The 72,089-nt window shown below is 34.5% G+C and overlaps 1 protein-coding gene across 1 annotated transcript; it reads right to left on the reverse strand.

Annotated features, from left to right (window-relative positions):
- Nucleotides 1-22,504: 22,504 nt before the first annotated feature.
- On the reverse strand, nt 22,505-57,959 carry LOC132554906 (magnesium-dependent phosphatase 1-like). Its single transcript, XM_060219236.1, has 6 exons — nt 57,582-57,959; nt 29,823-29,889; nt 28,600-28,710; nt 28,247-28,354; nt 26,119-26,210; nt 22,505-25,195 (listed from the first exon to the last, which is right to left on the reverse strand). The coding sequence occupies exons 1-6, from the start codon at nt 57,622-57,624 to the stop codon at nt 24,846-24,848; spliced, it is 771 nt and encodes a 256-aa protein (XP_060075219.1). The 5' UTR covers nt 57,625-57,959; the 3' UTR covers nt 22,505-24,845.
- Nucleotides 57,960-72,089: the final 14,130 nt, after the last annotated feature.

Raw genomic sequence — 72,089 nt, forward strand, 5'->3', positions numbered from 1 at the left:
GAAGGAAAAGATCCAAATTTCAAGGAACAAATAAAGATAAAAAACAATGGTGGGTGTCAAGATTCTTCTTGGGTCTCTTGTTATGCTATATGATACATCATGATTCCCGTATCTAACAACATGCTAAGTTGAGCCATTTCATGAATACTTAAAGCATGCTCTTCCAGCAATACCGCTGAAGAATGTCTGCTCAGCGAGGTTTTTGTATTCCAGCAGTTTGTTGAGGATGAATGCAGGTCTCGTGATCAAAATCTTCTATAATTTAATTTTTTTTTGCGGTAATGAGTTTTTGAAGGTTGAAATTCAGAAAAAAATGATATTTTTGCTATGCACTTCTTTTTCCTAGACAGGTGCAGAATGTGTGTAAAAGGAAATAATCTATTTTTACATACTAAGAAATAGGCACTGCATTAAAGCGATTTGATATTTTGAAAACAATTTGAAATGCTTGACATTACATTCAGATACATCAACATCAAACTGGTGTGTTAGATCATCATCATCATCATCATCATCATCGTAATCATCATCATCATCGTCGTCGTCATCGTCATCATCATCATCATCATCATCATCATCATCATCATCATCATCATCATCATCATCATCATCATCATCATCATCATCATCACCACCATCAACATCATCATCATCATCATCATCATCATCGTAATCATCATCATCATCGTCGTCGTCATCGTCATCATCATCGTCATCATCATCATCATCATCATCATCATCATCATCATCATCATCATCATCATCATCATCATCATCATCATCATCATCATCATCATCATCATCATCATCATCATCCTGTTACATAAAGCAGTAAATAAACTTATCTCTATAAATCAGATAAATAATTTAACGTAAGAATAGAGATAAAACCATTGACAGTATATCTACACTTTAGTTTAGATTTTGGAAAATTTTCAAAATGGATGTAAAAAAAATATTGCCCTTTCAGAATTACAGAGGTTTGAGAGAGGACTTTCATCTTACTTTCAGTTGGTTGTTGAAATGTGGTTAACGAATTGTTAACACTAAATGAATTTTAATTTTTAGAGATTTCTGACAGCAGCGCTTATATGCTTAACTAGTCATAATAAAAATAAGAAAGTTCTCCACACCTTTCTTTTCCCCTAACTATTGAGAAATTTCTGTTTAAGAAGAGATACAGTGTAGTTTTTCGTTTTCAAAAATGTTACCTTTTTTTTAATAAAGCGATGCTGACTTTTAAAACAGGGCGGGTCAGTTCAAACTCCCAGGTATCATGATTTTGTCAATCTTTTCAATTGGTGAGACTATTATACTATATTTCCAGAAAATCAAGAAAAAATAAATCGATGTTATGTTTGAACAAAAAATTGACATAAGAAACTAATGTGGTTGTATTTGAATCCTTAAAAAAAGTCACCACTGCTATTTAAAAAAAATCTTTCTTACATACAAATCATTTATACATAATTGAAACACAGAAAGTGACGAAGGTTCCTAAGCCTTAAACCAGGAATCAGGCAAAAAGTGGGAACCAGGTGAGCGCTTATCTTGATTGATTAAAATTGTACTTTTTTATGGCTGTATGAACTTCAAACCATTTGTGTATATGTTTGTTATTATTGGCATTATTACTTTTACATAGGGTATGATTTTATTTTCTCTTGAAAACTTATTTAAGATAGTTTATCAGTCCAAATGTATTTTAATTTTACCTGAAGAGCAGACATTTTTCGTTCATTTAAGGCAACACGATTATATATTTATTATATATTAAGTATATATAATCATAATTTACTAAGTATAATTTACTCATCTGTGTACAAAAATGGTAAGATGCAGTTGCAGAGAAAGTTACGGGCTTGCAAAATGTTACACGATGTGCGATGTGCTCAAGATGTCTGCACGATGTCTGCACGCTATCTGCAAGATGTCTGCACGATGTCCGCACGCTATCTGCAAGATGTCTGCACGATGTCCGCACGATGTCTGCACGATGTCTGCACGCTATCTGCACGATGTCTGCACGATATATATACGATGTCTGCACGATATATACACGTTGTCTGCACGATGTCCGCACGATGTCTGCACGATGTCTGCACGATATATACCCGATATCTGCACAATTTCTGCACGATGTCTGCACGATATCTGCACGATGTCTGTGCGACATCTCTTTTTGTCTCGGCAATGAATAATCTAAAATCTCGTACCGTCAGAAAGGAAATTTTATTTTCATTACTTCTGCATTACTCTCACCTTCCTATCATTTTGTAAACAAAGAATACGGACTCGGGTAAATCGTAACCGTGTTTGCTGCACGGGCTACCTAATTGGTTCGGATCCGGACCTTTCACGTGTATACCTGTATGTAGGTAATTTGTGTTATCCAAGTCACATCACTCACCACTCTCGGATGTTTGATACTACACGATAAGACTAACTTATGCAGAGTCAAGAGTTATTTCGAAAACTGTCAAATTAAAAACTTTTATAATCACCGATTAATAGTATTATCCCTGCAGTCGCTATTTAGTGTTAACTATACGAGTTATCCGTGTCATTTTTATCAGTAATAGTAACCATACTTACCAAAACGCACATAATTAGCAAACTTATCGCACAGTGGAGGACACGGTACTGTATATTGCGTGTGTGCGCACGATGTATGCACGGTGTGCGCACGGAGATTTTGGTGCGTTGTGCGTTACTACAACTGTAAGGATGGTGCCAAATGAAAACTAACAAGAAAATGATATACCCGAGGAAAGAGGAGGATGTACATCAATGATCCAATACGACTCGAATAGAATGATTGAAAAAGTAAAAAGGAAAAGACATTGTAAGGAAAAGAGAAAAAAATATTACTTCAAATATAAACACAAGTGTCAATCTTGTGATGTCAAGTTTCTGAACATACCTCAACTGATCGTACATTTAGAAATTCACAGAAGACAAAATAATCAAAAGATAACAAATACTGAAAACAGGTGTTGGACCAACAGATAGCTGATCAGAGACTAACACGTGCTTTGTTACAATGTAATGAGAGTCATAAATCGGATTGTAACAATACATCAATACACTGACAACAAGAGTTTCCACTGATAGATGGAAAAGACATAAACACATGTGTGGCTTGCTTATATGATGGGACGTGTTTACGGGTTCAATTATACCAACTCTACTTAACAACTCGACCCTAGCATCGCTGACAAGTTCTCGAAGTACGGAATAATTGTATGATGCAGTTTAATTTATTATTTGGCTATATTGTATCTAGTTATAAATTTGTATTTAAAGATGTTATAATCAGATTCGTCTTTTGCACACTCCTTGCATATTTTAAGTGATATAGACACTGATGGCCGACTCGGGTCCAAGGGTTCGCTGTCACCTACTCGCCACGTAATCCATTTCAATAATGGTACAGTTCAGAATAAACACATGAAATAATTAATTATTGAAGATCATGAAATTTATCAATGGTGGTAAATTTCTGTAAATGCTTAAGTGATAAGTACATCCCATAAGAAATAGTCACTTGTAGGAAAACCCCGTATAATAAAGCATATTTATAATATCTTTATCAGACATACTTTTAAAAATTAGTATAATGAAACATTTTTATTATAACTTTATCAAACATATTTAATCATGTTTAGTAAATCTTTATCAAATATATTATATTAGTATAATACAGTTTATTTAATATATATTCATCACATTTATTTTACTGGCACGTTAGATTATTCTGGAAAAACAACAAATAAACATCAACATGTTTATATGATTATCTTGGTCAATGCAAGTACGTTGCATCACATTTTTTTTTCAAATCAGCACATTGTATACGACAACGGAATCAACATTCAAACTGACGAGCATCAAACACATCTAGCTTCATATCGCACACAGAAATAAAATGTTTCTCAATGAGATTACTATGATAACCCCAAATCTTCTCATCAACCTGCATCATTTGAAACCTTGTCCGTCAGTTCACCACTTCTTGCATTGAAATCGTGATAATTGGGCAGACTATTGAAATGGAATCAAATGAAACATGTTTACACCACCGGTTGGGAACGCGGAGATGTTGCTATCCAGGGAGAGAAAATTAAAATCATCACGCCTATCGAACATTTTGGTGAAAAGCTGATCATGTTTGTTTCGTTGTAGTGAAAGATTGAGAGAAGCGGCTGATGTAGAAGAGTCTGTCACGTCCTTGATTTCTAACATAAACATGTGAACAGCAAAAGAATGTAAAGTCAGATACAGTAAAGCCAAATAGTGCATGTTACTAAACGTCAACCAGTAGTGTCTATCACTTGCAATCTCAAACATTGTACAAAAGACACATAAGTGAATAGCACCTTTTAATGGGAATGTAGAGTTGGCTACAGTAGAAATGCCTTGAGAGGGAAAGTTTGTAAGAGTTATCTCCTATTACACGGTGCCCCTACTTGCATGTTAGCTGGCCGTAAAATGTATAGAAATGTATTCCAAATAAATCAATCCTCGTGATACACATTGTTCACATTCTCAACACCACGTTTTAGAATTATTGGAAATACAGAAAATCTTACAATAAGCATTTAGGGACCTGTATATTTGACTGTGATAAAACAGTACCTATTGCTGCATTACTTGTTCATATAGATCGTGTGTATCGGAACATGGAACACGCTACATTATTGAACTTGAAATCACAGGTAACCGAAGCAGTACATTGGGACAAATGTTTAAGAAAATATCACATATTCGTATTGTATCGACACATATGTAATGTTTTCTATCTATATATCTATCATGTAACAATAATACTGTATATTGATAGTTCATCACGGTTGTACGGGTTTATATGAACATTGACGGTGATAACTTTGATTCATTAATTGTAAAAATAAAATAAAATCTTGAGATTTGACTAGTTATTGATATGAATGATACTCTTTAAACCACGTATATCACATGTCAACGAATTAATACTTTGACATGATCACGACGGCCATTTTGTTTTTCCGATCGGTCACAAATAACGTCCAAGAGCAGTCTGCATGAGAAATTTGAGAAAGATCCATTCTATGTTTACCAAGAAATCGCTATACCAAACTGCAACTTTCAAAAGCAAATATGGTCGGCTGGTGGCCCTTCAGTTTAATTAGAAAAGCACAGCAAGGAACCAACAGAATCTACAAGTGAAATTTGGGAGCGATCCATGTAGCATTTCTCAAGAAATAACGATAATAAGATTCTACTCTCAAACTTCAATATTGCCCCCTGAAGTACATGTCACATTTTTATCTGTCTCTATTTTGTTTATGCTTATCACGAGGCAGAATGGAATCTTTTAATGAACTCCGGTATGTCTTAATAATAGCGATGACAAATTTTCAAAACAAATCATTGACGCCTGTTGGTCATTTTGGAGTTTGAGACCAGTCCAACAAATCATCGATACAAACATACTGTTGAAAAGCCCACCCTCTGATGATAGAAGCTTACACTTAATGATGTAATCAATATGAGAGTAACTGAAATGAGAAGCTTGGAAAGAGACCTTACATTCTACAGTCCCTAAGTTTTTAAACAAGTTTGACAGTAGAATTGCGTCACACTATCAAGGTTTCATAAACCATTTATAAAAAAAATACTAACTAATACTACTAACACTGCAGATCGAGGGGAGTAGTGCTTGATTTTGCTGAGACAATCTCTGAGAAAAGGGTTACCGTGTACCCGTGTTCTAGTGGCATGCAAAATGTGACGTAACGCATTACAAGATCTTGAGTAACAGACAGCACCAGATGTGAAGCTGTTGTAATCTACAGAGTATCATCAGTGCGTTATCATAGAGGCTTCTGTCACAGTTATCAACCCGCCACCTTGAACTGTCAGCCTTGGTGCACGTACAAAAAATGTTGGCTTCTTCTGTTCAACTGTCTAGAACCTCGTACAACAGAAAATTTTACGAATATCTAACTGTCTGGGAGCTCGTTCTACGGAAACAGCATTGTAACATAGCATTCCACCTGCAAAAGTGGATAACACCGACACATTTTTGTATACACGCGTGTGTATACTGTGTAGATGGTAAGGAACTAATGAATAACGACAATTACGACGGCAACTCTCTAGAAAGAAAAACCTCATTTGATCTGAAGGAAATTAAGGAAAAAACCGACTTAACTGAAAGCACGTTACATCTATAACCAATTGTTGAGATTTACAAAATTATAGAGGTGCTCATTTTGGATCCTAGCCCTGACATAATTATCGATGGAAAGAGTGAGATAATCACATTTATCTTCAATGTAAGTGGAGGATGTGCATTGTTTATAGATATGTACCTACATTTAAGCATTATCCAAAATGTCAATATCATTTGTAAAATGTGTTGAATTTATGACAGTCTTGTTGAAACAACATCACAGTTCACGATTTGTTTTCGTGTTTTTTTTTTATTGCTGTATATACATATAAGTGTTTCAACTTAAAAACAATGACAGTAGGCTTTCGCTGAAATATGCACGTAAAAAAGGTTAATTAAACATTATAAAAAAATCCCTATTTGTTGATAAATAAATTGTTTATGTTATGTAATACATGATATCGCATGCGCACAAAACGCTTGTTACCAAAAATTGCTTCCTGCCTAAACGGTTGTTACTTATTTCGTAGTTCTACATTGACTTAACATTATCGAATAACACTGGCCACACCCATAACAAAATCCGGTACTGACTGTCACTTCTGTCGCTGTCATTTATGCCCACCATCACATGTTCGTGTTTACAAAATGAACTGCCTCGTTTTTACTGATACGTAATGTTATAGCGCTTAATTTGAGAGAGTTTTCCGAACCAAAGAAGTCGTGCAGCTGGATATTGGAAATCGACTGTGAACATCGGGATAGCATAGAAACGGAAACATATCAACTACGTACAATAACAAAAGTAATGTTTTTACTTTCATGTCCCTTTAAAAAAAATTTCGTCGAATACAGATCTACATTGTATACTTAAATGTTACTTCTGTATTTGTAGGCTTGCTGTGATTTAAAAGATTAAAAACGAGTATGTTACTAAGTCAGACACAATGTGTAGAAGGTGATACTGCCGCCCGTTATCTATGGAGGACGTCACACTGAATGGTTTCAGTCCAGTTTCATTCAATATCACATCTTGCTTTATTCAATTAAATAAAAGGCGTTAAACTGAATTGGTCTGAAAACATTTGTACCAGTTCGCATGTGTTTGTACCAGTATATACAACGATAGCATTCCCATCGATCACAGTTATGTTTAATAATATCCTTCCTGTTATACTTGCATGCTAATTTCTAGAGAAGAATTTTGCTGTTCTACTTAAAGACACCGGAAATGAGGGCCTGTGCAAGTCTATCTTATTTTCATAAAGGTATTTGCTACTGCATCTGTTGAATTCAAAACAAAGTGTTTCTTTTGTCATTACTTGGTAAGTTTGACTTAAAAGATACGTTACCATGGCGGATTACGATAGACATGTTCGTATGGCGGTTTTTTTTAAAAGTGATACAAAATGCATCATTTCTTTTATTTTATTCAAGCAGATAATACACTCAGATATGTTAAATACATTTGTACAAAAACAGTTATTTGCCAGATTCGACAGGAAGTAGGTTCAGGAAAATAATAATAAAAAAAATGGCGTGTTGTGAAATTCACGTAATGGGATTTAAAACAATGTAACGTTCAGATGATGATTAAATCAACATTATGATACTATCAACCAAGTGTATGTCGCTTTTTATTCGGATGTGAGTATGAGAAGGAACAATATTCTCTATAAATTCCGTTCATATTATGTGGAGATCAGTGTGTGTTGGTAATGGGCCGTGGTAGTGCTGCTATTCCATTCATGATCATTCATAGAATATAACCATCTGTTCTAAACACGATATTGACTAATTCAGATAATCTACTTCCGCTTAAACATACAAACCTATAATAAGGGGGAAGAGATAACACCGACATCACTGCGTGTGTTTGTGATGTAATCTTTTTGGTTATTTGTCTTTATCTACCGTTTCCGTTTGAAAGTTTATTTTTATTGTTTCGCTTGTGTGGAGTTTGTGATTATATTTTACGTTGTTCCGTATACAAATCATCTTTCCTAGCATGTGTGGTCGAAATGTGATTGATTTGCTCAAGAGAACAAAGTGGCAAGGATCAGTTTTGTTTTGATATGACTGTAAAACCAACCACGTTGTAATTGCTATTCTTAGGAGCTATTTCACAACATCGTGTTGTCGTTTCTGAAATAGGAATGTTAGTTTGGAAACATGGCCACATTGTTCCAGAGATTCAGCAACATCAGGTAGATTTTGTTCTTTTTTGTTCTAAAGAATACATGATAAATACAAATTTCATCTACATTAATAATCTACATCATTTCACTTTGCATCTCGTACTCAATGAAAAGGTATGATGAATGTCACAGAGTGCATATCGTCGGGGAATAGATGACACTCTACCTAGTTGTATAATGTAATTCTGAATGCAATATATATTGCCTGGAAGAAATTGTTTAAAATTTGTTTATTAAATCAGTGAAATCTAAAAAATTCTTTACTCATGTGCTAACGCACTCGCCTTTCACTTAGACTTCAGGGTTCGATTCCCGGAACGGACGTGAAAAGGTATGGGTTCACCTGCCCGACCACGTTGTTTTTCCCAGGTACTCCGGTTTCCTCCCACATTAACACCCCTCGCGCGCTTACATCCGGGCCATTAAGAGTGATTAGTATAAGTTGAAATAACTTGTTTCGTAATTGTTCTAAAACTTTAAAAAAATGTTTATAAAAAAATGGGTTCGTTCATACTCAAATATATTACACGTACCTACAATTATTAGGCATATCATAAGAACGTAGGAGGCACATAAAGGTTCCAGATAGAGGAAACTAGCCAACCTCAAGGCAGGTGCTGATCTTTTCCTTTTATTCTATTGTATAACATGGATGTGTGAATTTCAGGTTCAAAGAGATAGGGATCCTGAAGACGATGACTGTTAGGGAGAAATATTTTCTTTATGTCTAACAGCGATTGATATGATCATACTTCTTTGTTTAAATCCAATCCTACTCGTGTTATTTCTCATAAAATATAATGATAGCGTTCATGATTGATAATTTAAACAAATAATCGTGTAATATACTTGTTTTTAAATATTTCACTTAGATTTCTCACGAGAAAGCATCGCAATATTTTAAGCCATCGAGCGCGTGATATCAATTTATCGTGAACATATGTTACAGAAAGTTCTCACGTATATCATCCACGTCCTTTAAAATGCATATTTTAGAGTGGTAGTTTAACTTCACGCTGTCATTTCTTTCAAAGTTATGATAACGGCTATCTTCGAACAGAGGTCGCTTCTCTATCACGTGATCTATATATATGAATAACCTAACCTTTGTAAGATAGTTTATTTATTCGACAAGTCAAGCTTTTGCATGTTTTTATACTTTTATTCGAATCTTTTGACATTTTTATTGCCCTTCGGAGATAAATGTTCATCCTTTACAGAAAAAACTCATGTTTCCCTAGATATGTTATTTCGGCATTTAGAGTCCTATGTTGATAAACTATTTATTTACATTAATTCACAAATATACCATCTGTTCGATGTCCTCATATATCTCCACGGCAAAACCTAATGAATTACAGTATTTCCGGTAACCGTGAGCGTTGGCCCTTTGGAGGAAGTATTGGGTGATGCCCTGTAGCTGGGAATAGAGTCTTTAAACAAAGTGGTTACATCTCCCTGCTAAAAGCTCAGCATGGACGGCTTTATCTGTTCACAATTTCAGGTTACATGTACCTGATGAAGTGTCCTTCTTGATGACTTCATCAGTATACTGCAATGTTGTAGAAGTATAAGACCAGAACCATTGCACTATCACAAGACGGTTAAAAACATATTGCAGCCTTCCAAAAATGCACGCGCTCAACACATGCACTCATTTCACTTCGCATACATCGGAGGGGCTTGAGTTGCCGTGGGGGCTTCATTAACGATATATAAACTGAACCAAACCACACATGAATTAAAGGTATTCGGGGATAGAACCCCTTTATCTGACCATTACTGTTTCATACTCGTTTATCTTTAACGGCACCCCATTTCGTATTTGTCTTTATATGAAACCCTGAAGAATGCATTGTGCCAATGAATAAGATCCATATATGTAACAGGATTCCCTTATCTCCTATATATAATTCTATATTTTATGGTTTCAAATTTGAGTTTTCAAATTGTTATAATAATTTGATCAATCCGTGGAACATGTCGGAATCTTAATTCAAATATGTTTACCATGTCTAAAATATCGTAGAAAATAATAGCTGTCAGTATTTCAAATTGTTATTAGTAGATGACGCTTGAACGGTATGAATGGGAGCCGAACCATATCTTTCACTGAAATTTATATCTATACGAAAGATATGAAACTACGGTACCAGGGAGCTGAATTTATTTGTGGCTATGTATTGTTCTGTGAAGAGGACACCATGAGTCGGAACTCCGTCAGTTGCTGTATTTACATATATAACTAGTCTTTCGAGTTGAAGGATGACATAAAAGTTGAACTTTTCCGGTCTCAACAGCAGTTTTCATTGCAGCAGCGTTTGGAAGATTTCGTCTTGCCAACCGTCATTATATAACCAGCCACAAATAAATCGCCATGAACAACAACCTCAGCTAGGTTCTGTTCGACTATAAATTGCTCCCTGAGATGATTAAAACACTTTGCACAAATCTTTTTGTTTGATACTTCTGTTTAGTGACCTTTTTTCTGACTATAAACTAACTTGTCGTTGTTTCCTTTGTCTTTGAGGTATGCCTTCTCGAAAACGTCATGAGTTATATGCTTTCCATTAGAACTCTAGTGATTATATATCGTGCACCTCCTGTCTACCTGACTTTATATGACATTTGCGAGGTAACATCATTGACATAACTCAACACAAATCTTTGCTTACCTTGGCTGAAGATTCACCACTCCGATTGGTTTCATTATCTTTTCGGTAAATTTACAGGTACTTCTGCCAAATGGTCCTTAACAACAATAACATAGAAAAGTATACGTAAATGCTGCTGTATAATGTACTCTGAAGAGGACGTGAGGGGTCGACACTCCATCACTGTTTAGTTATTGTGTTTGCTAGGTACTTAAACTCGTACTTTTCGTGTCTCGCCCGTGGTGTTTCTTGCTAGAAGTGTTTGAATGGCGTTTTCCCGCTAGTCTTTATTGTATAACCATTACCACAAAACTAATCACACTTTAATCGAGTCATTCATCTTTATTGAAAGTATACGTGTGAACCAATGCTAATTCGGGCCTCAGCTATAGATCATCACCAATAAGACAGAAGAATGGATAAGCTCTATGATACTGTTTAATTATTTAGTATGTAATGTATATGGTATCTAACTTTTATTAGAAGGTGTGTTTTTACCTTAATCTGTCTTTTTTGTATACTCAGTTGTATTTGGGAATATCATAACACCCCAACATTCCTTACTTTTTAAATTTGATTGAAAATGTTTTCACATTATGTCGTATATCTTCCATGTTTACATGTAAAACATTTGGATAAAGTGTTTAATACGCGACTATGGAATGTACTGATATGACATATTGTTACCCCATAGCAAAGAGTTATCGCCCCTTTCAGAATGTTTGTATACATCTGTCATTTCATATGCTTGCTATCCGTCTATGACAAAAGAGGAATGCTGAGAGTATGCGTGGTAAGTTACTGACAGGTCAAGGTAGTTATATCACATATGATGTACCTCCACTACTGCATACTACGAGCATTCTCAAGATTTTACGGAATCCCGACAACTTTTGAGTTAGAAAGATATCTCGGAAAATTGCACAATATCAGGTTTTTCTTCGAATTTCCCATTAAATATTTCAGCGTTTGCCAGAAAACTTACCGATGTCTTTGATCTTGCAGCTATAAAATGGTGATTTCTTTTCTTTTTTGATAAACAATATATGATTTACGAGAAAGTGGAAATTGACAAACGATCAAAGCAAACTTTAAAATTCCAGTGTTTTTACTTCGAATTTTCGATGCAATAATGTTTAATGTTTGGATTCCTCATTATTCAGTTCCTGTCGGCAAACAGATAACTTTGGGACCTTGTTCTTTATTTAACTTATTTTTATGACTTTACATATTTCGAGAATGATGTCTCGTGATTTGTAACATAAAGCATGACTACATACGGCATGCCTATGGTCATAAGTATTCATTAAAAAAAACCTACCATATCAACAAATTGAATGGACAGGTGTTTCACATGAGTTATCCGATATGAAATTATTTTGATATTTGCACATGGTAAGCTATACAGTGCTTAGTTCGACCAGTTTACCTTGGACATATACTGTTATGAGGGTCTAAGACGAAAACATATGTTATCTTAATTAATTTCAGTATATGCATCAAACTTTGTGATACATCGGGGTAAAGCATATTTTACAAAGCTTACCATATAAAAATGTAATTATCTCTATGTATCATACACTTCGATGCAAGAAAAGAATTACTCTTGATACACAATATATGAAAAATGTACAAATGTCTTAAGTGGTTGGTACAGAGTTGAGCAGTAATTTAAAATGGAATCAGTAGATGGCGCTATTTGGCGTCATTGACAATACCCACAAATACAAAATATGTAAAGATTATTAATGTTTTTGATTTCTTTTTTAAATCAAATATTCATTTTGTGTCCAAACACGATTGCAAATTAGAATATTCTACGATATGAAATACAAAAACACCTACACTACAGTTAAGAATGTACATTATATTTTTATTCATAAATTGTTCATAACATAATTGCACTAAAGATACATGTTTAGTTAAGATAATACATGCTAAAACTCAAACAGCATTCCCTTGCTTCTAAAACTCTTGTGTTACATAAGGAGCCAAGATGGTAGGACTGTAAGAAAGCCAAAAACCATTCGACAAAGGGGATTTATGCACTTTACGTATTGGAGATTGCACATTATCGAACAACATTTCTTACCATCCAAAAATCTAATATGACAGTACAAAAGACACAAAGGCAAACGATGGCAGTAAATACGAATTTATTAAGGACTAACGTATGTCATGTTAACAACAACACTGTACTACATAATGATATAATTAGCATAACAATTAGGGCTTGATTGCAGAAAGATCCTAATTAGTAACCCTCCTTTAGATCGTAGGTCTTTTACATGCAGTTTTTTTAGTTGTTATTGTTTCGTTATAAATTTCGTTAAAGAACAATCAATTGTTTACATCGTCCATGATAAAATTGTGTGTAAAGTACATGAGCGAATGTAGATCAATCACAAGATGGACAACAACTTAATCTAAATCTGTTGAATACTTTTCAAGACTCACGGACCTGATACTGTTATTGTAGAAAACATCGTAAATAGACTGCGTAGAGCAGAACGGTCATAAACGGAGGGTCATAGGTCAGGTTCGGAAGCACTCTTCACGCCACAGCTGAGATGCTAATGTGTTTTCAAACACATTTTAGTTAGAATATCAAGACAGCATGACCTGTTGTTGACATGATTGATACGTCTACCACCGATTTGTTAACCCAAGTTCCGAAATCGGCGTCAAGGAATTTCCTTGCTCTTTATTCAACTTAAAGCAATATCGTTTTGATAGGTTATCTGAACCCCAACATTGACTGCGACCACACCTTCGCATCGAGTTCATCGTAAACATAGAACAAGTGGATAAATAGATAGCAGCTATCTACGAATGCTATTAACGGTGACATAAACCATGCTTTAACTGGAACCAGGAAAGACATTGCTTACCTTCAACAAAATTTTAATGTTTATTGGAAAAATGGACATAAAATGTTTCTCATGAAGGACAAAGGTTATTTAGAACGAAAAAAGACATACATCTTCTTTATATACAGTTTCAGTCACTCGTGTTAGGAATGGGAAATATCGGGGTGTTAAGGGGTGTTCTGACAAGTGTTAAATATTTTTCCCAGCGATCCGATACGTGAAGGGAAACTATCATTAAGCTAGACATTGTGGTATAATTTCGTCGGCTCGTCTTTAAAAGTCTATGATATTATGACCCGGCAACTATGCTGTATGCTTTACTTAATGGGACATTAAGGAAGTCTGTCTATGCAAAACGTCATCACTTGCTTGAAGATTGTACAACAGGCACACAAGTGGATATTTTCCGAAAGAAGTAGGGTTTTTTAGTCTATCGCCTTCAAAATATTTGCTGTCGCCTTATTCAAATTTGCAGTCAGCTACTTTCCACCTTTTTCAACCTAAACTTCTTTCACTATCGTTACATGTATATCTGTATATCGACCTTATTCTTTTCACTATGGTATTATCGACAATATGTACAGTATATGCTCGTGTCAGTATGGTAATATACAAAATATCTACAAAAAAACATGAATCACACACAGAAAAGTATATTGGTGCCATACCATTAAGACCATGTGTCTCGGAATGGTAATCGTATTTTGTTTCATCGTTGACACCAAGTATGTTAATAATGATCAATCAATGTAACTATTGTTACTTTCCCAATTGAGAGTAAGGTAAGTACAAAGTGATCTTCCAAAAAATGTTGCATATTTGATTTTAGGTGCGAAATATCTCGCCCTTATCCCTATACAGACAAGAAAACTGCTTGTTATTGATGCAAGTAGTTGTTTTAGACACCTTACAGACAACCGTTGATAATCTGTCATCACTCTCTCAACGTAACACGTTAATCCAGTTATAATTAGCAATGACCTTGGGTTGATCTGATTCCACGCGCTAACAAGGCCATCAGCGTCCTCCTTAGCACGCGCAGTATGTTGTGACGTCACTGTTAGATTTCCACAGCATTGCAATGCTCTGACTAACAAAGTTGTAATCTGTGAACACCATTGGCCATTGTATGTGATATAATTTGATGGTAGTCTTTTATGATTATTAAAAAAAACAGATAATACTTTCTTATATCAATTCTTAAATGATTTTTGATACTAGTCATATCATGACTCACAGTTATTTTGATATTCTAATAGAATTTGGAAACGTTTATGTAATTTCCATACGCTTGACATTGATAAGATATCTGTAACAAAGTTCCAATATTCGTTTATGTTCTCGTTTGTGTTAACGTCCACATCTTATTCAAATTATGGATGTTATCTGTGTGTGCGGTATGCAAACTTGTATATTATTTATGTTTGTGGTTGTAATGTTTAGTGATAAGTTGTGAAAACGTTAGCTAACAGAGAAACTAAAACTGACGCATCTCCTGTTATATGCCAAGCCAAGGAAAGAAAGGCGTTCTGTGTCCCAGGCTAGTAACATGTCAGCTGTAGATTAAATAATTGACATAAATTACTGGTGCAAATAGAATTAAAGAAGAAATCAGTATGTAAAACAGCTTGGAGTATGGACAAAGAATACTTTAGTAATGCCATAGTTAATTTGATTATGAGAGAGAAAGAAAAGCAACCCACACCCCTCAAAAAAAAAAAAAAAAAAAAACACAAACGAAAACAACAAAAAAAGAAACAAAAAAAACAACAAAACAAAACAAAAACAAAAACAAAAAAACAAAAAAAAAAGCTTTACTGTTCTGGATCCTCTTTACAACATTCTTGGTTTCTATCCACAAATACGATATTCATACCAGTGTAAATTGGGTAGTTGGTTAAAGTTTTTCCGTCTCCTTTTCTCGTCCTATTTCTAGGCGTTGTCTTACCGCCGAACGTCAGTGTTCTGGCAACGTGAGTTGTATGAACTGTAAATAGCACAAATTGTTTGGACTTTGTTTTTGAAGGAAGTTGTCTCATAGATATGTGTTAAATTATTCGTCTTCGAGATCCAATGTTTTCGCATTTGACATACATGTATGTTTTTTTCTCTCAATAGTTAGGGTTGGCGATAGCAAAATCACTTGCTCCTACTACCTTATTAACTATACGAGGAGTAGTCTATTAAGTGAATGTACCCTGGGGTATATCTGATATCTGATAAAAGATATGCAAAATAAAAGAATAAAGGTAAAAGTAACCGCTGCTGATGCGGACGATTTACTCCTTTGTAGAACTCAAAGGCGAGATATCAGATTCGCGATTGGTTAGGTTTTCATGTCGATTCTAATTAAATGGTTGGCTTTGAGACTGCAGTTTAATCTTGGTGTCATATTTCAAGGTGTATAGACGGAATGTTGAGAGAGAAAGTATTGTAACTTAATTTTTACCATCCTTTGACATCGTATGTAGGTATCTGTGTGTTTATGTGTGTGTTAAGATCTTCCTCATAAATGGACGGTGATGTGCCTAATGATATAAGACAAACTAAAATATACCGATGATTGTCGTAAATATGTAAACTAGGAAAGAACCCCCTCTGTTAGAGAAACTGATGCATAAATACCCACTTATATAATATTAGAGTTTCTGTGTGATGTTTACAACTAGTACATAATTTAATACAAATTCCTCTCTGATCTTATTGAAAACAGATTGTTCATTGCAGACTGCATAATACGTTAGATTATTCAATATTTCCTCGTGACGAAACAAGCGGTGTAATCGGAAGGGCTTTTGATTTGATTATTGCCATCTCTGTGCTTGGTTTGTGTACGTGTAATATCATAAACGCTTGTGGCTATCGGTATATTTACATTCCTTTATAGTAGATAAAATTATATCAAGTACAATGTAAAATGTTCGCAGTTCGAAAATGTATCAAATTGTATCTTTTGAAAAATAATTCTGTATGCTGTTACAGACGTTAAACACGGTTTTCACATGTTAATTGTGAAAAATGTAAAGACGCTTTTGACATTTTTGCAGATCAATTAAAAACACAAACCCGACAACAGAAAAATGAAGTTACAAAGAACAGATACAGTGCGTGTCCCTTCATCATTTTGAAATACAAAGCAGATAAGGGAATGTTTCTTGTTGACGAAAGGACGAAAAGTATTAGTAACATATTGAGCATTGCCTCACGGCCGCGAAAACCACTGACCTCATCATTCTCACTGGAATGCGAATTCCATGCTTATTTTCTAAGATTAAAGTTAAAGGGGGAAATACGAAAACAGTTATACATCTTGTATCCCGTATTGGAAACGGTGTTAATGGAGACCGTGACTAGCACGAATTAAAATGTAGCCTACATAGCACGTGGATTATCAATTATAAACTCATTAATACGTAAGTAGTTGAATGGAAACAATCTTAACCATGCACGTGTTATTATTTATCAACAGGAACTGTTCGATTCCAAGCAATTCATCAAAATGTCATTAAAAGTCTGTACAAATGGATTTATATGCAGGAAATGCGCGTGCATTGCACATTATTGTCAATTCAAGTTAACCTGCTTAGAAAATAATATCGGGCGTAACTACAGCAGCAATTCAACATTTATAGGCATATAACGAGCAAACGTTTTGTATAGACAGTTGTGCGGTGGTTTCAACCAATATGTTGGGAAGCTTCCAAAATCTTTAACGTTTTTGCATAAAAGCATGAAATTCTTCGGCAAAACGTAGTGTACATATTATAAGATGATGAGTTTCTCTATAATGAAATAAACGAATATGTCTTATTTAGCTTAAGAATAATGGGAAGCAATTGTACATCAACCTGACAAGAGATTTAATCATTTCTGACCCAAATAACGCGCTAAACGGAGCATCGTAATTGTTTCTTGGTGAACGTTTCACAAAAACTGGAGAATAAGCATAGAGTGTGATGATATACAAAAATAAATAAAAGGCAAGAGGGAATGGCAAGGCGGATGCTTATATATGAAGACTGCAGGTTGAGGTGGGATGAACTAAACAGGAATAGGTAGGAGAAACGTTGGGGATCGGGATGGGCGAATATAATGAGTTGATGATTGGAATAACAAAGATATAACTGTTTGCCTTGAGGATATCAAAAAGAAGAGTTGATTGTGATATGTTAAGCGAAATTCCTTCAATTCTTTTTCAGTTTTAAAATCGTGATTTGATGTAATATGTCTAATATTGATGTTCACACCTTAGTGTTAATATGTAGTTATGCATGTAGGAAATTTGTACATAACACACTAAGAACGTGCATGCTGCAGGTTTCCTGACAGCTTTGTACTGTGATATACACCATACTGTAACTGTAACATCTATAGCTTGTCCGTTATTACGAAAGACAGTTTCCGAATTTCTTCCGGATAAAATCTTTGTCCTTTCTAATTACATACTACATAGTGTTCTGCAGCACGTTCCTCTTATGTCAGCAATGTAACAGAAAAACATATCTGAAGTCATATTCGTTCTTCACGTAAAAGTTTACCTTTTGATATTTCATGACAGCTTAATCGCACTAATTTCCTAAAGGTCATAGTGCCGTGATTAGTTTTATGTCATTACTAGTATACCCATATTGTTCATTGTCAATGGGAAAAAGTGGGGTTCAATTACAAATCAGGTATGTCACGCTGTAATCGTACGGGAGAGTTAGTGATGACAGTATGCAGAGACATAATGATGTAGGTACATGTCAGCAAATATGAAGTAGTAAAACATGTTCAGGACGACGAGGGTGATACAAACAAAGTGTTCCTTAAATGAAATATACATAAAAATGTCAAAAGGCCCTCGAGGGATTAGTGGTGTGCCTTGAAGGGTACACATATATGACATTAACAGCAGCTGCGAGGATACATCGCATGCGCATCTACATAGAACGGTAAGCAATGCCAGGTCGTAACACGAGAGACCATCACTAAAAACCCAACCTCCGTGTTATCACTGACCTACTTCCCTACTGGTGCATGTGGTGTAGATAAGATATTATCATACTCGTGCAGACGTACAGAAAATTATTGAATTTATTGAATTGCGTATATTTAATGAATCGATCACTCGACTCGTGTGGGAAATTTGTTAAAAAATTTACGATTTTTTAAAAATAATTTTCAGTTTTTATTTCAATATTTATAAGCAAAGTTCAACAATACCCTCTGGCTGTACAATACTAAAACTTGAGGAACATAAATATGTCTGTTGAAATGTTGAAGGAAAAATTTACCTTTGAATGTATTATTAACGAACGATGCAGTTGACCTTGAAACGAGAATTGTAAGCAGTAAGGGAGAAGGGAATCAAAATGGTGGACTACACAGACTTTCAAAGAAGACACGAAGTCGCACGCAATAAAAGATCACAGTCATTTAAAACAAATGTGAAAAACAAAGATTGCGTGAAAATATCATTTATAAAAATGCATTCAAATTAGCTGCAAATTGATGGAATATTCCCCGGGAACATGTAATATTTTGTGTGGTATTAAATTAAAGAAAATTAATAAGCAATTTTAAGAGGTGTAGCGTAATTTGATAACGATTGGAAAGAGTTCGTTTGAAGGTCACCAAGTCCACAGATAATTTACAACTAGAATCACAAAGATCGTAGACCAATGATAAACATTTTCTCAATGTCACAAGGAACATTTCTGCAGTTTATGCATTCCGTACATTTCATGGGTCTATTTTGCTCTATCTATTCTTACTGACCGATGTGAACCCTTCACAGGACGTCTTGGAATACTTCTAAAATCTAGAGATATGGGTTCTTGATGCAATATAGTCTAATGCCTTAATTTTGTTTTTAAAATGTTTGATAGGTCCTAATTTATTAGGAAGTGTCAGGAATTGATTGATATCATTGGAAAATGGCAGACAACATTATACACATCTCCTGGTCAACTGCTTATGAGTCAAGCATTCCAGTTTACATGTAATACATTATTTGTAACAAGAAACGTTCGGACAACATTCTTAACCTTTGTTTCGGCAACGTCCATGTCAGTTAGATCGTTAGATTTACAACTACCACTGCTTAGGCTCGCGTTAAATTTACATTTACATAGCTTGGTGATGGAAAATACATGTGAAGTAGAGTACCAGATAAGAATTGAACTCTGGAATGGCGTGAAATGGTTTTAGGAGCTATGCCAGAGATTATGACCTAGAAACCAAATATTTGACCGACTGACCATTCAAAATAGTAAACAGTCTTGAACTGAAGTCGTAAATAAAGTTTGCAGGGAACCTCTATCTTTATTGTTAGAGTAACATTATTTTAAACATTTATTGCAGTTTTTATATATACTTATCTAAAGAATGTTTCTGGTATCTTTTTGATCGGGGAATAAGTAAGTACAGCAACACAGGGAATAGTAAGTTAGCTGGCATTCAGTTTATAATCATGTTATTGCTGAATTAAGATATCCTTGAAAAAACGTAATAGATTCGTATTGTGTTAAAAATAACACCAGACGTAGACTATAAAAAGGTTAAAATGCCAGGAATTCCATTTCATTCATCTTTGATATGTCTTCAACATTTGGTTTGCATTATCACATTGGCCTATATCCCTTGTGAGCATACTCCATGATTGCTAAATCGTCCCTGAATTTATCACAATATATCAAAATACCAGCTAATCTAAAGTACAATGAATTGTTCTGTTACACGTACTAGCCGTAATATTGCTCAAAGCCGATGAATGCATAAATGCACAACATCTATTTCCTTGTGGTACTGGCAATTTGAATCACAGCAACATATTAATTTTCGTGATACAGAGATAATGCTCAGGGTTTCGTGGTAGGGAATATCCTACATCGCCTTATAGGCTGTTGCTTGTAGAATTTTTTCTCGATATTTATTCATCCTAACAAAATACGGTACTAGCCGACTATCATTATTCATTTAAAGAAACACATATTAAGCAAATTTAGTTAAGTAATATAAAGTTTAATTTTGCAACACGAATCCCAATGAAAGTTATTTTCACTAAGAGTAACATTTTCAAGAATCTGTCTGTAACTGATTTCTCGTTAAAATGATTTCAGCATTTATAAATAAACAGGGGAAGTGTTTGTTCTCCCACTACCTCCTGTACGGTCCATGTCTGTGTTTGTCTGTTAAGTCAATTGATTCTGATACATAACATGTACAGCTTACCCTACATCAACCCTGGGTTGTCTATCAGTGGCATGTGTGTTTAAGTTCTGTTAGATTCAGTTGATGTCAGTGATTAATTTCATCGCATTATAGTTTGTTCTCTTTCATTTCACAAAAACACATTCGAATTTATTTACTTCCTCTCACGATTTGATAATTGAATATGAATACCATTTTACGTACTGGTCAGTTGATTTAGATAAAAGATAGACACTTGGAGGCCTCTGATAATAACCATCACAGAGGCATTCCTAAGACAGGCCGATCTATTTCGCGCCCTTTTCGTGTTAGCGGGTGTTATGGAACACGTGGTTCTGTTTTTGTAAACAAGACTGATGGGGATATACATTTCAAGGTCGAAGAGCAATTCCTGTCCAATAACAGATCAAGAGGTTCATTTCATGAGGAATTTGACATATGTGGTACATTCCGGAATTCTAGAGTATTGAACGTATCGTGGTTTTGACCATTATACACCATTGTTGGCTTCCGCTTGCATATCACTGGCATGTTTGTGACTAGCCTAATAATGTTTTCTAAAACAACATGGTTGAAGATTGATGCCTGTCATCACACCGTCAATAGGTACTATCGTCACCTGAATAAATAGTATGACCAGCCTCATCCTCTGAACGAAATTTCCCGAAACGATATAACAATGCTTCAATCATCGTGATGGAAATCGAAAGCTTTGTTATTACATAGCGAACTTCACGACCGGCAACCGGGTGTAAAAGCAATACGCATGCGTTGCTTTATTTTAATATCAAATTGATGACTTTTTGACTAAAAAATAATTCGATCGTATTAACCTAATATCGTTTCTTCTGTAAACGCAAAAAGCTTGCTTCCCTCTAAGATTCGATGTTCCTGCGAGCAAGACAGATGATTTATACGTGTTGTTTATATGTCAATGAGAAACGACTCTTTTCCACAAATAATAGATTGTTTCCCTGTTTCGTCATTGACATAACTCAATGTTGTCAATGTAGATGAGCTTAACCGTATCACCCCAAGCGAAGTTCATTGATTTAGGAACAACCGTCCTTGTGAGGACTCAGTGTTACTGACATGCTTCACTGAATTATCTTGGGATATTACATAACAGTGAATATTGACACTAAAAAGTCATTTTACTTACTTTAACGATATAACTTTCAGCAGACAATGTCCATGCTTACTTAGAAAGTTACTTGTTAATTGATTAACAACAGGTGCAATCGTATTTCTGAGCAACACTATCAAAAATGTCTAGAACCAATAAGGAGTTTAGAATATTTCAGTGGCAAACGGTACATTGTAACAACTATTATTTTGCATTCATGTAAATCAAAGAATGACCGTTCTCCCGTTTGATGTGGAACCCTTTCCTGCGAATCAATAAAATCGTACAAACAAACAAACCAGCAATTAATTTTTAACGTTTTATTTTCTACCTCTGTACCACAGATAAATCATCTCACTAACAGATATAGACTTGTCTGCACAGCGGACGACCATATACATATTCAGCACTAAAATGAATATTAACCTTTTACGTATAATTTACACATCTATTACTAATTAATATTCATAATCTCTTGTTTTTATTACTCGTATGTACAATGCGCCTGGTACCATATATATACAAATACATATCTACTTTCAAAATTATATCATATATATATATATATATATATATATATACTTATAATCTATATACTCTTTAATATAACACTGCTACGAAAATATAAAACATAAGGACATTTGAACAATATCATAAGGTGAGGATTAAGAATTAGGATTTAAAGTGCTATTGTGCACGTGTTGTCTAAAATGTTCAGGATATGTTTCTTCTTATATAATTACAGTATGGAACAAATTATTTTCTGTCGAAAGTGTGTTACAAATGTAGCTCAAAATTATCAAAGCCAATCACTTTAACAAGAAATTGATTTTCCTGTACAGTTTTAATGGTCCATGAAGTCTGAAATCTTTAACAGTAATTTAAAATACTTATTGCTATATATGTATAATATTGAAAATTAGGTCTAGGGGGTACAACACAAAACAATGTTTGTGGGTAAAAAATACCTCGTCAAGTAGGGGGAAATATGAGTTACAAGATAACATGGATGTATTTTCCCCTAAAAGCATTGAAATACGGTAAAATATGTATTTTATATAAGGGTATCTGTCAAAGTGTTGATAAGTATAAACTCCGATGAAAAATAACGTGCAATACAATGATTAAACTGGTGGTAATCTTTTTTTTCGGTCATACCATGACTAAGGAAATACATTTATATATATAAATCTATATATCAGATACATTACCACAACCACATACTTACAATAAACAGTACATTCATACAAACATACTTGCCTATGTAAAGAGCGAGCGTTTACGAAACCTCTACATGCAATTTAACATGTAACATATAAGATTTTAAGATTTTATCTACATGAAAGACTAGAATTAATCAAATTCAAGGTAATGTTTGTGTAGTTCACTACAAAGTATTGTAAATATCTATCTTTTTTATGCCTATCACTCTTGCGCTACGTTTTGCATACAGTGTAGAAGTGCTAATACTGATTTTCTCCCAAACTATCTAGCTTCAGTCATGCTTCTCTCCTCCAGAAAACCCGCACTTAATCAGTCTGCTGTCCCTCCAAATAGCACAATTCCTCTGAAACAATCAATCATTCATTTTTCTCGCCATACCAAGCAACAATATGTTCTACCACTCCTTGCAAAACAACCTTCCACACATCCTTTCTCTCCTTAATTAACACCAATTAATCTGATCTTCTTTTTCCCTTCGTACATCTTTATCCAGTTAGTTATCCCTTTCTCTCATGCAGTAAACGCTCAGGATCCCTAAGAATCCCGGCACCAAATGGCTTTAGGTCGGGATTTCACATTGACTTTCGTTTTTTTTTCAGTGAATTTTATTTATCTTATAACCGTAGTGTGACGCCGGATAAATCTAACCTAATTCTTATAGCATATCCCTTGTCGACACTGTAATGCTCAGAAATTAGGTTAAGAATTATTGTCACATACTTGAAAGGGAAATGAAACATTCTAATCAATTAGTGAGATCTTACACATCTCCTATATCCTCTCTGTATCGTTAACATACATAACTAAGAATTAATGTTGTAAGGTGATATCCATCCCCTTTCATCCCAAAGTCAACACAAGCATTTTTTGTTAAAATTTGTGGGTTTTATTTATTTCTCATCCTATCCGTTCATTCAGGATTCTTTTCATCTCTTGACAAGAACGCCTTGGATGTAGAACCATAGACCCACTTCATCGTGCTCAATACAAACACATGCACCTGTTCAGTTCCAGATGTTCTATCGGCTTCACGTGAGTGGCGGTATGCCGCGCATTTATATGCCTTTCAGCAGTTAAACACCTTCTAAAATCGTCCAATTATATTGCAGCATCTGTTAAAGCAATCTCGTGTTTTAACTTCACTTACTTTTGGTTGTGTCCCTGCGTTGTAATTCATGCTGCAATTTTACAAAATTATTTTACACATTAGTTTGTTCGCAAATTTCTTATTCCAAAAGGTATCACATTCTATTGCACAATGAACGTCAAAATCCATCTAGGATTTCTGTCGAAACAGACATTTGTCACTTGCGAACACATAAATATCAAACTTACAAGTACCATCATGGTATTACAATACTAGCATAACACTTGTATTGTCACATTCGTAAATTATACCAGTGTTAATTGTACTACAGAACATCAGTTTTCGTTTATTTCCTGACATGCCAAGAGCTTTTTGGTGTCCAATTTAGGAATTGATAATGCTGGAGCAGACATTCTTCTTCCACGCAAGCGCACTGCTCTGTCAATGACTGGTGGCGTATCATATGTAATAGAGGCACGTGACCCGCGCCTTTTGTGTACGTAGAACACAGTTGTATCACTCTGGGACTCTTCGGAGTCGTTGCTGTTAAGAGAACTCGTGCTCGAGTGAAGCATGTTGTTATTGTTGTTATTTGCGTTGCTAATGTGGTTGGTTGAGAAAGCCTTAAATCCTTCTTCCAAAATTTCCTCAGACACTCCACGATTTGCCCATATACATGTAACACCTGGAAATGACAAAAGTGAAATGGACACAGGAAGTTGAAAACGCTGAAATAAAATGAATTTAAAACTATTATATAACACTTTTGCTATATTTCTGTAATGTGACGACATGTTATGCCTTCCAAACATATATATGGCTACGTTGGACATGTGTGTTGATTCATCTATACAAGTTTGTCATTTGTAGCTCCCAAAAGCACGTGCTTGTCAGAGACAAACGTATATTTAGTAATTTACTACCATATACGTTAATTAATATATACTGATAGTCTAGTAGGTAATACCAACATGTCAACATAATCAAAATCCAAACTCAAATTCAATGAAGTAGCGCAAAGTATGGATTAAATATAAATAAGCAGATTTACACGGATACTCCTGAAAAATTACAGGATAATTAGACCAGGTGTATTGTTATTTGATGTTAGTCGGCTTTGTATTACTAATGTCATAGACCTATGGTCAATGAAGTAATGAAGTTATAACAACAGTATGAACAAGTAAATTGTCCGTTTTCAAGGCAATCCATCCCTTTATCCAGACACAAAATATTACACGTTGGGAACAAATTTGATGTTTTAAATGGACGGATTGAAATGATGGCAATGTACTTTTACGTACTGTCATTATTACAATTTGGTGATATTTTTTTACTCAATTAATAACGTAATTCTGAGAGATATTATTTTTACTCACTTCATCACGTATGCAGTATTTCTGAGAGATATTTTATTTACTCACTTAATCACGTATGTGGTATTTCTGAAAGGTGATATTATCTTTACTCACGTTATATCGTTGAAAATAAAATCAACTTATTTTTACTCACTTCAGTATATGTGCGTTAGTTCTGAAAGTTAATATTATTTTTACCCGCCTACGCACATCTGCGCTACTTCTGGGAGTTGATATTGTCTTCTCTTACCTAAGCAAGTGTGTGCTACTTCTGAGAGGTGATCCCTTTCGTCATCAAAGAACATCATATCAGGGAAATCTATGCCGCTCTCTTTCTTGATCCTATATAAACACAAATATCATTCATAATCACAATTAGCCAATGGTGTGTATATAACCGATACACGACCATGTCTCTATTTCAAATAGTTTTTTACCAATTCATAAATCAGTCAATGTCATTTAGGTACATTATTATGAATTACGCCAAAGCCATTCGGAGGTAGCATAGTATTATCACTGATGTGTTGTGGTAAACAAACACGACAAAGTATTTTTCGACAATATTTGTTTAAACAAACGTTTAAGGCACTCTTCCTTCCTGAATACTGTGCATTTGTGTTCCTGACTAGTTCATAATGATTTGCTCTTCCTAGCTTATCCTTTCTGACAATTTTTGTAAGTTTGTCGATTAGTCTCGTACAGTAAGACTCTTTTTATGCACTCATGATGGAGCGTCTTTATGAAAGAGACTATTTGTTACTATGTTCGTCATATTGCTATCGTCCATTGGTGCAAAGCATTACTGGGAATTCCACTTCCATGTCACAACTTCATTACTTATAGTATGTGTGAGATTTCGCAATTTCATTGGATTGATTTTTTTCGTCGTTGCAAGTGGTATATAATTTGTTACAAAATAGCATCCTAACTGATCCGGTTTTCTTTTCTTTCTTTCTTTTTTTTTCTAAAGAGTATGTAACTTCCGGAATGTTAATGGTTATCTAAATGCTGATCACTGATTGGCCAGAACGGGCTAGGAACTGCGTCCTTTTCTTTACTCAGCAGTCATCTTAATAACATCCAAAACCTTGTGTATTTATATAAAACAACCCACAGCCGTCCGTTTTGTGTTTTGATTTAATTCCAATGTATAATATATTTCCCCTCTTAGTGGTGGGTATTGCTAAGCCCATTTAGGCTATTTTATATGTATTTGATGCATATTTTTTAAAGAAGGAGTAGCTGCTCCTGCGTTAGAAAAAAAAAATGATAGTCATTTTATTCTCATGGCTGTTCGTAGCCCTTGTTGCGAGCGAAAAGCAGGAAAGCTAATTATTTATCAGAACATATCTCAGTTTTTCCTTACGTTCGTGTAGTTCGTATTTCCACGAGAAACATAATTTCATTTTTTTCGATAATTGCATTTTGAATATCTTGTTTTCTCCGGGATAAATGGAGAAATATGAACATATACATGAGCTTTAATGGCTTCTCATTAATCATCATATATATATATATAACGAGTGTAACAATATTTATATTATTTCATTAATTCGAAGCACGAGTGATAAACATAGACATTTTCAGTCATACATCTTTAATATCTAACGAGAAAATATGATATCGTCTTTTTATTCGATATATGAAGGGAAAACGGCCAGAAAAAAGGCAACCATAACGCAAGCAATCCGAGATTTAAAAAGGTCGAGAAATATTATGATGTTCTTTGCCTTAGGATAATTTACACTACGCCATGTTTTATTGTTCACTATAAGTAGCATTCTACCATTAGGCTGCTTTCTGATAATGATCGCCTAAAAACAGCTTTTAAATACCAAATTGGTGGAATCCCAAAATGTACAAGGAAAAGATTTGATTGAGAACTAACTTATTTACCGGCGAATTTCATTCCAATAACCAGAAAACAACCATTTATTTATCATAATTGTGGAACGGTATATTAGCAATTAAGAAAATAAGCAATTACTATCGATATAGGATTTATTATATCTGCAATGATAAATTCCTATATTTCATTGCCAAAAATTTAAATGAAATATACATTACCCGCCAATATGCATTGCTTCATCATTCTGGTGGACTAACTAAATGAAAATAAGACCACATTGAAAGATCTGACTCTTCTATTATTCGGAAAATATTCCAAGACCGTATGAAATGTTGGAATGCTCTGTAATCACACATCTAAATGCGAGAAATGGAATAGAAGAATAACGAATATCGATGCAAACAATGTGACCGGTGTGTAATGTTGATGACTTTTCGCCACCATACCTTGCTCTACCTGTCAGCCTGCTTGACATTGTAATCAGACAGGTGATGAATGAGGTATGTGGATATGATATACCACTTACGTGAGAAGATGTGTAATCTTGGACCCAGGATAAACTTCCATATGATCGAAATAGATGTCCCATCCAAAATACGTAACGAGTCTTCGAACCTCTTCCTTGTTAAATGCCCTGTTAAGAAATTACAAAAACTTGTGTGACCCAATCTGGCAACATTGTTTCTTTAATGTTAAATTAAAGAAATTCAAACATCCATTTACCTTGTTATCTGTGAATTTACCTTATTGTATATCAATTATCTTCTAAATACAGGAATCATATGCTATAGGATATCATCTTTTACATGTTATAATAATGATATAATAATATAATAAAGAGAATGATTTGTTCCTTTGCTGTAGATGAGTAACACTTACTCAGAAGCTATCGCCAATTTGAAGTTCTCGTTTTTGAGTTTCTTCAGTATATGTTCTATATCGGGGAAGGAACGAATCTCTCGGCTGCGAGCATCAAATACTTTACCGTCTCTGGAAAGAAAACATTTTCATTGAATGCGACTGTCCTGCGTTTTTAATTCTTTTAATTGAATAATGAGGTTTTCGCCAAAATAACTATTTCTCTGTCACTTGATTGCATTAATGAATAGTACTCATCAAAATCCCCGAAAAACATTCAAATTCTAAAGGGTTTAATATTTCACTGACATACGCTACGTCATTCAAGAAAATTAATTAACTTTCTTTATGGCATTCTACTGGTATCTGCGTTATATGCATTCCTGATCCACTAGTATATTAATACCTACTAGTGTCAGAAGGTTACTTTTTTGTACATAAGACAGCTTTGGTAGCGTGAGGTGTTTTTAATAAACCATAAAACCCATTGAAAATATAACGATGGCAAACTAACGAGCACCAAACGTGTCTAGTTTTGTTTCGCGCAACGAAAATAAATATGTCTCAATGAGACCACTTTGACGAACGTTAAATTCCCCATCATTTTCACCAACCTACATTTTTTGAAACCAAGCGTTCAGAGTTTTTCCATTAGTATGACGAAAATTGCGATGATGGAAATTTGTTTTTGAATATTAGACCAAGGTCGACATGTAAATACTATAGGTTTGCGATGCAGTAAGGCTCCTATCCACAAATGGAAAATTCACAAAAGGAAAATTGAATTCCGCCGTTTATCAAAAAATTTGGTGTAACGCTGTCCATGTTGATTTCATAAAATGACCAGATTCGAGTAGATGTATATTACAAATAGGAAATATTGCATATGTTAGGTTCTCATTACTGAAGTCGTTTTAACATAACATGAAACGAAACTAGTGAGAAAAGACTTGCTTATGGGGAGTACGCAACAACGTCATATTCTAAAGTAATTCATCAATCTTCTCTATCCGATTACCTTTTTTCACTTATCAATGAAAAGATGCCTGGTTTCCCGATAATTGAAAAGGAGATGAAATTATTACGAACTCTGGCACAAAGGAACTTTCTGAGAACTACCAAAGGATTCGTCTGATACTGAAAAACTCAGTATATTTAGACAATTTGGACTGGCATCATATGCCATATCATTTCGGGAAAACGAGTATATATGGGGTCTTAGTCTGCCGTTGGTGGACACTTACGGAGTTCTGTTGAAGGGTGGTTCCACGTTGACTTTTCTGTCTACCCAGAATGGCCACAACGTGTAATCTAAAACAAAGACAACAAACGATTAAATAAATTAAAAAGTGAAAAACTACATTAACTGTGAATGAATATGAACAATCCTCAAATATTGCATCTAAATATTATTTTTAAAATTTAACAATACAGGCGAAAATAACATGCTGGTATGCATACATAATCTTGCACGGTATGCTATTGCTCGAAAAACGACATTCTGTTTTTTCTCGAAGGCTGGTCAAAAACAAAATATTCCTTTGGGATTGTTAATCTGAATACGATTTCGTCTAAGGAGTATGTAGAACAAGTTTACCGACAAACATGCCATTTTTGATGATCACGGTAATTAACACGATCTAGCAGACTAAGTGTGCAATTATCCCTAAATAATGACCTCGTAGTACAACGCTTTACTAAGAAAAAATCAGTAGTAGGCTGTAAAACGCAACCCACTGTCGTTACAAAGGGTTATAAAACACCCCGAACGTACCCGTAAGATATGTTAGGAGAACTCCAGAAACTATAGTGCTGATTTTTATTTTGCTTTCTTATTAAGTTTGTTTTGTGAATTGATACTCTGGTTTTAACATCAAAACGATACTCAGATAATGTATCCATGGCTAGTATCTAGTAGGAAATACAACGCTAACGCATACAACTTTCGTCAAACATTATGAAACAGACAAGGTGCCAAGGTTTGCTCGGCCATGTATTTCTTCAGTCGTTTATTTAATCAATCAATAAAAAAAGAAATCATGGTAAATGTTTCTTAAAGCTTTATTTTGTCTCAGTAAATTGTACATATCATTATTAGTGTGCCAACATTTTTTCTCGGTACTTGGATGTGGTATGATAAAGCTTTCATGTATAGATGAGGTTGTCCTTGATATTACACTTTTTTTTTTTTTTTTAGAAAATATAGTCTCTCGAATGAGTGAGCAGGATGTATAGAATTTTTCATTTGGCCTTTCAATGACGGATCTGTTGTGAATATGGGAAGATTGGTTACACCTGAAAATGAGAGTGTAGGAAGATGTGAAGGTACGTATTACTTTCAGGTATACAAGTAATTAATGATTTTATGGCAAGAAGGCGTTCACATACAATTACTTTCCGACTACGAACTGCACTGATTGCCAGCAAACAAGGCGTGGAGAATAGCAAGGTGAACAACCTGCAGAATTAAGCGATAATTATAGAAAATAGAAAATGCCTTGAAATAACTTTTTAAAAGCAAGGCAGAGTCAATATCGCGATGGGAAAGATAGTTCTACTTCCTGTAGTGCAGTAATATAGATGTTATCAATTTCATTCAGTAAACCCCTAAAGAAAGGGGTGTTATGAAAGGTAAGACAACAATAGCACACATTAATCATCCATATAAAACATAAAGTGATTGATATATAACAGTAGGCATACAAGCGTAAATGTTATGGGCGTAATATACACAAAAACTTCAACTTCAAAGTGCTTTAAACCCGTTTTTATCATGTTTGCCTAACATCAAAGGATCTAATAATGTATGTTTATGAAATTACTTTTCAAAAAAAAAACAAAAATGTTAACATTCTATTAAAATATCAGCGTTGTTTTAAACATGTCGTCTGCAATTATGTCCATGTGTTCGATTTAGTATGTTGATGCATTAGGAAAAGTTCTCGGATGTGTTAAGGACTTCTACAAAAGAAAAAGAGCAAGAACTGTGCGCTTCCACGAGTTCTACGATTGTGATAATGACAATGATCGATCCATTCAAAAGCAACAGTAACCGTGTTATATGTATAAATAGAAAGGAGGGGTGGATGTGCGAGAGTCGATAGCACACAAAATATACTGGCTGAAGGACAATTAGTAGTATCATAATTGTATTATTTAATCACTTTCCGCCATTATAGTTGAGAATATATTAATCAATGTTATATTCGTGGCAGGATGAAAATGCTCTGTGATATCAGAATGTTAATACAATTATAGTATAAACTTGTACAACACTACAAACCATGGTGTCTCCCGGTCAATACTCATTGCAACACAGATGTAATTACAATTTTATTCTGCAACTGGCGCTGCCATTGTCGGAATGCACCTGCTACATATATTTATGCTGTATTCAGCAGCGACGGAAAACAGCTGTATTTTAGCACGTGCGTGAATCGATGGAATTAATATCTTAATTAACTTAAAAAATACGTTTAACAATATACAAAAAACAACTGTTGAAATAAGTGGAGAGCCACTTTCGTCTTTCGGTCCTGAGAGAGGAAAGTGGTTTGCCAGTGGCTCACCACTTTTGTCTTTCTTCATCCTTGCCAAAATACAGCTTTTATTTTAGGGCGCTGACCATGTATTCTCTACATAGTACAAAGTTGTACAACACTGCATACCATTGCGTCACCCGATCACTTTACACTATATCACAGATGTAATTACAATTATAGTACAATCTTGTACAACACTGCATACCATTGCGATCACTTCTTATTGTAACAGTAACGTGTCTGTCAGACAGTTGAAGGTTACATCTCACAAAGTTGATTATATGTTTATCAGTTTAATCTTTCTTCTTCGTGTATCAAACTTGGTTTGACACGTTTTAATAACACTTGTTTTTGTTCTTGTTTCAGAAACTTTATTTTACATTTACCTAGTTTTACTGTTATAGCTTTTTAATATGACATTGTTTACTAATATCATTTTCGGAGCCTTATCGTCTCGGTATTTGTGGGAAACTGGCTACCGTTGTTTGTTTCTATTACACTGGGCAATAACTTCTTGCCAATATATACATCTGAAGTAGTACTCATAAGCAATGAAACCATGCTTAAATAGTGTACTTTGACTGACGTCCTAATTATGAGTACATAAACATGTATATTTTGCTAGCTCTGCTTGTATAATATGAGTGTATACGATTCCTTAATGACTTTTGTCAGCATACATAATATAACTATGTAAATATAAGATTGAGAAAAGTGAGTTTTGTGCAAGTTCGTCCTCATATATATGCAGATGCTAAGAAAAATAATATCGATATTGACATGGTAAATGTAAGTTTCAAAACAGCTGTTGTTGTATATGGTATTTATTTCTCTCGAGTTAGTTCTGTATTTACAAACCTTATAGGAATAACAAATGCACGTAAAAGAAATATCTAATACAAGTAGCCTGAGATTGTGTGACCTGTTTCTACAACAATAATAACATCAAGAAAATACTATGCGACATAGATATATCGCTATATGTTATCCAGGCTACAGTCAGTAAGTCTAAAGGAAACGAAATGCATATTTTTGTTTCTACATGGATTAGTCTAGACTTATGATAATTGGGTCGTCCATGCCTTGTCCTCGTCTTAGTGCTAACGTACCCAATAATGATGGTAATGAGTTCAATCTCGGTGAACCTGCAGCAGGTATGTATTATCAGTCCATCATTCTCAGATCATTTCTCCGCCCTACCTCCCTTACATTTTGATACTAATGGTGAGTTATCTAAAACAGCTGCTGACACTAGGCCATGCTAGCTTGTAAATGAGTACAATGCAGAATTTGTGATAAGTAGGGGAGATAAAATTCCTTGTTAACAACGATATACTACTGCTATAACAAATATATTAAAGAGAGGCTCGCAATGTCTGGCGACTTCACTGCGGTAACACACTATAAACAACTTGTTGTTTGTCCTATGCACAGACGTGCTTGTACAAGTTTGTATCCATCAATATTGATTCTTGAAATGATGGTGCATGTTTCGTTAAGAACATTTATTGATTGATATACCTGATACCTGCATTATCAACTATAAATCTAGACTGCGTTCTTTTGAAATGCCATTATTAAGGTATTCATATTGCCTACTGAGACAACAGGTCTAATTCTAATGAATTGTGGCTTGTTCAAGTTAATAGCGATCAATTTCTTTAATTGTTGTCAATAATGTTCTACTGCACCTAAAATTCTTTGAAAGTATGGTCGACCTTAAACTTGTAGAACAGGGCCGATTCATAACCTTATTTGGTAAATGAAAATAATATTAAGGTCGTGTTGGCAATTTTGTTAGTATTATCATTTTGTTCATGTTTTGGAAAACAAAAAGAAAATACAAGTCAACAATACCACACTCATCTAAACACTATTTCAATAAAACTAAGGGATAAACATGAATTTAAGAAGATTTGCAAGTAAATTTCTGAAATAAGTACTAGGAGAGTTAGACTCTGGAAGAGTTAGTGCCTTCTGCTTCATCGGCGACATCCGTCATATAAACTTTTGTCAATTAATGTACGAAATGTCACTATATCAAATGAGAACAAGGTATATAACAATAAAAAACAAGCAAACTAACGAGAATCAAACACGTCCACAAAGAACAATTCTCAACAATAAAACACTATGGCAACTGTAAAACTTCCCCATATTTTTCATCAACCATCAATCTTGGAATTCCAATGTAAAATATATCTTGTTAAAGACTGCATTGGAGAACAAAACACCAAAAACTTTTAAGCGTTTATTCCGACCTGAAGCACAAATATAAATTCCAGTGGTGAATTAAGATATGAGCATGCGGAGTCAAGTTGATGTAATTTACACAAGTTCGTTAAAATCTGAATAAAAAACAGTACAATATGAAAAGTGAAGTGTGAGACAAAAAGTCCATTCAAATAAGTTAATGCCTTGAAAGGTAAAAGACAGCAAACGGAGCCGCCTCATGTCTGACGAACAAGAATACGCCTCCGTTAGACAGCTTTACGTAGAGCCGTTACACTCTGTTTCACTCGCTGCCATTCGGGCATGAACACTTTAATTTACTGTCGTTACCATTTTATACAACGTCATTATCTACATATATATATATATATATGCCTTTGCCATCATTTAAACTCATTTTGTGATCATATTGCAACTTCGGTTAAGACGGTCTGCGTGGTTGTACGAAGGGGAATCCCCATGTTGTACTATGTCTGTGTTGTCACGTGATATCTAAATGAAGCCGATGAACTGATGATGGAATATTTAAATACTGACTAGTATAAACAGTGTTTAGGAAAACTGCATGTATTTTTTGTTTCATACTTATTTTCTCACTGCTAGACAAGCACGTGTATTCTAATGATCCCCATTTAGACATATAAATTAAACGAAGGTATGTCCCTTTTTCGTCTTTGGGATATTTTAGTCAATAACTCAATACAAGGCTTCTACGTAGCCGACGTCTTTCATTCTTCGTTTACTTTCCTTAACCATGTGAAATACATTAAGATAAACAAACCACTTTCAAAGCGTTTCCAAAATGAAGTGGTCAGTAAGTGTTTTGATAAACATGCGAGTCGTATGTTAACGTGTGCTGAATATTTGTAATAGATTCACTTGCCAAATATCTTAATTTTCTGCATTTCATGCATTGAAAAGATTTCAAAACAAGATAATAAACAAAAATGACTTCCTTGGCCTCGCGTTTATAATGACTCCATACTATCTGCAGTGTTATTGCGCAAAGCAAATCAGATATATTTTTTACTTTCTTTTGCTCAGTTATTAGGAAACACATGATACAAAATGCAGCCTACCTACCGCAAAATACATTACAAACACACGCGGGCACAAGAATACTTAAGTGGAAAAGTGTTTTATTTACTTAAATATATGTATACACATTTAAGATTTGGAGTCAAGAAAGGCATTCACGATGAGAATTTGACAGGTGCTTTACACGATGTTTAAGTTTCAAATTGTGATATCATCGCTACCGCGAAGATGAAGTTTAGATCTTTGTGAAATAAAAGAAATTTAATGCTTGAATCAAAACGATACGCGTTTAAAAGGGATATATCTTGTATACATATTACCACATTCTATGTGTTTGTCTGTAGCCCCAGAAATGTCTTATCTATGGCAAAGGAGTTCAGTACAAAAATGTATGAAATTAATTCTTCACTAACTCTCACAATTACGTCTGACGCCTTGTATATTTATGTGAGAGGTATATCCGAAGTTCATGAAGTTTATACGGAACGAAACTGAAGACTAGCCTTTACTGTCAGGTCTTATTTTGATGAAAGGTTAATCTAATGCAAACCATCTACCTATTAACACAGAAACGTTGGCGTTCAAAGACGCCATAACAAATACGATTAGAGATGATACTATCTCAAGGTATTATCTAAATGTTGAGTGATTGATTTCAGTATTCCACTTATGTTGCCCAACTGTTGGCTATCATTATGGGTTGGAATTCCTAGTAAGGGTCAAAGACCAACACATACCATTACATGGATGTCGACGTATATTTTGCTGGCATAGGCTGTGACTGAACAGCGAAGCGAAGAAAGCATAATACACAGTACCTGGAATCGACTTCATATTGTGATATTTACATATGCCTCAAGAGAGTCAATTAAACAGTCGTCGTTATATTTCAACTAACGCACTTCTTTAGTTTTACTTGGTTTGCCAAATTACTGAAATTATCCAATATCACGTGATTGTCGATGGCATCTAACATTAATGTTATGTATTTTTTTGTAATAACGATGTAATAATTTAAGGAAGATTCCTGAAAATGAGGCCTGTGATTATAATTGTGAGAATTATTTTATATAATATATTTAAAATGATGGTTGCCATCGATGAAGCAGAAGACGCTAAATCTGCTAGTGCCCATGTGACCTAGATTTCTTTGAGTTTGAATTATGATTATTTTGAAATGTTTGTATTTTATTGTTGTTTATTTAGACCTTGTAAATGCATGAAGAGATGAAACAACACACCATTTCTCACAATCACACGACTGATCGTAAAAATAAAAAGCAAAAATACTAGCATGATCAAAGATGGATCCTTCAAACATAACATGATAGAAATAGAACGTGTTTTAAATGCAACTGACACTTCATTAGTCAATCACTACGAAAGAAAATGTAAAACCTCTGTTAGGTCAATGAATTTGTATGATACTGATTTGTAGTTTGAGTGGTGTATATCTAAAATCAGTGGAATGGTAGAGTGCTTATGATATTCGTTAGCAGACTCAGTCATAACATATTTTCTTGTGAAACATGATTAATTGCACATGGTACATGTACAAACTTTCACGGCGTTCTAGCCCAAGACAAAATTAAGACTAGTCAATCCAGCTCAACATGATTGAAGCTAAAATTAATAATAAACGGCAGCAAAATAAACTGAGGATGGATATGGATATGAAATTATACCACGCTTTCATTATTGGTACAAGTCTCTTCAACATAAGATTAATTTTTACTGTAGATGCCTTTGGCTTACATGAAATGTGAAACAGTAATGTTATAGACAGACGACATTCCTAGAGATTTAGTAAGAAGAAGCAATTTATGTTGCGAACGAGATAACAAAAATCCTCTTCTCAAAAATGATTGCAGAGAAAAAGTATGAAACGCTTGGCTCCAACAGTGACATAAGAGTTATTTCAAACGATGTACCAGCCCAATTAAGAGTGATAAATGGCGTCAAACAATTTGTACAAACCTTCAGTTTCGTTAGCTACGTTACGATGCCGAGCAAACCAGAATGTAAACATTGTTTTTCTTAATTGAAAATTTTATTCTTGATCCAAACGAAGTACCAGTCCAATTAATAGAGAAATGGTGTGAATCATCTTGCGTAAACCTTTCGTTTCCAGAGATATATGGCTGAACAAACCTGACTGGAGATTGTGTTTCCATAACTGAAAACAATATCGTTGATTCACATCTTTGAAATATGAGTAAGTGTCGTGTCAAGCCAAATCACCATTTGCATACATTCGACAATGCAACCATCCCATTGGAATATTTCGTTGTTCAAAAAAGACCAACTACATGGCATATCAGTGCGGCCTAAATACACAATACATGTGTAATGTGTCTGTGTGTTCATCGTCTGTGTTATATTATCTAGTCCTAATTTGCCAGGAATCTCGATGAAGGGTGAGGTAATAAAATGGGTCTTACGATGTGACCTACATTGACACCACACTTGCTAAGGCGATCTCCCCCTCGACAGGGACATACCTCCTGAAGCATAAATCTTCTGGAACAATGCCAACTGTATACATCGGGATGTCATTGACATATGTTGGCTGTATTGTACACTTCGTGAATAACTGATCGACGACCTAGATTCAAATACAAAATATTTGCTTTTGTTGATTTTTGTTGGATGAATGTTTCTTATAAATGATTTGCGGAATTAATGCATACATCACGAAAGAAAGTTTTTATTCTGTGTACTATAAATACCTCATGTTACTATTTCTTATTGCAGAATTCAGAATCTGATGTTAGGGTTTAATATACAGGCATATTACGTAAACAAGAGACTAATTTGATGGTGATTTGCTTGTATTCAATAGGCATTTGTATGTTTTACAACTTTTTTGCTTCCTTACATCATACATAATCTCTGATATAAAATCAATGTAACCATGAGGTTCCTATACGTAAAGGACAGTCAATAGTGCAGTCAAACCTGGCAGTAAAAAGTACATTATTATAGTACTTTACATCAGTATATTGCAACAACATTATTGCATTACATGGGCGAGTCGCAAAACAAACACACTACAACGCAGGTTGTGTAAACAGTATCAACTGAGTTTATCATTTGATATTCCTATGCATTCTTCCAAATTATTTCCCTTACAGACTAATCATTCCGGGATGTTGTGTTTGTGTTACCATTAGTCAAAGCAGCTGAAATCAGCAGGAATCCACGGCGCACCAAATTGTTCTTGTATTAGAACTCAATTAATTTTTTTCTGGAAATATCAAAATCTGTCGTGGCACATTATGTTTTTTTTAAGGTTAAGTGATGATTGATTTCATAATTATACGTACAGATTTCTGTTAATCATAAGTGACTCTTTCCCCAATTTTATCGTTGTCATTATAGAAGTTAGTCTGAAATTAAATTCAATGATCCGAAACCAAATCAAAGAAACGTAACTCGAAAAATCGGAAAAATGAATTTGATATAACAAGGCCTGGCTGATTTGCCACATCCTTACAAAACAGACGAGGGAACTACCGATTTATGTAATTACTATAATGTCTGATACTGGTAGAGTTATCATTTTAGAAATTAAGACAATACATTTATACATAGATACTACAATGTATTGCATATAACTATTCATTGGTCTATCCGACATTGATAGGATTGCACTGTTGATGTATGTACAAGTACTTCATATGTTCGAGAATGTATACATGGTAAGTAAAGAAACACAGGGAATAATCAGTTATCCTCATAGTAGAATGGTACTATAGTACAACGATGAAATATCAACCCATAGTGAACGTTATTACAAAATATTACAGTTACACAAGTGCAGATTGTGCGCTATTTTTAACAGATGAATGATATACAGAATGTAAAACAACAGACCTGGCCACAACGCCAAACTTTTGATACAGATATGTTGATAATAATGAAATCAGATCCCACACTTTATGACCTCAGCAACAAGTAAGGGTATGTATAAATGCGTTTTCTCTCAAATTTTATTGAAGAGTAGCATTTATACAGACACCGCACATGTGTTTTTTTTTTTTGTTATAAAAACACGGAAATATTGACAAAGGTTATATTAGCTTAAATAATATTTTGTAAAATCAAATCTACAACATAATGTTTAAATCCATGAAATATATTACGACCAATCGCAAGAGGTTAATTATTTTTTAATTCTCTTACAGAAAAACGACGGCTGCCATCAAGAATACATAGATAAACTGTTGTCAACGATTTATAAAGAAGCTGATCAGGTTTTGGAGATCAGTTTCTGAAACTTGAAGATATTACATAAGATTTAACACTAAAGGGGAAGAAATGTGTTTGACGTGGGGTGTCTGTTTCAAGACAGACGTGTTGTATATAGTAGCTATCTCTACAATCACATTTGGAACAGTCATGTAGGGAGAAGAAGAGTAGGCAAAAGTAAACACTGATGCCATCAGCTATGGTAGTAAATTGTCCCGTATCCACGACGATCAAAGTTTCTCATGGCATTAAACGGTTGCCCGACTATCATATGTATCATCTGAATGCATAAAATCTTTTCCTAAAGAACGTTGTGTTATAAACTATTTTTGAGAAAAAAATTGCAGTGCATGGTGTATTTGGCATGACTTCTAAATTAATATTCAAATTTATTTTAACATATATGCATTTTGCAACAAAATAGATTTCAAATTAATAATAAAAACAACAAAAAACAATTAAAAACAAAACAGAACAAAATCAAAGAATGAAAAATAACAAGAAACAAATGAATGGCAAACTTGGTCCACGTAATTGAGACTTGAACGAAAATTAGATTATTTTTGGTAAGGTTTTAGAAAAGTATATATTATCTTTTTATATTTTACCTACTGTCGGTCGTTAATGGGATTTCAAAGAAAGCTACGTCTGCTTTCAATACTAGTATGTGGTAACTCCCATTCCATTGACCGATATTTCTTTCATTCCGGTTACACGATTTTGTAATGAGAGCTTGACTGTTCTTGTATTCTTGTACACGTTTTCCGTGTTTTGCGTTTGCGCGGTCGACAAAGATGTGTGCTAATGCACATTATCCTAACGATAATGGGGAAAGTCATCAGTCTTAGAGAAAAAGTTGTTAAAACAGTAACACAAACAGAATCGTAAATAACGCTTGTATAGCAGGGTTTTAACATGTCGAGGAAAAACAACGTACTCGTAATAATGACTTTATAATAGACAATGCGTGACCTCGAAAAGTTTCTTTTTCTTTTTAGTTGGAGAGTTATTCAATTTATAAACCAATACACATTGGCGAGGTAATAAGGAATGACAATAATAACAAACACTATGGCCATTCTTACACAAAAAATGGTGTTTGAAATTTTATATTTTCAGGTTTTATCAATCAGCGTTTTTAGAATATATTTACTCTTCTACATCAGCCGCTTATCTCCATATATCCCTACAACAACCCCAACATGGGCAGCTTTCCAACAAGCTGTAATATAAACGTGATGATTTGAATTTTCCATTTCACGACAGCATTATCCCTCTAACCCCAACCTGTGGTGTTTACAAGTCGCAGTTGATTCGATATTTTTGGGCTTGTTCTCTATATTTTGTGCAAGAAGTCGTCAAGTGACAGAAGACCTCGTAACACAATGGTATAAAAGATGAAGGTTGGTCAAAATTATGGAGAAGTTTTACATTCGTCATACTGATCTCATCGAAAGTTTTTAACTGTCTTTGCGCGATATGAGGCTGGATGTATTTGATGCTCGTTTGCAAGTCTCTTGGTTTCGATGTTTTATACCTTGTTCTCTTTTCAGAACATGACATTACTTAATTGGATTTGACCAATGTTTACATGGCGGGTGTCGTCGATGAAGTAGAAGACACTTACTCATCCGAACACATGGTTTGTACTGTTCCTGGAATCTCCGTGTAAATCTTTCTTTTGTTCATATTTTGCCCTAGTTTCATTTAATTGGGGTTTGGATTATGATTATTTTGGCATGATGATATTTTGAAGTTCACCTGGCCGATAGTTCGTGGATTTTTCGGGTTGGGCAAGTTCAAGGGTATTTGTCTATACATTGTTACCAATATCAACAATGATAACACATTTTCCAATGTTTTTATGTAAACAATTATGTTGGGTTGTTAATTTCGCGCTACCTTTAGTGACTGTGAATATTGATAAATTAAACCCTCGCGAATAATACCAAATACACAGTTTAGTATTCAATGTTTTCTAAATTCCAGTCATAAAGTCACAAGTTGATGCTATATCGTTCGCTGATAGATAGCATACCAGACACCAATAGTAACGTAGAAAAACGCTGACACTTACGGAACATTAAGTGTCCCTTCCGGTACGTTTCATGGGTTAATAGTCCTTCATGTGCTTCCTCATCTTCTGGTGTATTTAACATCAATTTTACATTGATGTCATATACGCTGAATGTCATGAATGAAATTTTAACAATCCAGAGAAAATATGCGAAAATTATTTGACTTAAGTAATTTTATCAAACCTGTTCATTTTTCAACGACATACGACACAACTTAGTGAGTGTTAGTGATGTAGTATCAAACGCCCGGGCGTGTTCACAAATTATCAAGTGCACATGCCAAATTGAATTGCAGTAGTTATAAATTAATAACATTAATTACTTCGTCATGGTGGTTACCATCGATAATCGTTGAAGGCGTTTTCTGAAGCATTATGAGAACATCTAAATTACGTGAATATCAAAACCACATTTCGTTTAAAGTACAATATCCACTTAAGCGAATCTAATATCCAGTACCCTGCATCGGTGATCAAACAAGATCGAGTTTGTTATAGGTATGTATTTAGAAAGTCTTAATGATTGTTCATTATCTTCATTACAGTATTACACATCGTTCACTTTTTGCACCGAGTTGCCTTTTTATCGGAATCTTAACCTTCGGTTTGCCGTTACTTGCTTGCCACGTTTTTAATCTACTCGAATAGTGGCACGGTTCAGAAAATACACATGTACATGACGCTTTTCTAAAATTATCTGATATATGAACATTACGAAATGTATGTAATTATGAGATGCTGCACCTCCCCACCTTGATTTTGACTTCTCTTTTAATCACTTTGGATTTTTCTTGATCCCCTCATAGGCTTCAACTACAAACATCACTGACAAGTCCTAGAAGGACGAACCCGACGTATGATGCAGTTAAATTCATTGTTTGACTTTACTCTATCTCACTCTAAATCATGGTACTATTTACTTTTTTGTCTTTTGTACAATCTTCTTAAACCTTTGTATCTCTTTTTCAGGTTTTGAGTAAAAGGAATGTAGTTGATTGTTGCTGCACGTGTTGAGTTGAAGACGCCCCAATAAGAAAAAAAATTGCATATGCAAATGTATTATGTAAGTATATATCTGGTGGCTACATCTAAACTCGCGTTAAAAAGGAAAGTAAACATTTATGGATTTCATCAGCTGATGTTTGTCACCAACTGTTGTTTTTTCAAACTTACTATTATGGTTTAGCTCACTTGGCCCTTTTTTGTATTTTTTTTGTTTTTTTTGTTTTTTGTTTTTGGAAATTATTTTGAACACATACTTTCATATAATAAGAGCATAGACAATGATATATACTTTATTTTCAATATGATTCACACATGTAGATACACCCTCTCATACACACATTATAGTGTTATCGACATCCTTACTGAAGCAAGATTTTTTTAAAGATTTTTCTACACCCACACTTCTCACGCAGACACATAAGTAAAGAAACAAAAAATGTGATAGAAAAGGTGTCAATTTTATTTCATTTCATTATTGGCTAGTTTGTCACCCATGTTTGATATTATAAGTTTCTTTTATATAGAGATGCAAGAGGTAAAAAGGAGCTTGAGATGTGGAAAATATCTTCAAGGAGAAATTTGATTCATATTTGTCAAACTGTCAGGCTTGACCATATAATATTAAGTTGAATGAAATATCTCCACTTACTCCAGATATTAGTCAGTTTTGTAAGAATCTTTTATGCTAGTTGTCAATGCATTTATGTTAAAACATTGTTAAAACATCTGATTAATGTTACTGATACGCAAGGCAAAGACAAATAATGTTTTATATTGAATCACTTCTGTTTTGACGTCGTTAACATTATCGTTATTCATCCTTCAATAATATGTTATTGGTATAGAAACAACAACAGATTAAACCCTATTGTTTATCATATATTAAGATTTTTATTGTGTCTTTAATGCATTATGGAGGTATATCAAAGTAAGAATGTTCATGACGGCCTCATTACCTCAGTTTGGAAAATTATATCATATATTTTCTTCATTTTTTTCCATTTTTTTGTCTATCCCTATATTCCTGTCTCCATACGAGCGAGTATATGGCAATGGCGTTTTAGTGGGACAACAGATATATACCAATTGTGTTTCATCTAATGCACTGTATTGCCACGGAGTGCGAAAGTCCTGACATTCACAATAATAGTGAGAGGCACAACGACCAATGACGCGTGACAATGTTGTGTCTACATTAGTGGGTTACAGGGGTAATTGGTAACACTTTCCATGCGCCAAACCGTGCCGATTAACCAAACAAACAGCCGTTGACTTAAGTGTCTCTTACGGGGGTGGAGTACATGAACGCACCGTACCACAATTATTCGTGGGAGTAGCCCATAAACGAACGCACTACTAATTAATGTTATTGTTTTTATTATCACTACATCCAATCATGGAAGTGTGTTTTCTTTGCTTGATTTTTTGTGTATGTATTGAACTTGGAAAATAAATTATTATTTGTATCACCAGGTGACGGAAAGCATGTCAGCGAGAGAGAGCACGAGAATCTAGAAACCAGAGCTCCTATGCGTATGATATGATTCATAGACTGCATGTGACTGTTCTCGCACATGTGAAAATGATGTTATGGAGTATATATCAGAAACAGCACTTTCAGTGACTAAGATCTGAGAAATGTTCTCATCAAAAGCCATGTGCCTGCAATATATCAAAAACATGTACATGTAACCAATATACCCACGGGAGCAGATTTCATGTCTTTACGTTTTGATATGTTTCTTTCATAAAGGAGAAGTTCACTTCACATTACGCTAAACCTTCAGACGTAGCCTATGCAATGGTGTATAGCAATGGTTTGTGATAAACCCTTCAGACCTAGACTATATAACTGTGTATAGCAATGGTTTGTGATAAACCCTTCAGACCTAGACTATATAACTGTGTATAGCAATGGTTTGTGATAAACCCTTAGACTATATAATTGTGTATAGCAATGGTTTGTGATAAACCCTTAACCTAACTATATAACTGTGTATAGCAATGGTTTGTGATAAACCCTTCAGACCTAGACTATATAACTGTGTATAGCAATGGTTTGTGATAAACCCTTCAGACCGAGACTATATAATTGTGTATAGCAATGGTTTGTGATAAACCCTTCAGACCTAGACTATTTAACTGTGTATGGCAACGGTTTGAGGTAAAACCTTCAGACCAAGACTATGTATTTATGTATAGCAATGGTTTGTGATAAACCCTTCAGACGTAGACTATTTAATTGTGTATAGCAATGGTTTCTCATAAAACCTTCAGACCTAGACTATATAACTGTGTATAACAATGGTTTGTGATAACTGTGTATAGCAATGGTTTGAGGTAAAACCTTCAGACCGAGACTACATAAATGTGTATAGCAATGGTTTGAGGTAAAACCTTCAGACCGAGACTTTATAACTGTATAGCAATGGTTTGAGGTAAAAACCTTCAGACCGAGACTACATAACTGTATAGCAATGGTTTGAGGTAAAACCTTCAGACCGAGACTACATAACTGTATAGCAATGGTTTGAGGTAAAACCTTCAGACCGAGACTACATAACTGTATAGCAATGGTTTGAGGTAAAACCTTCAGACCGAGACTATATAACTGTGTATAGCAATGGTTTGAGGTAAAACCTTCAGACCGAGACTACATAACTGTATAGCAATGGTTTGAGGTAAAACATTCAGACCGAGACTACATAACTGTATAGCAATGGTTTGAGGTAAAACCTTCAGACCGAGACTACATAACTGTGTATAGCAATGGCTTGAGGTAAAACCTTTAGACCGAGACTTTATAACTGTGTATAACAATGGTTTGTGATAAATGTGTATAGCAATGGTTTGAGATAAAACCTTCAGATCGAGACTATATAACTGTGTATAGCAATGGTTTGAGGTAAAACCTTCAGACCGAGACTACATAACTGTGTATAGCAATGGTTTGAGGTAAAACCTTCAGACCGAGACTATATAACTGTGTATAGCAATGTGTATAGCAATGGTTTGAGGTAAAACCTTCAGACCGAGACTATATAACTGTGTATAGCAATGGTTTGTGATAAACCCTTCAGACCTAGACTATATAATTGTGTATAGCAATGGTTTGTGATAACTGTGTATAGCAATGATTTAAGGTAAAACCTTCAGACCGAGACTACATAGCTGTGTATAGCAATGGTTTGAGGTAAAACCTTCAGACCGAGACTATATATTTATGTAATGTTATGATGGTTATGGGAAAACTGTACACAATTTGGTAGCAATGCACTACAGTTGATTCATTATAGTAACTGTGTATAATAACGTTCTTTTGCACTTTTTCCGTTTTTCATTCGAGTACTGAATTTGTGAAAATGTCCATTCAAGAAATGAAATTTAGCGTCTTTATTACTTAATGCTGATAGAGTGGATTGAAACATGACCTGCTGAAAACTGAAATGTCAACATTTTTTTTTCAAAAAACAATTCAAACTCAAAATCTTTAAAAGAGAACAAACATTAAACTAAAGAATGATGAACACGTATACCCTTGGAAATAAAAGAATAAATCTAGGGATTCTGTATGGTAACAACTGTAATGAATCAAGGTCTCTCAGACTCACTCAGTACATAATATCTAAAAAATGTCATATTGACATAGTAAAGATAGGATTTAGCTGGAAAAAACCGTTAATGGTATTATTTATCAGGTAGACAATCTGCATTATAGGTGGTCTGTGATGACTCGTGTATATTTATATATTGCCAAGGTGTTACCGATATACATTAACTCACCAAAGATCTACTCCCCAGATAAGTTATTGATAACTGGAGAACTACAGCCTGGGGAGATAGCAACTATGATATTTATACATTAAATATCTTCGCACTTCTGATGTTGCATCCGGTGAAACCAAACTTGCTGATAATTTCCTTCCATTGATACCTATATGTAAATTTGATATATATGTAAACTTTGTTAGCCTTACACATGTGCTACAGATAACAGATGTCCTACAGATAAGAGTATCGTGGTCTTTGGATAGATACTCTACAAATGTTATCTTTTACATCACATTGATGAATGAGTTTTGCCAAGACTTCAATACCATATATGTATATGTCTATTACAACTTGTCTTAGCTTGCCAATTAAAACATGGTTATGATAATGATATGATTAGATCAGCAGATAAGAACGAAAATGGCAATGTTGCTCACATTTCACTTCACGAAAGTCAAACAAATAATTACTGTTTTTTGCAATAAACATCATGTACAAATCATAATCTATGGTAATGCATGACACTTGATTATGGCTTTACCTGGACGCTGGGGGAAGAGGGAAGAGTTGTGGATCCCAGTGAAGTGAATAAAATCTTAATTGACGTTAACAATTGTATTTATGTAGAAGTGGTGTTGTACTACATCCGTTTATATACATTATAGTGGTAGGCGTTGTTTTCTACATCGATTACGGTCCAGAACATACACATGTACCTAACGCCCATTTGAAATTTCTTAATCAAATTATTATTGAATTATCAGATTAGTTCACTATTCCATTTATAAATGTTGACATTAATTGCAGTTATCTGATTCTGCAGTATTTAATTGTAATTTTTATTGACAGGTAATATTCACTTGTTTGTCTTTAGTTCAGTCTTAAATATAATATAAACCTTGCTTCCATAATATTCATTCATTCGAATTTAAACCTTGCATCAGACTGAATGCAAATTTGGGAAAATATTTTTACGAAAAGTTCACCATCGAAAATTACAAAAGCATCTTGTGTATGCTGTTTTCATATTGTGTATGTGTGTTCAGCGTAAGTATTCTGTTAGTGATTCCGTGGGTAATTGCCAATAGTCATCCATGATGATTTATTCGATGACGTTTGTGTGCCAAGGCCAAATAGCAGACAATTATGCCTTATTTTCTTAGATTTTGGTCAATTACAAACCAAAGTAATGAATAACAGATACAGGTGACATGGTTTAAATCACATTCCTACAGACCACACACTTATGTCTACATATACCAGAACAAGTGGCAAGTACGACAGTAAAAATGTCACCTTAGTTACAAATCAGGAGGTAGGCAGGCAGAAATTGCTTTCTTTGAAATAATGTAAATACACTAAAGAAAGTGGAAGCATCACAAAACGACAGAACTGACAGAGGATGGACGCGTTAACCAAAAGCAAAAAAAAAATCATTAGACGTAACTTGCTGGTAACTATAATGAATAAGAATAGGCATAATTGATATTATTTAGGTATGTGTACCTTCATCATTAAGGCGTCATGTGATTTATTAAGGCTCTGGTGTTATAACTATAATCATTCTCGGGTTACAATAACGCTTGGCATAATGATTCAAGAAGTTCCGCATTTCCCATTGGAGATGTCAGTGCAATTACGGACCCGAAGAGAATAAGCCAGTTCAGTACCAATGTGTCATCTGACTATCGACAAAGAACTAACTGAATATGAGTAAATTATTTAAGTAAATTAATGTCGAATTGGAGTGGAATTAATAATACAAATTTATGTTTTATATGAAATTAACAAATAAAGGTTTTATTTTATCTATTACATGATTGTTAAGATCTCCATGAAATATTTTACGAATTCAATAAAATTTTGTGATATTTTGCGATTTCATTTAGTTTTAAAGATTGATCCGTGAACTTCCAATTACGCATAAGTCATAACTGATGGTCTTCAAACGCTTTTTTTTTGCAATATATTCTAACAGCTGTTTCGTCTCGAAATTGGACTTAAACTATATTGTTAACAGAGTCATCTGCGATGTCATGATACGCTAAAGAGAGCCACAGTGACCCTAGGCCTGGCATTGAGTAATTCATTGGTATCACAGGTGTTCTACAGATGGCACGGCGTCCTACACGAGGCGGGTCTACATAACAACCGGAGTAGGTATTTTAGAGATGTTATTATCTATGCTGAACCTGATGAAAAGGATACCAGACACATAACGAATACATGTACAAATGTGCAAGGTGAGTAAAAACCAAACTAGTGATAAAAACCCAGAGTGCTTTGTGGGATATGAAGTGATGTTCCTTGGAACATCTTGTGACTCCGTTGTTCTTTTTTAATATTTTGGAACGTGACATTACCTTGTTAACTGACCACAGCAAATATTACATAATATGTGTTAGAGATGAAGAAAATACATTATTGGAACAAGGATCACTCGTTATAATTATGGTTGTCATCTTTGTTTCGTTTACATTATGATCTAGTGGGGCATTTAAAAAATGTATTGTTTTATCATTTTTAGTCATTTTAACGAAAAACCAAAACGATATTTCTCTGAATCGGTGGTCCGATGGAGCATTACTTAATTTTTGTATGGTTTTCATAATATTTGAAAAATTCCATTTTCTTGTGGGATATGACGTGATGTTCCTTGGTAGACCTTAGGTCCGCGGTGTTTGAACATTAGAATTGCGGTACGGTTTTGAATATACACATGAAATTTGAGAGCAAACGATATTGCAAATGGCGAAATTTATTGAATAATTTGATTAGTCCTCCTTACCATCTACTATTTTTGACATTTATTTATACAGATTTAGATATTACTCAGTCGCTCTCTTTGTGTCATCAATTTTGGCTCTTAGCATCAGTTTATGTCATACAAGGACGAAACAGCTGTACAGTTTTTCTCTACTCTATTCTCGTCAAGTTTGTGTTTCTATTCAGTTGTCTATTGTACAATAACAATCCTAGAGACAGGGGTTCTATTCTGGGATCATGTGCTACGTCACATGTGTGCCCTCAAAGAAACATTGAAATCCAGACAGGAAATCAAACTAATGTACTGGATGACCCTTCCATATTTATGTGAGTATTCAATTAATACCATGTTCTGTAACAAATTTATAGAGTGATACAATGCCGTGCTTACAGATGTAGAAAGCAATAAATGTAACAACGAACAAATCTTAACAATTGGCATCATGTCTAACGAGGTGTGGTATACATTTGATCCGTTAATATCGGATACTTTCTTCTTTACAAATGTAATGACTTTTCCCGTACAACATCCATTCCTTCCTCTGTGATACTATAATACCCTGTAATTCGATATAAATCTTTAGACGGGTTGCACATTTGGTCTAAACAGCGATAATTCCATATATCATATTATAACATCTTGCTTCACGTAGGGAACACGGCAAATATCTTATCGGTTATGTTATACTGCTTCCGGTTTCTTACGTATCTGCGTTGTCTATCACGGATTGTTCGAAATATGACGGTTGAAATAATATTTTTTCGCAATTTAGAAAATACCGATTACCTCATACATTTGTATATGAAATTGCATTTATGATCGGCCTAGGTAATGTTTTCCATATGTCCAATTCCTTCCATAGAGGACACACCAAATATTAGGTTTTGTTCGATATTAAGTTATGAACTGATATGTCAATAGAAAAGTACGAAACTGAGGCATATTGAAGACAATGCCAGACGACTGACAAAAACATTAAACATCACTTTGTGCGATCGACTAAAGCATATACAATTCCTATTGGTCATAAAAAGCTTTTTGTTTAGAAACGAAAATCGGGGCATAGTTTAGCAGAAGTTTTTGCCGGCTTGCTATATATAAATCTGATTGAAGTCCTTTCATCATGGTCCATTTTATTCATACAATCTGAAGATATATCAACCCAAATGCACATTTTGCAGAATTTAACAACATATCCGCGCATATAGCATGTTAACATGTTTTATTCATAATACATGCAGACTTGGAAACGATCATACGATACCTGGTTCCTTTTCCAAATGCAACAACATTATATTGATATTAATAAAGTTCTGTGCAATAAATCATTAAACCTGCCTCCTGCCACTTTGACTCAATGGCTAACAACATCTTGAACCGCTTCCTGTGTAACATCAACACACATAAATCGACTGCGTGCAATCTTACATAGCCGATTCAAAATGAGCCTAGATGCTGATTCTACATGCCAAAACGATCTATTTTCTTTTAATTGCTGTATATATTGCCTTATAGACAGACAGGTATTACCATAGCTGTGATAGAATAGACGGCACCAGGCGTGTCTCATCATTTCTGCAGGAAGGAGAATTATATGTTTGTGCGAAAAGTATGCTGTCAATTCGACTACCTGTGTATATACGCAATATGTGAACTGCCAAAATATTTATAAATCGTTTTACTATATAATTTTCTTCATATATTCGAGCGCGATAATGCAGAGTATGATAGAGGTGCTATCCCGTCAGAATGGTTATAGTAACTATCTTTTTCATAGTCAATAGAATGAAAGTTTTTGACGGAAGGAATAACATACTTTTGAAAACGGAAGTCGAATTGCTTTGATTGTCAAATTTTGCAGTTCTAAATATAGATATCCTTATGTCTTCTTCATTTATCTGTTTTCAATTTTCTGCAATTGGAAATTAGAACTATGAAAAAAGATTCAAAACAGACAATGACAACAGAAAAGTAAACAGTACATCAGAAAGTCTGATTGCCACAATAACACAATAGTATTGATATATTGTTGTTTAGTATTTTGAGAGTGTTGGAGAAAATCAAATATGATACTTCCAATTTATCGGTAACTAATAACGGAGTACTCATCTATATGGTAAGACCTGTCAAAACTATCGTTAGACTACGTTAAAGCGTTGTTAATGATTTATATTCTGAAGTTATGCTCTGTTTTAATATATATATATATATATGCTAATACTAATATTGTTATGTATAAACTTTATTTGTCTGAACCTCTTACAGACAGACACCAGAGACCACTGTTTACAACAGAGTTGTGTTCTCTATCATAAAGAACCGGCATTTCTGACCACTTGTAGTATGTGCCGACAGAAAACAGTCATTATTCTCCTCTTTGCTGTCAGAGCCGAGTGCCTAATAGCCTCCGTTCGTACATGAAACCCACCTGTTTATAACTTATAAGCTATCAATGAAGGCAGCCGGGTTGTGTTGTGATAATTACTACCCTCACACATTCTTTCATTCTCTTCTGAAGTCATTATCTGTGGCATCAAAACACGACACATTCTCAGTGCAGTGTTTATTTTCAAATATTCCTGATGTCGACATTTATTTTACAAACAATAAAATGACGTCATGGTATATGTAAATTTTCATTCACACTATCATTCATTCTACTTTTGCTTTCGATGTATGTATCTATGTACATTTGTATATTATCAAAGAGTTCTATACCAAGAGGTTATTCTCTGGTTTACTATGCATAACACTGATTATTTACTCATCTTCGAAAACTTGTAAAACTGCCAATGTTTTCCCCGATGTATGTTTAAACATCAGGAGTGCTAGATACATAAAACTTAATAAAAGGTTCATTTCCTTCTGTGATATAAAGGTTGACTTCTTTGTGTACCTTGTTCTCATTTGGGAGTGTGACATTGGATTGACCAATGTTTACATGAAGGATGTTGTCGATGAAGAAAAAGACGCTTACTCTTCCGGGACACCTGCTCTTATTATCCTTGTACTTTTCAGCGGTCTCCATGTAAATCTTATATATTTGATCGTATTTTGCCATAGTTTCATAAAATTAGTTTGGGTGAAGATTTTGTTGGCATGTCGGTATTTTTGTGGTTGTTTTGGTCATGATCGAAATCGGAAATTCGATTCAATTGGATTGTTTTTGATTTTCAGGATTTGTATACTTCACAACACCTGAGTCGTATTAAAACATTATCAACGGATGATGTGATCGTTAACGGACACGTTTAAAGAGTCATGACCTTGCTGCTTGTTGATATGTCGTTGTTGTTTGCTTTGTTCGCACGTGGGAGAGTGACATTACTTACTTGAAATGGCATTATCTAGAATAGGTAACTTTGGACGTAATATCGTGACACTCGACGATATCACGTTATACTGACAATGGGCGAAAATGATGAAATGCGCTTTTATGTTGTCATAACACTGAAATAGAATAATCCTGACACGGTAGTATGAAACATCACCACAACAGATTATACATACGACTGGTGGTTAATCAGTCCTTTCATTTTAAGATGCACATCGAATAGAAAGCTCTAATTATATATATAAATATATACAGAAATACATATGTAACTACAAACAACTTAATTCCAACTGGCTTTGTATGAGATTATGTTTCAAAGCTTTTTGATCACGTGTTCGTCTCCATAAAATTATTGATTGATAGAAGTCTCATTTTATAATCATATGTAGATATATTTACAACGAACCGGATAAAATATATGTACATAAAAACATATATCGTTTAATCTTGTTTTATTAGTAGATGTAGACTTAGAAAACGGACCGGACAGAGATTATGTACATAAAACATCTATCGTTTAATCTTGTTTTCGTCAAGCTGTTTTGAGTTTAATATAGCATATGAAATGATGTGTATGTCTCAAGGTTAGCGATATACTGGAATATTTATTAGCTGTGTGCCTCCGTATCCAATATCTCTAGGAATGCTCCTATCTATCATCTGACATATTAAACCGACCACCTAGCCTTCAGTAAGTTCAATGTGAAGTCAACATATTAAATGTTTTTTAAGGAATGTTTGCCGTTATATTGTAAATATCTAGTCTTAAATAATCGCTTTTCACATTCATAAAGGTTTATCTGCGATAAATATCAAATGCGTCTTCCTTCGAGTTGATATTCAGTTCAACGTGGGAAATTTATAATAAACAGAAATCCTGATATCGTACAACTTTGCGTTGAAATGCTAGGCGCAGGAGTTTATGATAGTAAGGGAGTTTAAATGTGTCCTTATGTTAAATCCTTTAAAATGATAGTTGCAGGGGTAGTTTCTGATAGTTAGGGTGTTCAAATGTGTCCTTATGTTAAATCCTTTAAAATGATAGCTGCAGGGGTAGTTTCCGATAGTTAGGGTGTTCAAATGTGTCCTTATGTTAAATCCTTTAAAATGATAGCTGCAGCGATAGATTTCGATAGTAAGGGTGTTCAAATTTATCCTTATGTTAAAACCTTTAAAATGATAGCTACACGAGTCGTTTTCGATAGTAAGGGAGTTTAACTGTGTCCCAATATTAAAGCCTTCTGAATGATAGCCGCAGCAATATATTCCGATAGTAAGTTTGTTTAAATGGACCCCTATGTTAAAGTCCCAAGATACGCAACTTACACCAAACATTCGCAGATAAAATTTGATTATTTATCGATATTATGAAAAAAAAATATTTGAAGAATACGCTATCATGAATTGGTACTTGTATCAATATAAAAAAAATACTCTTTGTAAACATGTCTACATCGTTGCCAAAACGAGGTCGGAAAATCCTTGAGGTCGGTATTCAATATAAACCCGGACACGTCATATTGAGACTACACAGCGAATCATAGAATAACTATACATCTACAGTCTACCTGTGATATGACGTCACGAAAAGCGCGCACCATGTCCGATATCGTACTATACCTGTACACGTGCCCGTGCGTTGAAATTTGCAGATATATTCTTGCTTGCGTCCTAGCAATTATGAAATCTTGATTTCAAATTGTTAGTTCAAGTATTAGCCAATGATCTTTGTGTTTATCATGTCAATTTGAAAGTATATCAAATAAGGATGCATATATTGTTGTAATACATAGTAATACAAGAGCCCACCTTGTACAGCAATCTAAAGAAAGTTTGGTGAATAATATCCAATAAATGGATAGGAAATATATATAATGCCCTGCAAAATATATTGATATCGTGTAAACTATACTGTAAAAAACCAGACAGAGTTAGCAATTAACTTGAAATAAATACCGACAGACAATTTATAAATTTAGAACACATGGTTGATTATGGCTCCACAGATGTATTAACATCCCGCAGGCTTTTAACGCGGCTGCAACTCGTCTGGTAGCAATGATGAATGAAATAGTTTTGTCTGTTAGTAACACAGGAAGCAACAAATGGACCAACCAGGTACCGGACTTTTAGTGGATGAGAAAATGATATATGCAAATGTATTAGCCAATAGAAACTGCTCTTGGAAATAGACCGTACCCTCCTGAAACGAGATGATAATGAAAGGAAACAAGTGTTCATTTCAAACGGAAATAGTTTGCGATTATACTCGTATAACTACAAATGGTCTATATTTAGGTGAATTCGTATATAAATTAAAAAGGAATTCTGTGTAAATCCAGTTGAATTAACTTTAAAGTAAATACATTCGGTATCTCTATTGACATAGTTCGAAATTAAACACAAATTTATGCTAATCTGTACGAATGTTGCTTCAAGTATCGGACACTTCCTAATGAAGTGTGTTTTAAATGCACGCATACAGTTATCAAACGTTTTGTTGTATGTACAGTTTAAAGCTAAATCAAATATATATAAAAGTTGTTTTCTGATAAGCATTTTTGGTATAAGCACGTATTGCCAAGCTCTATTGATAATGTGAAAACGTTTTACCAGATTTTGTAAGATAACAAGAAAAACGGAATTATTCATGTATCCGGACGAGGACACGAGTCTGCGATACCAAAATCGTGGCCAATCAAGGACTACGATAGGGAGAATACAGGACTCAAACGCACCGGGCAACAGCTGTCGATAACACAGATTACAAGAGATAGCAGCTTGACTGCAGCCTAGAGTTTAGACATTGAGTGTAAGTATGTCTGATTAATTAGCGGACACGGGAGTACACTACACGTTTTCTTTGATTACTAACATATACAAATTTCGTGCTGCAACACATTTCATTCCTTGTAATTTGTTTTGTATTGCTTGCATGCGGAAATAAATCATATCAGAATTGTACGTCAAAAACTGACAGCATACAGAATGATCAAACTTCACATTCCTGGGTGAACTTTTCATTATATGAGTGCCACTGAACTCTTTGTCGGGATTTCGACAAATTAATCGACACCCTCCTTTGTTTTGGTTTAAAGTCAATATAGGACGTTTCTTATGATGTATGGAGTCAGTCGAAGAAAAGGCTGAACTTGCAGGTGCCTTGACTAGCCGCGATTTTAAATATTGATGGTTTATTCAAAGAGCAAATTATAAAATTACTACGATCAAAATAAAAAAAATGACATCACGATGACATTCTTTGTTTAGCTGTAGACAATAAATATCTAAGTTTATCTACACTAAGTTTAAACTAGACAGAAACTTACGGGTCATGGACGAATTCGGAGCAGCATTACATACATAACAAGATTGATTGCAAAATAGACCGCAGGTACACCTTTCAGGTGAAAAATATCATAACCAATGTTTCTGGAAGACTATTTGATAAAGCTAATTAACTAATTAGCCACTTTTAATTGGTTCTCTGCAATGCTTCTTTTTTATCTCACAAACGGAGAAAACGGTTATGTAATGTCACACTGAGCTAATCTCAACCGGAATGTACAACAATCTACACTGAGTCTTTGCTTAATTGTGATATTTTCTTCTCCTTCTGAATGAAGTAATCTCCATAGCAGATGCGCCCCTCTTTGTGTTGTCTAAACATTCTTCAGTAGGATGGACCTAAGGAATTCAATGTTCCCACCTCATCCCAGCGCTACCATCCATAGGCCCACTTTTGGTTCCTCGTATAGTTGTTTGTCATTGGAGAGAATTTTTTTCGGAAAGAACTAACATATCGGCGACTATCTAGGTACCGTTAAAAGATAGCAGATTAACAACCGCAGTAAATACATTATCCTTGTTAAGCAGTCGACGATAAAAAAAAAAAGAAAGGACAAAAACACGTGATATAGTAAAGGAATGGAATTAACCCACGATCCCGAATCGGTCGTCGTTTGTAAAGTTACGTACCTTTTAGAGGTATGTCACGTGAAAGAAAAACATCGAATGCAACAGCATAATAAAATCGCCCTTACGGATATAAACATAGGTCTCGTGCAACAGCGTTTGTAAAGGGAACATGTTATACACTGCATTGTCAGCATTGTCGCAACACATTAACTGTCACTGGCATAAGTTCTATAAGACATATTTCGTAAATGATTTTTCGCTGAACATATTCATTACTCAATATGCAAACATTCCACTATGAATTACTTTTATTTCACAAAATGTAAACGTTTAGCCTTGGTATCATTGTTAATCATTAGCTTTAATATCAGACCCACGCTCACACACCGGCTTAAAACGCAGGAACGTCATTTGTGATGAATATCAACTACAAGAAAATACTATTCACGTTCAGAAACATTTTAACTGTGAATCTACTGAACAGCATATATACTGGGCTGAGTCAAAAATAAGTAAAAAGGAGATCTGACTTTATACATAACGATCATATATATGAAAGCGGAACTGTTTCTATTTTGTCAATCGTCTCGGCGAAGTCTTACTGCAAACGGATATCATTTAGGGTTTGTGCCAGATCTTTCCCACAAGATTCGTACTAGTATTCATATTTATTTCGACCTGTGAAACATGAATGTTTGATCATTGCTCACATTTGAATTCACCCAAGAGATAAACGAACATATATCATCAAACATAAGTTCAGACATTATCAAAAGATTTGCTGTTAGGGCTGGCGCGTGGGACGACGTCATTAAATGTGGCTGTAATACCTTGTATACGACAGCACTAGACTTCGTACATGCGTCTACGATAAAATGTCTCACACAAATAAACACACTGCAACATATCTAAGATAAAATTGTAATCGAATCCCGAATGGCGATTTAACAAATTATCTTTTTTGTTTCATATTGATGTAATTTGTTTTTTTGTTATCATTCTTTTTTTCTGAATTTGAACTACGAGACACTTATTCTAAAAACAGGTAAGTAAAATTGTACTACTCACCTAGATCAAAGATGATCAATTTTGGCTTAGGCGTTTCCTCCATATTAATATTCCTGTGTTCAATGTTTTGCTTTTAAATTGTTGTCTTAATCCAAAATCAAATTGTCCTCTTTTGAACTCCTATCTTCGGTTGTACATAGTAAAAAATAACACTTTCTGTTATACAATCAGTTCTTTTTTTCTTCGTGGTGAAGAACAATTATATAGAAAAGCAAATTTTACAAGCCAGATTTTGAACTGGTTTGTGTATGGGACAACGCTGGTGATGTGAGGAGAATGACTGCAGATTTGGCGCGAGAATTCAGCTGCGGTAACTTAAGCAGCAGAGGCAGCAATATAGTATAAGACTTCCAAACGATTGAGATTCTATACTGCTAGTAATGGATGATCACAGCATCACTCGCTTGGGAATCCTTTATAGCAATGTGTACTGCTCCGTACCGCGACTAGGTCGTACTACCAACTGGATAGACGGGTGTATGTAGCAGTGTGCACCAGGACAGGATGGACTTTTTAAGAATGGAATAACCGCCGTTACACTGCCTGTACAACGACCAAGAGTGGTGTCGAGATATTAAAAGGCGCGGAATGAATGTTGAGAACAGCCGCAGAGAAACCATCTGAAATGGCACAAAAAATAGCGCATGCCAAATCAGACGCTTCATTTAACATAGGAATAATTTTCGGATTCTGAACGAATATTTCTGACAATAGTTGGCCCTAACTACACTATTTTTTATCCAATTAGTTGCGCAGATACGTCCTATTTCTTTTGGAGCTTTGCTGAAAAGCACAGTTTTCATGTAGACATAAGAAATAAATCGCTGTATACGTGTATCATGTGTATGTGATATATTTCGTAATATTTTAAAGTACAAGTTCGGGTAAATAACGTAACGTTTCCAATTTACGGGATCCGAAGACTGAGGACGATAACAAATAGTTTATATAACAGGCAGATACCCTCTGCTAATGACTTTTCAAATAGTTTAACAACAGAATAGCAATAAAACAAGTGACGTTTGGCGACAAGTAAAACCAGAACCTTGAAACTTACCTAATATATTACCGATCTCTAAATTGTAAGTTTTCCTCTCCTGTAAATAGAAAACCGAACATATGAAGAAAATCGCTTTCATAAACGTAATGCAAATTGCGTTACATATATCGACAGTTTAAGCGAAGCACTTACTATGTATCGTTGTAATTAATCTTTGGTGGTTTATCAGATTTAGGACGAGTAACATTACATTAACAATAGAACCAATCTGTCACTGGTTGATTTGTTGTCTATCAAAGGTGCCACATGATATTTTCATCAGAAGCATTTCTGCCCAATATGATTTGTCACTTAAACTGCTTGTAGATGTCTACAGACGAAATAACATGTAAACAAAAACGCTAAGTATTGGAAGCACAAATGTTTGAACTCTGTTGATAAATAATTACTCTTTCTTCAGACACGCTTTACAAATAAAGTTCATTAAAATGATTTCAGGATTCCCTAGAATTTTGTACTGCAAATAACAAGCTATGAATCTCAAAAGCTGATTGTTTTTAGCAGTCTGTTATGTACGGTCTCCGTACGATCGCCCATGAACGGTCTGTCGTGTACGGTCTGTTGAGTACAGTCTGCTGTGAACGGTCTGTCGTGTACGGTCTGTTGAGTACAGTCTGCTGTGAACGGTCTGTCGTGTACGGTCTGTTGAGTACTGTCTGCTGTGAACGGTCTGGCGTGTACGGTCTGTTATGTACGGTCTGTTGAGTACCGTCTGCTGTGTAAGGTCTGTTGTGTACGGTCTGTTGAGTACCGTCTGCTGTGTACGGTATGTTGAGTACCATCTGTTGAGTACCGTCTGCTGTGTAGTGTCTGTCTTGTACGGTCTGTTGAGTACCGTCGGCTATGTACGGTCTGTATACGATCAGTCATGAACGGTCTGTCGTGTACGATCTGTTGAGTACCGTCTGTCGTGTACGGTCTGTTGAGTACGGTCTGCTGTGCATGGTCTGTCGTGTACGGTCTGTTGAGTAATGTGTGCTGTGTAGTGTCTGTCGTGTACGGTCTGTTGAGTACGGTGTGCAGTGTAGTGTCTGTCGTGTACGGTGTGTTGAGTACCGTCTGCTGAGTTCGGACCTTGTATAGTTTACTGTGTACGATGTGTTGTGTACGATTGGTCGTGAACGGTCTGTCGTGTATGATCTGTCGTGTACGGACTGTTGAGTACGGTCTGCTGTGTACGGACTTGGTATGGTTTACTGTGTACGATGTGTCGTATACGATCTGTCGTGAAACATAGAAACAAGAAGGTATCGAGTAAACTGATATTTTACAAGATGACAACTTTATTAATTTTGTCCGAGATGTATTGTTTACATTGCACGCGTGTTCATAACACGTGATATATAGTTATGTATTAGTAATGCCATACGAATGGAAATTAGCAACAGGTACTATTGCAGATGTGTAACATAAGTAATCATGTGCATACCTGTTACACTGGTATGTACTAGTACTCTATCCATTTATCTGCTATCTCATCTATGCACGTGTGCGGCTTGACATGTATAGTGTTTATCAAACACTGGACTGTTACGTGCATTAGATTCTGAGGTTGTGATTCATACATTGGTACGTGCTCATTTTTGTCACGATTTCATGATTACGCATGTGTGAAAATCCCATTTTATGGATTTTTTTTTCTGTTTCTGTAAGACTCATTTCTATTAACGTGTCGCACTGTAAAAGTATTTCTGGTTGTTGATTGATATTATGCATTACATATGACTTCCAAGTGACTCGTTTTCAAGCGAAAATTGTCATGTTCTGAATGTCACCAACATACGCTGCAGGTCTTTACAAACATTTTAATCAAGATATCATACATTTTCGTAGCCTTCTTTATGATTTAGAAATACGCCATTATCTTTTATTTAATGGATTACTCTTTAACCAGTGTTTTCCCGAACGCCTGTGTCCTGCAAAACTTTCGTGACATTTAACTTGAATTAAATCTAAAACTAAAACTGCTTCAAACTATAAGTTGCTAGAGAGTAAGGAAATAAAACTAACATATGTAACTACACTATCTGTACAATGTACACAATTAAAGTTACCACAAGTTAACCATATACATATATAGTTACTATATGATATATGTATTATTTTACATTTCGATAAGAACAACAAGAAAATACCAACACGTCAACATAATCATAATCCAAACCTAACGTCAATAAAACTAGGGCAAAACGTGAACTAAAGAAAGCTTTACACGGAGACTCCTGAAAAAGTACAAGGAGAATGAGACCAGGAGTTCCGGAAGAGTAAGCGTCTTCTGCTTCATCGACGACACCCGCCATGTAAACTTTGGTCTTTCGAAGCTAGTAATGTCAAGTTCAAAATGAAAACAAGGTATACAACAACGGAACCAACAGGCAAACTAACGAGCTTCAAACACGTCCAGTTTCATATCCCTCAAAGAAATAGAATATTTTTTCAAACGGGAACACGCCCTTGAATCCTTAAATATCGAATTGACTGCGACACGTTAACAACATAGGTTGGAGATGCAGGAAGGTTGTTATCTAGAAATGGAAAAGTCACATTGGGAAATTCAGTTATTAAGTTGTAACAAAGTGTTCACGCACTTAGGAAAATAACACAAGTTGATATCCACTTATCATTAAGACATCAGATATCTTTTACAAATGTAAAAACTGATATCTAAAAATAAATCACACAATCATTGCCACTAACGGTAAACATTTACACAGGTCAATCATGTTCTATTGTTATAAGAGATAACATCCGAAACAGTTACAAAAGTCATACTTTTAACTATGAATGCATACATTTTACAAGAGTCATATTCCCTAACTGCATTAATTGGCATTAACTTATAATAAGGTCAAGTTGCTTATTCAACAATTTTGAGAAGGTATGATGTATATGGTACTCGTTTTTGGATGAGAAAAATAACAAATCCAATCATACGATGTTGATGATATAATTCACTATGTAGGTCCGCGAGCTTTGTCATTCATTAATTTAAAAGGTAAGTCCACAAGCTTTGTCATTAACATATATACTAAGTAAGTCCACAATTTTGGTCATTAAGTGATTTACTAAGTAGGTACGCAAGCTTTGTCATTAACTTATTAACGAAGAAGACTCGCAAGCTGTGTCACCAAATTATTTACAAAGTAAGTCAGCATGCTTTGCCATTGACTGTTTTCGAAAGCGTTATCACACTGAACAATGAGAAATTAGTATGGCGTCATCTTGAAAACATTGGTATCAAGCACGTTAGGCAACTGTGTTTGCAGATATAGACGTTATTTGGATAATGTTGTTTTGATATGAGAGCTGGGATAAACAGTCTTTGTTCCCAATTAGGATTTCAAGCTGGTTATTTCTTGAAAATGAAGAAAAATGTTGTTTTTTCAAACCCATCCTGAAGACTAAATAGATGTAAAAGGTTAATTGTATTCCTTCATAAGAACTTTATCGTTTATGGAGAACATTTTAGTTTTTAGTTTTTACTATGCTGCATTTTGATTGAAACTGGAAAGTAAGAAGTTAAATGATAGGATAGAGAATATCTATCCGATGGCCGAATGTAAACGAAGACGATGCAAACGCGATGATGAAATAATAGCAATTTGAATATTTATAACCGAAGCAGGAATCGGGAAAATATTTTAACATGGTGTCTTTTCAATTGGTATCGACAAAATTGAAAGAAATTTTAGATAGTACATTTTATCAAGAAAAACATTAACACAGATTAGTGTTATGGTCGTGAGATCATGTCATTGCGAAACTTCGAAAGCCTAATTTTATGGCAGGGAAGCCTTTACATCTGCTGTACGGTTGTTTGTTACCTTAGACAAACCTGTGGGAAGAATGTTGATGAATTCCAAACCTTACAGTTCAATAGGTCATATAACGGGTATGTTAGTAATGGTAAAATTGGTCACGCGCAATTTTTTTATGTTACAAACCGCGTTATATTCCTATGTGTATGATACTTTGATTAAACGATATGATTTCTAAATATGGTGACATGGTACACTCTGATCCTTTCTTAACTGGTCAAACCTTCGTTCTTAGCGCTTGTCTAATGTTCCTGAATTTTTTTTCAGCGTGTATTTATTCTTTGCTGTTAGCATATCTGAACTTACCGTTAAGATAATCCGTATTTCTGTGACAAATGACTTGTCTAGAAGCAGTTCTGGCTGATTTCGTATGTGATAAATATAAGTCGACGTGATCGATCTTGATTTAAATATTTCCGTCATGGAACCAGCATGTTATACAATTTATCAAGCATTGTTTTTGTAAGTCCAGTTAAGTCTAGTTCATAAGCGATACACCACAAATCTATGATAGTAAGACAAAAAAGAAATAGCTTGAAAAAACAGCATCCTTGTAGCACATTCCCAGATGAAACAAAGAAGAGATAGCGAAGCCTTGACATAATTTTATAAATGGGATGTTCGGCCTTTATCATCAATACACGTCTAATTTAACACACGCTACTGTCGTATTCAGGGCATTGAACTGAAACAGTTCTAAGAGATTTTCAGGATTATATCTATAAAGAAGATATTTGTATTCACATAATTAATTACCCTCAATTACAAGAAATTATATATTTGCAGTTAACTGTTAGCACAACTTTTACACGATGAAAGGAAATCTGCATATTATTTAACCAATGCATATAACACCAACTTAGACCAAAGATCAAATAAACTGAAAGGTAGCATTACTGCTTTAAATCGCACTAAATGTTGTGCTGCAAGAGATCTGCACATAAACGAAAGGTAAAAAGATGTTAATGACATCCATGCTGCAGCTAGGAATCTGATAAATGTTTATTGAGTGAACACATGCAGATTAATGGCCAACATATGTAGACACAAATTAGCGTTATATCGCTTTGATGTCTTGACACATTCTAAATTTAAAGACATTAATGAAACGATACAGGATTGTCGTAAATACCTTTGGAAGAAAAACTGACAAACAAACTGGTGTTTAAATGTCATTTTATTAAGAGCAAACTACACAATCATGAAGATTACTGTTATATTATGTTTAAATTGTGTTTGCATTAAATAAGACATTACCATCGTTGTTATACATTAACTGCCCATGGTTATTTAATCATTTGTTTTCTACATTGATGTTTACTCAATTAGTGTGTTATCATTCAGTAATATCCTGTTAAAGACGTGTCTGAAAAAACATTAAACATGGTAAAACATATCTGTTTACTACAAAACCGATTAGTTTTAGAAGAACGCAATATATTTTGTACATTTTTTTGATATTTACCGACCAAATTCGAAAACGAGAGGGTTCCGGATTAGGTTTATTACAAAACGTTACTCCACATCCTGACACCACTAGCAACTGGAAAATATAAATAAAGTGCTCAGAAGTAAATATAGCGTGTGAAGTTATCAAATTAATATATAAATTAGAGGCACTCATCAACAAAATATGTTTTAATCCTAAACATTCTCTCTGAAATGTTTGGGTTCTTTCATTGGGTATGTCGCTGAGAATCGTTAAATTAAGTTTTGTAGATAATTATCAGTGATCAGTGAAGTTGATAAAACTTTACGGACCACATGTGGAGAAATCGGGTTTTAATTTTCCGGCACTTGACTTTAGCTGGTGTGGATATTCAGGAACACTTGACTATAAAGTGTATGTATTGGTTGAAGATTATTTCGTTGTTTTGTTATTCTGTTTCACACGAAAATAAGACGTTAGTGTAAGTCTGTGGTACAGACTTTGTCTTATAGTATGTGGTTATTTTTTTCATGTTATCGCTTAGTTGATAGCTCATTAGGATCTACTTCCTTTCGGTATGAAAAACTTTTCTGGATCCGGAATATGGACGCAAAACGTGTTCATATAATTTCTGGTATGTTTCAGAGTCACGTTTGTAATACAAAACGACTTATATATGAATTATGAAAATCCATCCACAATTATGAACAATGTTTAGCCAAGCTATGAAAACCACGACGCCCTGTATGTAGTAATCTTGTCAGATCAGTTCCTGCAGATATGCCAAAGTTATGATGTACAAGCTCTCAGCTTCTGGAAATTCCCAATCCTTTACGTGATCAGATATTAACGTATCAGTTTGCATAATCAGCAGTTTGCTTATAATGAAGACATTTTTGGAATTCACGAGAACTTTTTGTTTTGCTATTATCCTATTACAGGCAAATTTTTCAAAAAGATTCAGATATACAGAAGATAGTGTTTTCATTCTTTCTAAGGTTTTAAGTGTTAACTGAATATATACCTTATGTCCTAAATTGCCTTTTGTATCTAACTTCATAGTTGTTGCGTTATAAGTTTTATTTTGAACATTGAATGGCTCTGCTGGTGACATATTGCACAAAAAACCGATAGTGGAAAATCATCGGCACATTAGATGCAATTTTCAGATTTAAAAACATTTAAAGAATTCAGTAGAACATTTCTAAAACAGCCCCTGCAGCTTTAAAACCATGTTTTATATTTTGTATCTTATGCCTTATTTGCGCAGCAAATAAATAGATTTGCTCCATAAAGAATCATCTGGGAAAATGATATACCTCAATCAACATCATCATGTTCTCTTTCACACATTTATGACTGATAGTAGTTAGCCTAATGGTTAAGATGAAGTTCTCATTTCAGAACGTCAGATTACCCACTTTGACTAACATGACTGTATGTCGTCAGTATTCCAGAAGACGCTTACTCCTTTGGAACACAAGAAGTGTCAGTCATACCTAAAATCATATACTGTTACTCTTGAAATACAACTTAGATGGCGTAATGCGATATCTCGCATATGTTTGCACAGTTGAGACTTTCGGAAACGAGTACAGAGTCGATTACATGAAGTATAATGATGGAAAGGGAGAAGGAAAACAAAGAATGATAAAAACAGACGGCACGAGTGGCAGAATTGGAAAACGATGATTATTATGGTAACAAATAGCCTCTTCAAATGTTATAGATGATAAGTCAAAGTGTGTCTGAGCAGACAGATGCACTGGGTTGTAAAAAGTCAAAGTGTTATACACTTACAACACAAGCAACGGGGATTCTTCTTTAGACAGAATATGCTCTGTAGCACATGGTTTAATTAGGAAAATGCACGTACTTAAGATAAAACACGTACGTTGCATGTCTGAAGAGGGAATAAAAGAAGTTTGCTTTGGTCATAATGCTGCATGCTTTATAACCAACGATGCCGTTTTGTAAAATATGAATAAAAAGCGATGGTTTTTTATGTCGGAGAAGGATAATTTATTGCAGTCTGGTTCATACGTCATATGAGAAAAAATATCCATTTTGATAAAGGTTTTGTTTCATTATTTATTGAAAATGATTATATTGATATAAAAAGTTGAATAATCACTATTCATGATTGGTTGGAAATATGCCAAAATGTGTCAAACGTGATACCTGTTCCAACGATTCATGGAACCTGAATGAAATAATGTATAGGCTGAAATGTTAAGTCTGCAAGTCTGTATTCTTTACTAAAAATATCTTTAATCAACATTTATTTTCATTATTTTAAAGTTCGGTCTATTCCTATTAATAGGAATAAGGTACGCTGTATTTGACAACGATACAAGTGACTTTACTAGATTCATATACATCGATCCAAGTGCTATTATCAATTACCTGTTCAACGATAGAATCTAACTTCTACCGTGACATAGATAATGAATAGGCGATAGCACAGTTCTTAACGCTGACAAAACGTTTGATTTTTCTGCAAACTGTATAAACAATATCACGATTAATAGCTTTGTATATCCACAACATTAATGGAACGAGTTCATACCGTACGTATTCCACAGGGGCCCAGAACATGTCATTCATAAACAAATGAGGCACTGTCGTCAGGGCTAATTCCCAACTAATTTAAGCACTCCCTTGACCTAGACCCAATACTCGACAGCCACGTGCACAGATAACGATGACGTAAAGACTTTTTGTGTGACATTCTTGATACATGTTAAGGTCGTAAACATGACTTCCGCCACTTCGTAATCAATACGCTTGAATTCACCCGACATATGTTTGATAAGACTGGAATTTATAACATTAGATTAAAGAATTTCAATGTTTTTATGACGTGAATGGGCCTTAAGTACAATCAAATGCCACTGAGGTAAAGGAAATTAAGTTAATGGTACCATAACGATTTGACCTGGAAATTTTGTCTGGCATAACCAAATATGGAAACTGAAAGAAAACGTTTTGCTGAGTATAACTTCAAACATTTCGATAAATTCTGCTTTATTTCTTAAAACCACGTTATGTAACAGTACAAGGCTCGGAGATGGGTCAGTCCGTGTTTTGAATTTTGTATAGTTAACTAAGGGTAATTTTTATAGCTATTAATTAGCACAAGTCAGTTATACTGAAAATGATAATAGAAACCTGCATATGGTGATATACATTTGTCTTGTTGATAATAGAACCCATATTACCGTCCATTCGTCGAGTCTTGTCACAGAATAGATAACAAAACATTGCTCGTCTCCTCCAAATGAGTGTTCGTTGCAATATATTATTTTCATATCCTACAGATATCTTTATAAATAACATTTCTTTTTTCAATTTCCTCGTACAGAATAGCGAATACCTAAGTATAAATGTGTGAATGAGATTCCTATTTATCCAACGTTTAATTACTTAATAACCAGTTATCAGTAAATATCGCATTACCTCCATTCTAGAAATGAATTTAGGGGTGTTGTAACATATCCCGTTATTACTGACTCAGTATGCCTTGAGACCCCTGGTGATGAACGCACTACTCATTGATTTAGACTACAAATAACGTTCCCAATTATACAATCTCGTGTATTGCTGGTGGACGTGTTGAATGGGTCTGTAACCTTTCGGCAGTTGTATTTTAGCATCACATAGTATTAGGAAAGATGTTACCATACTACGCATCGCCAGGGACATAATTGAAACAGTTTTATCAAGACATGGAAGTAGCACATAAATTGGGTCGATAATGCTTTTTTTGTCAATTTCTGTTTGATGAATTTAAGCAGGCCCCTTCCTGCAAATCTTTTTTTCCTACAAAAGGCAGAGTCAACAGCAATTTAAATTAGAACTATGGTAAATGCTTCGTCAAATGCAAAGGTATGGGTTCTTTTGTCAGTATTATCAATATACAAGTAGGTGAAAAAACAAAATAACTCAAAATTGTCAATGAAAAGAATTTTAGCAATAGAGAATAGACACAAGTATATCCATATCATATAAGTATATCATATCATATAGATATGTAACATATAAATAATGTACCAAATGTTAATCTTTACCGCTTTAAAATAAGAGGCAATTTAAAGTACGAATTTGAATTCGACTGGGTGACATTACTCCTAACGGAAGTTCGCGAAGTATGTAGAGAATGTTTACGTTTTGAAATTTTAAAGTCCGACAACTGTTTTGGTCGAGTCCAGAGCTTTGTATACTGAAACAATTAGTCGTGTTATGTTATCACAACAATGCATAATAACAACAAATTATGATAATAATTACTGATGATAAATGTCAGGGGAAGACATTGCATACAATGATGTTAGCCAAAAAATATCCATCAGTTCTACATTTACATATAAAATCCAGACTTCGTTAGATTGTCCCTTGGGACTTTCTTAAGAAGGATCTATTTAAATATCTCTGCTGATTCGATACTCAAGGATTTGTTTCAAACACTTCTTGATATGGTAATAGTTAACAAAGCTGTGATAAAACTGTTTAATAAGGACTGAAACATTTACGCTTGCATGGCTTATACAAATATAAGCTAATTGAAGTCCTTTGTAATTTCTTCAGTGTGGTTTTACAATTTTCTCGCCATCAGGAACACGACAGAATTTTTTTCTTGATTTTCATCGTGATGCAATTCTTGTCTGTAATGAAATTATTTTTATATTGATATTCTGACCTAGTTTCTTCTACTTCATAGAACACTTTTACATTTGTAATTGTTCCAACTGAATCTCTAAATAAGCACCATTGCCGTCCACATCAAATCTTTCCATCATGTAAACAAAATTAAAACATATATATCAACATCTGTATCTCGTTCAAGTTAACTTAAGTGGTAAAATAACTCGAGACCTAGACTGAGTATCATTATAGAGTCCGAGTCTAGCATTGGCCGACATCACAAACGGCTCCTCTAATGAATAAGATGGTTTGATAGAGATGCCAAGAGCAATAAAACTATATTAATACCCAAAAATACATTGAATGTGAACATACATTCTAAGGAGAGCGCTAGCTCTAATCAAAATCCTTTTAGGATAGACATGGTTTGCATACAATCATTAAACTGACTCTAGTTTTGCACATTTCATCACCGAAATAGTAACACTTAAGACTTAAGGCCTTAAAACAGCTGAATAATCATTTCATTGTCCTGTTCAAATTTTCATCTGGTAATCCAAGGCATTATTGAAACTTATCTTCTTATCATCTTGTATTGCGTTTGGTTATGATGCGTATCTTTAATCATTATACTATTATGTTGAAGATATCCACTGAGTTGATGATAACGGTGTCACAGGGTAAGATGATATGGAAGAGCAAACACTAACGCTGGGAAGGTTAATGTTTTTTTGTTTTTCTTGTTTTTACTTACGCAGAGGTTTTACTGCAGTTTGAACGTTTGCGTGAAATGCAATGGGAACCATTCTTTTCATTGGTAAAATACACATTTTTACACGCAAGGCAGATGACAAATAAAGGAAACCGACATATTTTAGCAGTAACCTTATTTATTGTTTGGCTCTGTTGGGCTTTTTCTTATCTAAATATGTATCAAAGGGTGCTATTCACTTTTGTGATGTGTCTTTTGTACATCTTCCTTGATGGTTATATCCATTATTTACTGTTTTACTGAACTTGTGTACATTCTTGACTGCAGTTGAAATTGCTATCAGACAAATTTCACATGAAAGCCCACCATCGAAAGTAACTTTGAAGCGTATTTCGTAAAATTTACGTCTACATGAAAGAAGAAATATACCGAGGACGAAATCATACGAATAAGATTTTGGTTGATAACATCTTCGTCGAGTACGATCTCCCATAACTATAGGGACCAAACTTTGCCCCTCTGTTGACTGACTTCATTTGTTTTCAATAATAGGCTAAATTAATTTAAGATCTTATCAGAACAGGTAACAAAGACTTTGCAAAGTCGTTTAATTTCACCTTCAGATATATTGATGACGTCTTGTCTTTAAATAAGACATTTATTGACTACATCCATCGTATACATTCACCAGAACTGGAAATCGTAGATACGACAGACTGTTTTACATTAGCTGCTTATCTTGTTTTGTAACGTAACCAACCTTGAGAGCTTTCTATTAGGCTATATGATAAATGTGTTGATTTCCATTTCCCTATTGTGAATTTTCTATTTCGGGAGAGCAATATTCCTTTGGTATGTACATATCAAAATTGATTCGATATGGTACAAAAGATGAAGGTTGATGAAAGTGTTGGGAAGTTTTATGATCGCCATAGTGATCTCATTGAGATCTTTGTGCGAAATGAAGCAGGACGTAATTGATGGTCGTTAGTTTGCCTGTTGGTTTCGTTGTTGTATACCTTTTTCACATTTGAGAACGTGACATTACTAACTTGGATTGACCTAGGTTCATGGTGGGTGTCGTCGATGAAACAGAAGACGCTTACTCCTCCAGTACACCTGGTCTTATTTTTCTTGTACCTAACAGGAATATTTGTGAAACTCTTTGACTTTTGGTTTTTGTTTGCTCTAGTAATATGGAATTTGAGTTCGGATTGTGATTATGCTGCCATGTTTTTTTTTTTTTTTTTTTTTAATTTACGTATAGAGTTTGGAATCTCAACTTCTGATGCCTCAATTTTAACTGGAAGTCTTATCATGTCATAAGTGAAAATATTTCCTGTGCATTTGTCCCTTCATTGATTATACTAGTAAGCATTGAACTTCAGAAAAGGCTCATTTTAAACTTTGATGTAATTCATTGGTTGGCACTGCTGTATTTTACCCATATTTGTATCATCTGATGCTAATTATGTATCTCTAACAACTGATGACTCTTACACTACAGGAAGATAGTGTCGTCAAGATTAACTATTCTAAAGCTCAAATGTCGATGACACATATGTTATTTTATTTTTCTCAAAAAAACATCTACATACTGATCATTCGGTATTAGAGAAGTAAAGCTGTAATTTCCGATTTTACAAACGTACGTGTAATATCTATATATTACTTAGAAGGAAATATCAAGTGTTGCCGCAGAGTATCAAATTGGGTCACTTTATTGTACACTTAGATGAAGACATAAAAGAAAACTCCAAATTCTGCAGGGCGCCCCAAAATTAGTCGCCAAGTACGACGTGAAGTGAGGAAGAGCACATCTGAGCATTACCTAATTTCAGGATTATGATATACTGTTGTTGCGAGAAAAAATCATACGAAAGCTACTTTTGATAATTATATCTATCACATTATTATGTTGTCATCAGTGTGATAACATTATTGCAGGCTGTCTTTCTTATGATTTTTTATAATACACGTGTGATATGGGCTAGCTGATTGGTTAAACACTGTCAATGTCTCCACTGTGACCCTATTTGATGCAATTTTCACGGTCATAAGTAAAAGTTACTTAACAAAGTGAACATTATATTCGTGTCCATTTCATATGAATAATATTCAGCATGGTCGTTTTATTTTGAGAAGAAAAATTATCTTACTTATTTCACCGTTCTCATATGAAAGGAAAGATATGCCCACAACTTAAACTTAGTGAGCATTCGCTGATGATATGGTAGAAAAAGTACTGTCTATGTCGAAATTACTCTATGGTATGCAATTAATACATATATATTAAGCGGTAAGTTTATTTAAATAATATCGTTTTTTAATACTCTTTCCCGTTACTTTCTTTGCATCTTACTTACAGAAAAGATATCAATACAGAATATTCACCAACGTGTTGATAAAACAAGCATCGAAATATTTACACGAACTTTCTAAAACCCTGAATAAAGTTAGGGTGTTCCGGAGTGGCGCGAGTATTCTTCTTCGTCAACGTCATAAGTGGTTCAAATGTAAGTGAAATATAACCAAAGAAAAATAACAAGGGGAAGGGAAGGCAACAAACAAAACCATAGGACATCTGAATGAGGATGTGGCAGTTCTTATCCACTTAGAAATATATACTACACAAAAGTATCAAGACTACTCGTCATAATTTATCTGACAAACCCATAGTTGTTCATGGTATGCGGTTACTATTTTCTTAGTTTCGATCTATTTATAGCCATATTCTATTGTTTTATATCCGCATATTTCTAATTATAACTGTATATAACGAGGGCGTGTGCTTTGTTTGCCTCAAGTGATTATTAAGTAGTGGAACATGAAAAAGGCAAAGTAT

This window comes from Ylistrum balloti, unplaced genomic scaffold (assembly GCF_031769215.1).
Source record: "Ylistrum balloti isolate Yb309-2 unplaced genomic scaffold, AGI_CSIRO_Ybal_v1 Utg370450, whole genome shotgun sequence".
Taxonomy (NCBI): Eukaryota; Metazoa; Mollusca; class Bivalvia; order Pectinida; family Pectinidae; genus Ylistrum; species Ylistrum balloti.

What these genes read in the sequence shown, in the direction of transcription:
- LOC132554906 (XM_060219236.1), bottom strand. Translation starts at nt 57,624, where the DNA reads ATGGAGGAAACGCCTAAGCCAAAATTGATCATCTTTGATCTAG. An exon ending in AAGATTACACATCTTCTCAC is followed by an intron (nt 26,211 to 28,246) that starts GTAAGTGGTATA and finishes GTGTTTATATAG; the next exon opens with GATCAAGAAAGAGAGCGGCA. An exon ending in AGTAGCACACACTTGCTTAG is followed by an intron (nt 25,196 to 26,118) that starts GTAAGAGAAGAC and finishes TGTCATTTCCAG; the next exon opens with GTGTTACATGTATATGGGCA.